Here is a 72,089-nt window from a genome sequence, read left to right as displayed (position 1 = left end):
GATGAAGAGAAATGAAATCTAGGGCATAAAATCTCCCAAGAACAATGCTGTAAAATATCTCTAAGAAAGTACAAAAGTGGAAAAATTAGGTAAAACTAAGGTCTGACTCTAAAAAGTGGCACTTGCTACTTATAGAGCTGTACTGGGCTGTCATGCTCGCTAGGCGAGCAGAATGGCTCGCCTAGCGAGGGTCTAATTGAGGCACCTAAGGCACCTGCGCTCAGAGACACAGTCTATCTCAGACTGTCATGTTCGCCTAGCGAACAAACCTTCGCCTAGCGAAGGACACGCTTCAACCTTCGCCCCAGCGAGGTTGAAAGGTTTGGCTACTGGAATCCTCGCTGGGAACTCGCTAGAGCCTCGCCTAGCGAGTGAGTGCTGGTTGCGCTTTTCACCAAAACTGAACGAACTCGCTACCACCTTCGCCAGCAGCTCGCCTAGCGAATTTATTGATATTTTACTGGAGCTTTTCGCTGGGCGCTCGCCTAGCGAGTGCTTCGCCACAGCCCTCGCCTAGCGAGCAGGCTGATGAATGCTTGTTTTCTTTGGTTCCTTTGCCAACTTTCTTGTGTCTTCATTTTCAATTATTTCATGCCTTCTTCCTGCATAATAACACACAAATCAAAGGTACCAAGATCGTTTATCAATGTAATGCATTTCATCTAAAACAAAAGTGGTTTTGACAAGTTAGCAAGGAAATAGAGTGAAAGATACCCTTAATTGATAGCTCAGATAAGCACTTTTGGGTATCTAACAGAGATCTTATAGCCACAAAATATTTGAGGGTACCCAATTATTTGATGCTAAACTTTTTGTTCAATACATATTTGACATTTGTAATTTTGCACAAGTTATTTCCTACAAGAAGTAAATCATAAACATAGACTAGAATAATACAAAAGGAAGAGCTTTATTCATTGGTGAAAAAAGAATAGTCAAATTTAGAATAATTAAAACCTAGGGCAATAAGGGACAATATTAGTTTGTGGTTACATTACCTAATAATATGCTTTAGGCCATATATAGATTTGTTTAGCTCACAAACAAGGGTTTTATTAGAAATAGTAAAACTAGAAGGACATTTCATATATAAATTTTCATCTACATCTCCATTTAAAAGGTTGTTCTACTATCAAGATGGTATAAGAAGCAATTTTGAGATGATGAAATAGAAAGAAGAAGTCTAATGGTTGTCATCTTTATGATTTGACTAAATATTTCACGATAATCTAACCATTTTATTGATTGAAAATTTTGGCAACAAAGTGTGCCTTGTACCTTTTTATAGTGCCATTTTCTAAAAAAATTAATTTAAAAATCCATTTTCAATCTATAGCCTTCTTATTTGTCATAAGTGTAGTTAAATATCAAGTGTGCATGTCAATGAGAGACTTACGCTCATTATTGATGGCTTGTCTCCAATTGGGGTCAATTATGGTAGTAGAATAAGTGATTGGTTCAACGATGGAAGATAAATTTAAGGTAAAGAAATTATGGTGGTGAGGTAAGTTATTATAAGATATATATTTGGATATGTGATCAGGAATATTACATGTGTTATTAGAGGAGTGGATAATACCTTGTATCATAATACAATGATAATACTTGAGATATGTTGGAGGTTTGAATATCCTATTAGATTTTTCTTAGGGGTGGGGGTCTTGGTTATTAGTGAAAATGTGTGTTAGAGGCATGGATATTATTGGTAATGTCTGTCATATCCCAAAATCTATCTTTCATTTATCTTATTTTAACATACCTCATTTGCATACATCAAATCATATCATGCACGACCATTGCATTAGGTCATGGAATCACAAGCATGACCATATTTTGTATGATATCTTAACCTTAGGGTTCACTTTGTTTTACTTGTCAACTAACCCTAACTTCATTAAGAGATGATACTTGTTTATTCTTGTTATTCAAGTAGGTAATCATGCTTCAAGGCAAAGCAAGGTCAAGGTCTTTAATAAAGGGAAATACAAGTTTGTTCATGTTGATTCAAAGGTGGGCCATGTGTTGGTTTCCACGCCAAATCCATCAATATTCAAGCTATGTCCCATATCACTCAATCCCTAATCAAGATTTCATCAAGGGATGCTCATTCCATCATCATCATGGTTTAAAATGCAAGAAAATATCAAGTTTGCACAAAGGGGCACAAGGTTTGACTTAATTTGCAAGCATGCAATGCCTTTGGTCCAAACCCCACAATTCTTTCAATATTCATCCAAATGCCAAGATTATTTGATACAAATGTTCCTTTTGGGATCCTCTACAACTTTGATTCAAGGGTCAAACGTCAATTCATCCATTAAAGACCTCATTTGTGCAAATGACCAAGTTGCCAAAATGGGGCAAAACCTTTCCACGACCCTTACTTTCCACCCTTGCCATTTTCAGATCAATCATTCTTTTTATCCCATTCTTTTTAAATTATGTCAGGCTTATATCAAAGATCATTTGACCCAAGTTTGACTCAAAATGCACGAGGGAATCAAAAGTTATGGCATTATGAAAATGGGACCTCAAAATGACCAAGCATGATGCAAAGTGCTTGACCAATTGCCCATCCTAATTTTACAGGTCACGACCTCAACTTCACCAACCCACAACTTTCACCTAAAACATCCTTTTGGATTTATACTTTTTGAATCTTGTTCTACTCCATGAAATGATCATTTGGCTCAAAGAAAATTGGAAAACGCACGAGTGGATTGGATTTGCCTAAGTTTGAACATGGTGACCTAAACTCAGTTTTGCAGCGTGACCTATAATATTGAGTCATGCACAAACCAACTTGGAACCACTTCTCATGCATGTAAATTAATTACTCATGACCAAACGCATTTGATGACAACTTGAAACGACTTGAGAAGCTCCAAAATCACGAGTTTGGCACCAAAATTTCACACGATCGGGATCTAAAATTTTCCAAGTCAATTCACACGAATTCAGACCTATTTCACACGTATTTGAATCCCAACACATTCCTTATAAGTAAGGGAAGATTTTACCTTCATTTTCAAGCTTTGAAAGCCAAAGAAACCTTGCCACCATTTAAGCCCAATACCTCGAACAACCAATCAAGCTCTTTTTCGATTCAAGCTTTTTGACTTCCATTTCTTTGCCCATAATCCTTCATTGGCATCCTCTGAAACTGTCTGAAGCATTTCCTTGGCCTGAATCCTTTTGCAACCTAACTTCTGAATCCACCATTGTTGACTTCTGAAGCTTCAATCGAAAAGGTAGTTACGAGTTACAACTTTGAGCAAACAAGTTACCACACTCTTCGTCTTATTCCACTGATCAAAAGCCCTTACTTACTTGGAATTTGTTTTCAGTATTCACCATTTAATTTTACTTTGAAGAACTAGGGTTCTTCAAATTCTTGAGCAAATTCTCCCTACTCAGGGCAAACTAATTACTCTGATGCAGATAGACATGAATGGTGAGGTGTTTAGCAAGTGAGTCCATGCTGGATTCATGTTAAATCACGAGTTTATGAAGTTGAAAAATCAAAAATCTGGAGGTTGAAGATGAAGTTCTTTGCGTGCGTTGGAGCCAAATTCAAATCACTCAGCCAATCAGCGCGTGCCACCTTTACTAGCCGTTGGATTCAAATGTTTTAATTTCTTTTTTTTTTATTTCACTTTATTTCTTTTTCTTCCAAAATTAATTTTAAATAACTCTTTTATTATTTTCTAGTCCAATTTTTTTCATAATTCCATAAAAATATTTTCTATTTCATACTAGTTTTTGCATTTTTAAAAAATCAATTTTGCATTTATTTCACATATTTTTTCTTATTTTTCATTTTATTTTCTTTTTGCATTTTTATTTTATTCATTTTTAAACATTTTTTATCCCAACTTTTGAGGTCAATTATTTCTTATTGTTGTTGACCTTCCACATTTTTCTTGGACTTTTATTTGATATTTTGATACCTCTTTGACATTTTCCCTTTTATTTTCTTTATTTAATCAATATTAAATCATTATTAATTAATTTTTATTTTCTTTTGATGATCATTTGATGTTTTGAATTGAGTTTGATTGCTTGGTTGATGAATTCTTCCTCATCTCAAATCATTGATAGATGGACTAGAGGTTGATCAACCTTCTTTGATCCAAAACTGTTGATAGATGATTGTTGAATCATCTTCAATACTTTGCATCAATGATAGATTAACCCTCGGTGCACCATATTTTGAGTCCTTTGATTTGTGGATAGAATGATCTCTTGTGAGTACCTTAATTCTCCTTTTCTCTCTTTCTATCTTCATCTATTTCTTTTTATTCAACCATTGTGTGACATGTTGTAGGAGATAAACTTTGTGTTAATTCTCTAACATGTCTGACACATACATTGTTATTGACCGACCTCAGATAGGTATGACTTCTACATAAGCTTACTTACGATTACTTAACATAGCGCTAAAATGTCCCAACATAATTAATTAACCATTAACGCCTAACATTACTTTATGTTATTTATATTATTTCCATTTAATTCAAGTCATTTAGTTTATGTCATTTACTTAATGCACTTTAATGTCCTATTAATCATCATATAATTCAATACTCTATTCATCTTACCTTATTCACCTGTTTCTCTTATCTTGTTTGATTTGCTTGCTTGTTAATATTAATGAATCAAAACATGATAATGTAACTTGGACCTAATCTTAACCCTATGCTTGATCTGGAGAGTTGAAGAACTTTCGGACTTCGGACTCTGACTTAGGATTTAGGCCCTTTGCTTGACTTGGAGTTATATTAGACCCTTGGACCATGTGGACACTCTTATTAACCTTTGCTTCTGTGAATCTTTTGCACTTGTGTTTTGGTTCATTTGTTATGCCTCTTGCTTATTGCATTCATCTATTTAGGTTTAACACACATGTACACACATGACTTTCTTTTGGGCTACCTAACAATGAGACATATGACAATACACTTTGCACCCACATGACTTTCTCTTGCCACCTAACAACGAGACCCTAGGCTAATGTTATATGATCATGCATCCTTGTTTATTCATCAATTCTACTCCTTTGATTTGGCTTGATCAAGTTTCACATTTGATCAACTAGATCTTTTCATCTGATACACTCTTCCTTTTATCTTTGTCAAGTGACCATAAGTCCCTTAGTCACTTGATGGGACTTGTCTTTGTTACTTTGGAGCTTTATCCTCCCTAACAAGTTCAAGACCCTCAATGGACTACAAATCTCTTCAATAGATCAATATCTGATTCACCATCCCCACAAGCATCTTTGGGAACCTGCTTCAGCAACTTGTCATTCATTAACTAGGCTTGCATGGCACGAGCCTTAAGCAATAGAAAATGGTGAGAGGGGAACTTCCCTATCATTGTCTAGAGTACCTCTATGCATAGGATATAGACCCTAGTTGCTTAGAGTATTCGTTTCTATTCATAGACTTTAGTGCAATTCCAGTCAATTCACTATCAAGTCTGCAACTAGCCTCGTGGCTCTTCTTATCTCTCCTTTTGGCTTTAACACCATTGTAATTTACTTTCTTTTGAGATACACGTTATGGTTTTTCTCATTTTCTTGGTTTTTACACCACTCTCTTTTTGGGATACACCTTATGATCATTCTCATTTTCTTGGTTATGACACCACAATTCAAGGATACACCTTCATGGTCATCCCCCTTTCTTGATTTTGACACCACTCTCTTTTTGGGATACACCTCATGATCATTCTCATTTTCTTGGTTATGACACCACAATTCAGGGATACACCTTTATGGTCGTTCTCCCTTTCTTGGTTTTGGCACCACTCTCTTTATGGGGTACATCTTATGGTCATTCTTATTTTCTTGGTTATGACACTACAATTCAGGAATACACCTTCATGGTCATTCCCATTTCTTCGTTTTGACGCCACTCTCTTTTTGAGATACAACTCATGGTCATTCTCTTTTTCTTGGTTATGACACCACTACTTAGGGACATACCTTACATGGTTCACCCTATTTTTTGGTTTTGACACCACCTTTATCTTTCAGTTCTTGGTTATGACACCACTTTTACCCTTTTCTTTTGGTTTAAACACCACCCCAATCTTATCTTTTTCTCAGTCTTTGTCCTCCGAACTACAAAGCTCTGACTTCTTTATTTCACTAAAAAGATATGTAGGCACGAGGATGCGAATCCTTTGCGAGCATTTTTCTTTCTTTTGTTTGTCCTCCCCAGTTCCACGAACTACGAGGCTCTGACTTCTCATTGCACGATGAGAATATGTAGGCATGAGGGTCACAATTCTGTTTGAACACCCCCTCTTCTTAACCCCCTTTCTTTTTGCAGACATAAAGATTGTAACATCCATCCAAGCAAGAGCATTCAAAATGGTTCCCATGGAATACCATGGATGTGATGGGTGCTAATACATTTCCCTTGCATAACCGACTCCTGTACCCGTTTCTCTATTTCCTTTTGGGTTTTATCGATATATTCCCTTACCTCTTTTGGGATAAATAAAGTTCGGTGACGACTCTGTTGTATCTTCGAGCATGCGATGCGTTTGATGCATACACCAATCTCAGTCAGCCCGCTTCAATATCAAGTAAGGGGTGTAAAGGTAAGATGTTAGGATTGTTGTGATTGTCATGCATGTGATTCGGTGGTATGGAGTTAGTATTGTTGTTGTATAGATAATGTAATGTTTGGTGATTAGTTGGATGATATAATAGTGCGGATGTGGTGTTAATAGTGGATTTATTAATGAGGAAATGGAAAATGGTTTCAAAGAAGTGTGTGTCCCTGTATAAGAAAATTTGTTCATTATGAATGTCATTTAGAATTTGTCCTTATACCCAAGTGTATTTTCTAAGTAAATGGATTTCCTAGAACTAGGGTCAGTTTTGGTTTTATTCTTTTTAGCAATTTTTTAAAACTGGACCGAATTGATTGGTTCAATCTGTTGGACCAGAAATCGATGGTGAATCCAATCTTGTCAGTATTTTAAAACGTAAGTGAATCAAAAATGGAGTAAAATCAAAAAAATCATATTAAAACATACAAAATCATTTTAACCAAAGATCTGGAGCCATTTTTGTAAAATCGTCTGCTTCAAAGAATTTATTTTCATTGGTTAATTTTAGTTAGTTTTTTATAAAAATGATTGAAAAATTAATATTTCAACATCAATACTTTAAACATTTCCCTTTCACAAAAAAGAAACCATTTTTTTTTCTTGATCTACACTAATTTTTAAATTATATCATTATGTTATGGTTTTGTTTTTTTCCTGCATACTCAATAATTACCGTGTCATCCCTTTCAAAAATGTATTGGTCGTCCTCGTTCAACTCATAGTTTATGTTCTTATTTTATGATAGGTACTCTTTTTTCTTTAATAAAGTATACATTTTTTATATCATTTCGTTATAGTTTTGATTAATTTTTGAATTAAGTATACAATTTTGTTTATTTTGATATTATATCTTATTAAGTTTAGGTATTCTAAATTATTTGAAGTTTATTTAAAGTATTATATTCTTTTTTTTTGTTTATTTTTGGTGTTAATTATTTTATCTTATTTTTTGTAATTATTTAAATAATTCAAATTATTTTGGAATAAAGTTGGAATTTACAGTATCATTATCTTGTATTATTATGTCTACCACTATTCCCATTTCATTAAGTTTGTGATAAATTTTTAGAATATTTATATTATTAAATTATGAAGGCATGATATATACGACTTATCATTGAAATTTTATTTTATTATCAATTTATTCAATAAATAATGCGATAGAAGAAAAAATAACACAAATTGGATAATGGTTTGAATAAATAAAATTTAAACGGTGTGATATTTTTTAAATAGAACGAATGGTTAAAATTTAAAAAAATCTGTATGTACTATGGTTGTATGTCAAATTTAAATCTTGATATTTTTGAACATACGTGCTACACCATTCATGCAAAGTCTATTTCAGTTCAGTATTCTTATCTTTAATTAGTACTATCACTCATTGTGAACCAAAAAATTATATAAATATATAAATTAGATAAAGAAGCACCTACCAAAGAATTGTCGCATTATTCGTGGGTCATGCAACATATGCTCCAAAATTGCTTGGCAACTTCGTTCACTCTTTTATTTATAATGACTACTCAAAGTTTGGACTAATTAATAATGACTACTGAATTCTTTTTCAAAAGTATAAAGATTTTATGACTAATAAAACAAGTTTGTTTTTTTCTTTCATAATTTTCGTCAAAAATACTAGTACTACTTTTCAACATAAAATACTCATTCTCTATATGATGTTGCCATGTTCTTTCCTATAGGACTTTTTCTTCTTCTTCTTCTTCTTGGAGCATCTTTTCTAGTAGTTTACTCCTTCAAATATATATTTTATAGAAGTTTAAAGGAATGAGTTTTGATCTTTACTTTTTAAATTTTATTTTATTAAAAATTATTTTAACAAACTGTTTTTTGAAATAAAATAAAATAAAATGTTTGGTAGTCACAATTTCAACAACTATTTTAAAGAATAGAAAATAGTAAAACATGTTTGTTAGATTTTTTTAAAATATTTTTTAAAAAGTAAAAAAATATAGTGTTTTTTTTACCAAAAAGAATTTATTGAGAAGATCGGTGAGCTTTGCTAACCCTGTTTATTAAAATTGTATTATTTTCTTGAAGGCTTGAACATTGTAGATCTCATTTATGTGATCTATGACCCAACCCCTAAATCCTTTTAGGATTTGTTGAGATCATTTTACCAATATTAGTTATGTCCTCTTTCTGCGTCATTCCATCTTCGATTTGTTTTCCTTTCTATTTATCTTTGTTTTCATTGTTGAACCTACGACTTTTATCATTCCTAATCTTTTTCTCCAACTCTTTGTTATCAAAATAAAGGTGGATGTCTTGCGCCTCCATTGTCTTAGCAAGCTCAACCGCGTTATGAATCGTTTTTGCCTCTGCCACTAAAGGATTTTCGTAGTCCCATTTGATTTCAAGTGGTTGTAGCTATAATAATACCTCCCTCATCGGTGAACCAAACCCCGTATTCCATTCACCATTAATAGCCATGTTTGCGTCTGTGTGGATGTGGATCTTCCTAATATGCCAGGTGCATGTGTCCCTTTTTTCCTTGTTCTAAATTTTTATTTGATTGACCTTCGGTAATTGGTTGTTTTTATAACCTATGTAGGTCTCAACAGTTTCGTTCAACTCCTTGTTGATTTTTTCCTGATGATGCTTCCAGCTATTATCCTTCTTGTTGGTGATATCTTCATTATTTATATTGATGGTATTAAGCCCAGGATCTCCTTGCATGGGTTTATTTTGTAACACCATAACCCCAAAACTTATATAACAAACATTATACATTGATTAAAGTGTTACCCACTTTTAAACATCTAAACTATATTCAAATAGCAGCGAAAAATCAAATTAAAATACTCAACAAAATTCATGTTTGTTCTTAACTTCAAAATAACGTCGTAAAAACTCCTCGAAACATTAATTCAAACTCAACAATTAAATAAACGTCCCAACCCCAATGTTAAATGGGGTGAGAATTCAATAGTCAACAACAATCACATACATCTATCTCACACTTAATCTATCAACATACATAACAATCACATATTCATCATTTAATTATGCAATGAGACTCTCAACTTCAACTAGACTCATATGCATGTGGTACCATATCATCATCAACTCACAGAAAGTAACACAACATCATCACCGATTGTCCACATATCCAACATTCATCACGTACTTCATAAATTTGATTAAAAATCACGCTTAATCGTTAGATCAGACCAACATCATTCAAACAATAATTAACAGTACTCAAGACATCCACTAAACTCGAAAAATTGAAATCTACCATTTATCATCATAAAAACAGGTATTTACGCCTACTTAAGGCTCATGACGAGTTACTCGTCACAGGTATGGCTCCCGCCATGGAAATCACACCACAAACATGTCCCATGTGTGACGTCCGACTCCAAAATTAAGCCTGAGCTTCATGACAGGTTACACGTCATGGCCATGGCGCTAGTCACGGCGGTGACGCCCGCCACCATCCTGTAGAATGTAGAATTTTGTTTCTGCTATGGAGTTCACATCAGAACTCCGATTTGCCATTCTGGGTACTCAAATCAATCAGAAAACAACAGAGAATCAACATATTAATATCACACAATCTATATCTATCAATTAGCAAACATAATTATCAATTATTCACCACCTTTATCTAGATCCTAAAACTCAAAAAACTAACCAATGGTGAAAACATATTGACACATCAAAATAGAAATTTCTGCACACACATGTACACGAATTTCATCATGAAAAAAATATTACAACACCAATTGATTACCAAATTTCATATTCACAATCACAACAAAACATACATAATCATACAAAGCCTATTGGAGGTTAAGGACTCTTCAACTCTATTCTTAAGCATATACCCGTTATTAAATCAATTCACTTCTTACCTCAATTCATAGCAAGAAATCTAAATTTGAACGGTTTGAATGTTCTCATTTCACCCAAGGTTCCAAGTTCTCCCTTTTCCTCTAGCCTCTTTCACAAAGTTTCTACGTACTGATAAAAACTCCTAAACTTAGGTTATGTTCCTAATTCATATCATTAGGGTTAATCCAGTTGAAATTACAACCTCACCTTTCACTTACTAACATCATATCTCATTCCTTCCCTCTATTTCTCATAATTCACACGTTGACCCTAAACCTTCTATTTTCTCATCTTAATTAAATAATTCAATTAAAGTACTATTATTTAATTATTAAAATAGACTCTAATAATTTTAACCCACCTTTACCAATCTCTAATCACTCTCTACACTGCCACTTCAAGGTTACACACCCCTAACACCCATATTAATTCAATTATCGCACATAATAATTAAATTAAAATAAAATTCATTCACGAATAAATACATCAAATAACAATCCAAAAACTAGGGTGTTACAATTCTCCCCTACTTAAAAAAATTTCACCCTCGAAAATTACCTTAAGTAACTAAATTCAAATACGACTCCCTCATATGGGTCTCAAGCTCCCAAGTCACGTTTCCACCACCTGGTCCTCCCTAAGCTACCTTCACCAATGTAATCTCTTTACCACATAACTGCTTCACTTCTCGACCCTCTATCCACATGGGTGATGCCTCAATACCCAGGTTATCTCTCACTTGTACATCATCCACTTAGATCACATGAGACGGATCCAAAATGTATCTCCTCAACTGAGACACACAAAACACATCATGAAGATTAGCAGGCGACGATGGTAAAACAATCCGATAGGCCACTTCTCCTATCCACTTAAAAATCTGGTACAAACCAATGAAACACGAAGTAAGATTTTGAGCCTTCAACACTCTACCAATACTAGTTACTAGAGTAACTCTCAGAAACATATGGTCTCCCTCTTGGAACGTAAGTGCTTTCCTTCGCTTATTATGATAGCTCTTCTGGAGACTATGGTAAGCTTTCATATTCTTATGGATCACTTTGGTCTTATATGTGGTATGTTGAACAATCTCAGGTCCAATCACAACACCCTTTCCCGACTCAAACCAACATAAAGGTATCCGACACTTTCTACCATACAATGCCTCGAATGGTGTCATTCCAATGTTCAAATGGAAACTATTGTTGTAGGTAAACTCGATCATCAGTAAAAAGTTATCCCAAGCACCTCTTTGTTCTAGCACACAAGCCCTTAAAAAGTCTTCTATTGATTGGATAATCCTCTTTGTTTGACCATTGGATTGTGAGTGATAAGCAGAACTCAAACATAGTTTTGTACCCAAAAATTTATGTAAACTCTCCCAGAACCTTTTCGTAAATCTCAGATTTCTTTCAGATACAATACTGGATGGAATTCCATGCAAACTGACAATCTTCTCAATATACAACTATGCTAGCCTCTATAATGGGTAGTTGAGTCGAATTAGAATGAAGTGAGCCGACTTAGTCAATCTATCCACAACAACCCAAATGGTATCAAAATTCTCCACGTCCGGGGCAAACCAGACACAAAGTCCATCAAAATATTTTCCCACTTGCACTTGGGAATACTCAACGGTTGCATCAGACCCAACGACTTCTGATGTTTAATCTTTGACTTCTGGCAATTCAAACAAGTCTTGATACATTTTAGTAGCACCATGATCAATACTCAAGCCGCTCCTATGACCTTCCTGAAGAATATTCTTCTTAAGTTCGGCCACATATGGTACACAAACTCTATCTCTAAATCTTATCACACTATTCTCGTTGATTATGAACTCACCACCTTGACATTGATTAATCGACACCAACCGGTCAAATAATCCTAAGTCGATCTTCTGACCCTTTATAATCTCTTCAAGAACACCACCGGTCTGATTCAACATGCCCAACCTCACATTGTTACGACCCTCTATAAGCTTCATGGATTACGTTTCAGAGCAACATCGTGTTCAGGAGACGAGTTCACGTTTTATCAATTCCAACATCAGATTTTGGAAGTCGGTATCACATCATCGTGTTTCCGTACGTACGTCTTTGACTTGATTGCGCGTATACGAAAAATGGAAGAAAGAAATTTGAGGGCGAAACGAAATTGAAGAGTATGGACTGTTTATTTTTAATGTCAATTGCATAAATTAGAATATAATTTAAATTAGAATATAATTTAGACATTAATGATAATGTTAGTGGTTTTTAAAAAGGAAATGAATTAAAAGTTATGCGGAAAATTGTTTCCTAATATTATATTGAAATAGTTTTGGAAAGTTAAAAGTTTGAAAGATGAATTTAACTTGAAATGATTTTGGAAATGGGGTGCATTGCTTGGAATAGAGCTTGATGCTTAGAAGAAAATGAAGATGAGATGATGAAGCAGAGTGAGAATTGGAAAATATCATGGATTTTCTTGTATAGAAATGTATTGTAATCATTATATATTTATTATAATTAATAAAGACTATTTAGTTTAAAGAAAAGTACTTGAAAATCATTATATATTATTGTCATACGGTGAACTGACTTAGTATGTTTTTAATCGCAATGTCGCGGTTAGCAAGAGTCGCCACCGACTTTTCTTTTATCCCATAAGGAAAGGTGGAAAAGAACAGGAAAGACCTTAATTTTAAATTCTTAGGTTCGGGAGGTACTTTATACGAAGGGAAGGTGTTAGGCACCCTTCGTATCCATGGTTATCCATGGGCTCTTAATTGCTCAATCATTTATGTTTTCTTTGTTTGAAAAAAGGTGGTTGAGAAATGTATGAAAAATGTTTTGAAAATGAGAATTTAACTTTGTAATGATTCTTGCATGAATGTATACAAAGTGGTTATCTCGTTTAATTTAGAAAATGGTTTAGAAAAATATAACTTGGCAATGATCCTAGTACGGATGTATGCTAAGTGGTGATTTTCTAAAAAAGGATGTTTGAAAGGTGTAAGGTGGGAAAAGTATTTTTTATTATGAATGAGCAATTAAGGTTGTACCTGTCCGAGGTCTTTCCGGGCATTTCCCATCCTTATGAGGGTAAAACTGTCCTTACTATTGAGAAGTAAGTAGTTTATCCTTGGGATGTAGAAGGGTCATCGTAGGGTCATCGATTGGTCATTGAAGGCAACAGTTGTGAGGATACCTTAACATTCGAAGGGACTATCATCATTTAACCGTAGGCTACGCCGAAGGGTCATCGAGGGACAAAATCGTATTTTTGAAGGCAACATCCGAGGGACCATGATTTATTTTATGATGATTTAATCGCAGGGCCATTGCTAAGGGTATCCCCACCTTCGCGGGACATGACCGTTATACCGTAGTACCGTAAGGCAGCAAAAAGAGGTCCAAGATCACTTATTTAAAGGTCATGTTTTAAAGTTAAGTAGGTAATTAGGGTGAGCCTCCACATTAAAATCAATACATTAAAATTACATTAAAATTAATTATTAAAATTAACACATTAAAATTAATTATTAAAATTAACACATTAAAATTAATTAGGCAATTTAGGGTGAGCCTTCACAATGGTATCCCACAAATAAAGTGGAAGACCTAACGGCAATCTTTTCCTGGGACATATGAACCTTTGCAAAATTCAGCAAACGGGTTAGAATACCAAATCGGGGTGTAATCGAAGATTACACCAAAGCAGTAATAGTATCAGGTAAGCAAAGCATAGTTATAGTAAACAGGTCAGGTGGGCAAGGATCAAAACAGAGCGAAGAAACAGCGACATCCATTATAACAATTCAAAGTATCCAGGCATACTTAAGTCCACATGCAAACCTCAAATATATTTATGAGTTAAATTATGATATCACACGCAAGTTAAGAACATAAAGCGATATCGCATGCAAATTGAGAAAATGAAGCTGTAATAATAATGCAAACCTGTTTGCAATCGAATTGCACCCTTGAGTTGGCGAGCCGGATTGAATTGGACGGAGGTAGCTTTGCGGCCGCCGGCTTTTCCTTCAGGGTTTCCTTTAGAGTTACCCGGGGTAAGTTGAACAGTAGTCTTGTAAAACACAATGCCTAAGCTGTTGGAAAAGTAAATGTGCAAAAGCGAAAACGGCCACGGAAAAAGGAATGTGAAAAAAGCCCCTCTTTTAGGTTTTCAAGGTGGCTATTTATATTAGTGTCATTAGGTCATGCATGCTGCCCAAAAAGTCTTCAACGTGCGCATGGATATAGTGGATGCAGGGCCCAACATTCCTCAACGGATCTTCAAGTCTCCGAAGCGTTACCTGCGCCTACAAAGTAGGGGAATGGTGTGACGTTCGTCACACCATGTGTGACGCTCGTCACAGGGGTGTGTTGCGTGACGCTCGTCACGCCTTCTGTGACGCCCGTCACAAGGCTGTGTGACGCTCGTCACGCCCTCTGTGACGTCCGTCACAGGCACAATATTTGTGTCTTGCGCTTTGGGCTGGGCTTTGCTGTTTGGTTCGTTTTCTTTTCTTTTTGCACCCCTTTTCCTCCGCTTCCAAATAAACCACTTTCATATTATCACTGGGTGAGCGTGTAGGCCAGTTTGGGTCATTCGCGAGCTGGGCCTTTGTTCCTTTAAGTGTCATAAAATGAGTCGGAGTGCCCTGAAATGTCTTGAAATACTAATGGGCAAATTTTGGGGTATGACAGCTGCCCCTGTTCAATATTCTTGAACCGAGAGAGTAGAATGGTATGTGCACCATTCGTGGTCTGGAGGTGGAAGATTATTGAACACTAGAATGCCCCGAAAATTTGCGCTTGTCAATTGGTCTTGATGGAGATGGGCTTACAGATGCCATCCAGGAAATTTGATGATGGGAGCTTCAGACTGTGTCGTACGTTAGACGATATCTGAAGACATGGGTGTCATACCGGGTCATACGCTAGATCGTATAGTGCATCATCCATCATGCTGTTGACTTTGCTGGGGAGTCAGAGTATGCTATATACTGCTGGGGATAAGGGATCAGAATGGGTCATACACTGAACCGTATCTGAATACCAGAGTGAGCTGTTCGTTAGGCAGGTGACTTTGATGGGGATGAAAGATCAGAACGGATCGTACGCCAGATCGGTTCTGAGTTGCAGAATGAGCCGTCCGTTAGGCTGAATCTACTTGAAGAGGGAGTAGTCGTATACCAGACTACCATTCAGGAACGTACCTGTCCGAAGGTAGCACCTGAGCAAAGGAGTAGCCATATACCAGACTACCATTCAGGAATGTACCTGTCCGAAGGTAGCACCTGAGTAAGGGAGTAGCCATATACCAGACTACCATTCAGGAATGTACCTGTCCGAAGGTAGCACCTGAGCAAGGGAGTAGCCATATACCAGACTACCATTCAGGAATGTACCTGTCCGAAGGTAGCACCTGAGCAAGGGAGTAGCCATATACCAGACTACCATTCAGGAATGTACCTGTCCGAAGGTAGCACCTGAGTAAGGGAGTAGCCATATACCAGACTACCATTCAGGAATGTACCTGTCCGAAGGTAGCACCTGAGTAAGGGAGTAGCCATATACCAGACTACCATTCAGGAATGTACCTGTCCGAAGGTAGCACCTGAGTAAGGGAGTAGCCATATACCAGACTACCATTCAGGAATGTACCTGTCCGAAGGTAGCACCTGAGCAAGGGAGTAGCCATATACCAGACTACCATTCAGGAATGTACCTGTCCGAAGGTAGCACCTGAGTAAGGGAGTAGCCATATACCAGACTACCATTCAGGAATGTACCTGTCCGAAGGTAGCACCTGAGTAAGGGAGTAGCCATATACCAGACTACCATTCAGGAATGTACCTGTCCGAAGGTAGCACCTGAGCAAGGGAGTAGCCGTATACCAGACTACCATTCAGGAATGTACCTGTCCGAAGGTAGCACCTGAGAAGATGAAGGTCTAACTTGGTCGTGCATTAGACTGTAATTGAGTTGAAGACGGTCAGAATGGATCGTACGCTAGATCGTATCTGAGTCGAAGGAGTCCTATGTTGAGCTGAATCAGAATGAACCGTATGTTAGGCTGTATCTGTATACGTTGTACTTGCAATAAATGTCTGGGATGGGCTTAAAGATGCCATCGCTAGGAGGATATCGAAGTGTTGTCAGAATGAATGTTCCCATGAATTGCATATGGAATATGTATCTGAATCTTGTCTGTGATTGATAAAGGCGTCTGCCTGAATGAGCCTTTTACTTTGACTATATCAGGAGGATAATTAATCTGCAAAGAAAGGTTAGCGCTATGCTATGTCATGATGCATGAGATGTTTTATGCTTTCGAAAATAAATGCGAATGTTGTATGCATGCGTATGTGGTGAAACGATGTAATGAATGAGTTATGCGTATGAGAAGTTCTGCTTGGGGACTCTACTGGGGACAATAAATCCCCATCTACTGACTGGAGATATTCGTGTTGAGGACCCTCTCTCGGCTGGGGGTTCTGATTTCTGTCTGATGGTAGAGATATTCAACAGAGCCTGGCTGGGGATGGATGAGATGATCAATCTGTCTGATGATGCCGACCTCTGTTGGGGAATAACTGGCGTTGCCGGGGAATCGAATTAGTAACAGCCTCCTTGGAAAGCATGGTTAGACCTTCTCCTCGATCCTGAAATCGTGTAGTAATCGCTATTGCTATTTTAGGCATGCATTTTTATAAACATTGGTCATATCCGAGTGCATAAGTCAATTCAAGTTAAATCAATGGACATTCACGCAACCAAAACAGAAAAGTAAAAAACAACAGCATCTTTTTGGAAATGAAATCGTATTGATGTTGAAAGAGGGCCTATAAACAGGCAATTTATGTACAAGGAGACAGAAATCCTAGTAAGAGGAAATTGTCAAGAAAAAGAGAAAGCTATGCAGAAAAAGTCCTATCGATCCTAATTCCACCACTGTCATTATGTCTTCAAGCATCTCATCTCCTGCCGTCGGATAGAAGTGATTGGCTCGTTCAGTCCCTGGAACTTGGTTGAAGGTGGCAGAGAATGGGACATAGTCATACGCTTGATCCTTAATTTTTGCCTGGACCGCCTTTTCAGGTTTTCAGTCCACCAGGATACCCTTTTTTGCCCAAGCCACCTTTTCAGGTTTTCGACTTGCCGGGTGTACATTTTTTTTTATATATCCCTAATTTTGCCCGAACCCTTTTGGTTCGCCGGGATGCCCTTACTTTTGCCTAGATACGTCGATCTAGCGGGTCTTTTTCATGCGTAGTATTTTTTAACTATGTCCGCGTTCACGGGATGTGGGAAGTCTTCACCATCCATCGTAGCGAGTATCATGGCTCCACCCGAGAATACCTTCTTAACTACAAAAGGCCCTTCGTATGTGGGGGTCCATTTGCCTCTGGGGTCAGTTTGTGGTAGGATGATGCGTTTGATTACCAAGTCGCCAATTTGATACACTTGTCTCTTGACCTTTTTGTTGAATGCCCTGGTCATGCGCTTCTGATATATCTGCCCGTGACATACAGCCGCAAGTCTCTTCTCATCAATCAAGTTTATTTGATCGAGTCGAGTCTGAATCCATTCATCTTCGTCTAAGCCCGCCTCTTTCATGATTCTCAGAGAGGGAATCTGGACTTCCACCGGTAAAACAGCTTCCGCTCCGTAGACTAAAGAGAAGGGAGTTGCCCCTGTCGAAGTGCGTACTGAAGTGCGATAACCATGGAGAGCAAATGGTAACATCTCATGCCAGTCTTTGTACGTTACTGTCATCTTTTGTATGATCCTCTTGATGTTCTTATTAGCAGCCTCCACGGCGCCATTCATCTTTGGCCGGTACGGAGAGGAGTTATGGTGTTTAATTTTGAACTGCGTGCAGAGTTCAGTAATCATCTTGTTGTTCAGATTAGTACCATTGTCAGTGATAATCCTTTCAGGGATGCCATACCGACAAATAGGGCTATTCTTGACGAACCGTGCCACCACATTCTTGGTGACAGAAGCGAATGAGGCTGCCTCTACCCACTTCGTAAAGTAATCAATAGCGACAAGAATAAAGCGATGTCCATTAGAAGCCGTGGGTTTAATCTCTCCAATCATATCGATGCCCCACATTGCAAAGGGCCAAGGAGCTGTTAACACGTTCAATGGAGCAGGGGGCACATGTACTTTGTCCGCATAGACCTGGCACTTGTGACAGGTTCTGGAGTGATGGTGGCAATCAGCTTCCATGGTAGACCAATAATACCCTGATCTCAGGATCTTCTTGGCCATTGTATGTCCACTAGAATGAGTCCCAAAAATACCATCATGCATGTCTTCCATAATCCTTTCTGCTTCCTTTCTATCCACACAGCGAAGCAGAGTCGAGTCATGATTACGTTTGTATAACACTCCATTACTCAGAAAGAATTTAGCGGAGAACTTCCTCAGGAATCTTCTGTCATTGATGGATGCCCCTTCAGGGTATTCCTGAGCTTCTAAATATCTTTTTACGTCGTGGAACCAAGGTTTCTCCTGTACCTTCTCAGTGTTAAGTTCATAACAGTGTGCTGGTTCATCCAATCGTTCAATAGTGATCCTAGGAGCTTCACCGTCCCATCTGACTCTGAACATAGATGACATGGTAGCCAGTGCGTCTGCCAACTGATTCTCTTCTCGTGGAATGTGTTCGAATGTAATCTCCTCGAAGTATGGGATTAATGTCATCACCTGCTCTCGATAAGGGATGAGATTTGGATGTTTAGTATCCCATTCCCCTTTGATCTGACTGATTACCAAGGCCGAATCTCCGTACACACTCAAAAACTTGATTCGCCAATCTATAGCAGCTTTGAGTCCAAAAATACACGCTTCATACTCAGCCATATTGTTGGTACAATGAAAACATAGTCTAGCAGTGAGAGGCGTATGGTAACCTTCAGGAGAAATGAGTACAACCCCAACACCATGGCCCAATGCATTAGAAGATCCATCAAAAACCATAGTCCATCGGGATCCCCATTCGGGTCCTTCATCTGGTTTAGGTTTTTCATTATCAGCAACAACCATGACATCCTCATCCGGGAACTCAAAATTCATAGATTGGTAACCATCCACCGCTTGATGAGCCAAATGATCAGCCAGCACGCTTCCTTTGATCGCTTTCTGGGTAGTGTACTGGATATCATACTCTGTTAAGATCATCTGCCATCTCGCTATTCTTCCGGAGAGGGCAGGCTTCTCGAACATGTATTTGATGGGATCCATCCTAGAAATCAACAAAGTGGTATGATTCAACATATACTGTCTTAGTCGGCGAGCAGCCCAGGCCAAAGCACAGCAAGTTCTCTCGAGCAGTGAGTATCTTGTTTCACAGTCGGTAAACTTTTTGCTCAGGTAGTATATGGCATGCTCTTTTCGACCAGACTCGTCATGTTGCCCCAATACGCACCCCATTGAATTTTCTAACACGGTCAAATACATGATTAGAGGTCTTCCTTCAACTGGTGGTATCAGAATCGGAGGTTCCTGGAGGTAGTTCTTGATTTTGTCAAAAGCTTCTTGGCATTCGTCATTCCATATCATTTCTTGGTTTTTCCTCAGCAATTTGAAGATGGGTTTGCAGGTAGCGGTCAAGTGGGAGATAAATCGAGCAATGTAGTTCAAGCGTCCCAAGAAACCTCTGACTTCTTTCTCCGTACGGGGGACTGGCATTTCCTGAATAGCTCTCACTTTAGTTGGGTCCACCTCAATTCCTTTACCACTGACAATAAAGCCCAAGAGTTTACCGGATCTTACTCCAAAGGTGCATTTGTTCGGATTCAACCTCAACTTGTACTTCTTCAACCTCTCGAACAGTTTGTATAAATGATCGAGATGTTATTCTTCAGTATGAGATCTAGCTATCATGTCATCCACATATACTTCTATCTCATGATGAATCATGTCATGGAACAAAACCACCATAGCACGCTGGTATGTCGCCCCGGCGTTCTTTAGACCGAACGGCATTACTTTGTAACAGAAAGTACCCCATTGCGTCACAAACGTAGTTTTCTCCATGTCCTCAGGTGCCATCTTAATCTGATTATAACCCGAGAATCCATCCATGAATGAGAATACTTTGTGTTGCGCGGTGTTATCTACCAGAACATCAATGTGCGGGAGTGGAAAGTCATCTTTGGGACTTGCTTTATTCAAATCTCTGTAATCTACGCACATTCGCACCTTACCGTCTTTCTTTGGCACTGGCACCACATTAGCAACCCATTGAGGATAAGAAGTAACGGCTAGGAAACCGGCATTGAATTGTTTCATGACCTCGGCTTTGATTTTCTCAGACATTTCGGGACGCATGCGGCGAACCTTTTGCTTGACAGGACGGCAGTCTTCTTTCGTAGGCAGCCGATGTACCACTATATCAGTATCCAACCCGGGCATGTCTTCATAAGACCAAGCGAAAACCTCTACATAGTCATGTAACATCCGAATCAATCTTTCCTTGACACTGCTTTCCAATCCTGCTCCTATTTTGACTTCTTTTCTGTCTACCTCCGTACCCAGATTTACAATTTCGAGGGACTCTTCATGCGGCTGTATAGTCCTTTCCTCTTGCAATAACAATCTGGCAAGCTCTCCAGGGACTTCACAATCTTCCTCACTTCCATTTTCGGCTTGGTAGATTGGATTTTCAAAGTCATAATGAACAGTAGCGGAATGATTATCAATAGGATCCAGAGTGAGTACGGATCTGCAATTCGTTACGTGAGTGTGTGTAAGAAAGCATAGCTTGTTTGAAAGACGACAGGAAAAATAAAGAGCGCAACATTTGAATGCGAAAATGTCCATTGATTTATTGAATATGAAAATATGCTTATGAAATGACAAAACCCTTAACAAATTAGCTATTGTGCCCCGGGTATAGACACAATGCTTTAAGAAGTTCAATTAGAATTTGCAATGCTAAATAGACAATAACAATTACTCCTGACTAAAGGAGATCGGGATAGTGTCTTCAGCCTTCCAATTATTGAGTCCGTCGCCAATCGTTGGGTAGATCCAGCTATCCAGGTCGCCATCACTGTCAGCATTTTCTACAGCATTGATTTGATCTTTGACCATCTTTCCAGAGTTGAATCCCAGACCAGCTTTGTCAGACTTGTACGGTACGTTGATCAGTTGACCCCAGCCAGTACAGCCACCATCTTCGACCACAGCTTGAGCATCTTTCAGAGAAATCATAGCAGGAGGAGCTCGAATAACCTCGGGCACACGGGGAGTTGGCTTAAGGACAGGACTAGGCGGAGGAACCACTTCAAATGACTGAGTTGGAGTCTCGAAGAATTCACCATCCATCTCAACGTATCTGAAGGTATGCACACTACTGACAATGTATTCTTCTTCCCCACACACAGTGACAATCTTTCCCTCTACTGGATATCTCAGCTTTTGATGGAGAGACGAAGCTACAGCACCTGCCCCATGAATCCAGGGGCGTCCCAGCAAGCAGGAATAGGCGGGGCGAATGTTCATTACATGAAAGGTAGTGTTGAAGACTTGAGGTCCTATCTTGATAGGGAGAACAACTTCGCCGTGGACGACACTCTTTGCACCATCGTAAGCCCGCACCACAATGTCACTAGGCTTCAGTTCAACGCTCTTGCAGTCAAGTTTCTCGAGCACGGCTTTCGGTAACACATTCAAAGAAGAGCCGTTATCGATCAGCACATGAGCCAAAGTGATTCCCTTACACTCAATAGAAATATGCAGGGCTTTATTGTGGTTCCTTCCTGCTGGTGTCAGGTCAGCATTGGAAAAACCTAGGCCATTGTCAACAGTCAAATTAGCAACATAATGTTCGAATTGATCGACGGAGGTCTCCTGAGGTACATGGGCAGTCTTCAGGAATTTTATCAAGGCATTGGCATGAGATTCAGAAGACAACAACAAGGACAACATCGAGATTTTGGAAGGGGTATGCCCCAACTGTTCTACCACATCAAAATCACTCTTGCGGATGATTTTCAGCACTTCTTCCATTTCTCGTTTGGCAACGTCTTCAGTAGCAACTTCGATCGGTGTCTCTGATTGAGAAGGGTTGACTGGTTCCTTTCCTCGGTTTTCGGGAACTGGAGGTGAGATCTCTGGAGAGAAGATCCTTCCGCTTCGAGTAACTTTACTAGTCCCAACAATGTCATTAGGATTAGCAGAATTGCCAACTTGCTTTACACCATGGATGTAAACATCACCCCCATAATTCCACGGAATGGCTTTGCTCGAGGAATATGGTACTGGGCCAGGGGTAGTAATGATCAGGGGAGCTACTCTGGGCTCAGCAATAATCTTCACAGGTATTCTGGGAGCAGTAATCTTCACTGGAATTTTGGACCTCGCAATCACAGATACTTCTTCAATAGGGTTTTCTGCCTTAGAAACCCTTTCAAAGAGGATTGTACGATCGTCCATCAGCTGTTGAATACCATTCTTCAATTTCAAACAGTCTTCGGGCCGGAGTATGCAGAGATTGCAATCTTCAGTACAACCTGGAAATAAACCAGCTTGCAATAAATTCCTCTTTATGATCGGGAGAGGAGATGTTAAGTCCGCTACAGTAGTGATGAGAGAACCGTCATCGAGAGCATTAACAGCTTTGTCATGATTAGGCATAGGAGCGGTGATGACATTAGGGGTCTCCGGAGGCTCGAACTCAATTTCCCCAGCGTCGATCATGTCCTGAATCTTATTCTTCAACAGCCAACAATCGTTTGTATCATGCCCAGGGCTATCGGAGTGATATGCACACCTGGCATTGGGATTATAACGAGGCGAAGCAGTGTTGACATTTGCAGGAGGACCTCTGAGAGCGATTAAATTTACCTTCAGCATGCTTTGCAGTGCTTGTGCTAAAGTCATATTGAGCTTGGTAAACTGCCTTCTTGGTCTGTCTTGTCTTTGCTGGAAGTTTTGAGCTGGCGGGGCTGCGATTGTCACTGCTCCAACGGCATGATCACCATTTTTCCTATTATGATTCTTCTGACCATACACAGCATTCGATTCATTCTTCCCATGATAGGACTTTTTGCTGCTTGTAGAAGTAGCTGCATGTATCTTTCCACTTCGAAGGCCGCTCTCCACCCGTTCACCTGTCAGTATAAGTTCAGTGAAACCTGATGAAGAACTCCCCAGTAGATGGCTGTAGAATGGGCCGGTCAGGGTACCCATGAACAGGTCTACTAATTCTCAGTCAGTCATAGGGGGTTTGACTCTGCCAGCCAAATCTCTCCATTTCTGAGCATACTCTTTGAAGCTTTCTTTAGATCCCATGGCCATGTTTTGCAACTGTAGCCGAGTAGGTGCTAATTCAGAATTATACTGGTACTGCTTATAGAAAGCCGTTGCTAAATCAGTCCAGGTGCGGATGTCAGAACTCTCGAGCTGATAATACCATTCCAACTGAGTGCCAGACAGACTTTCTTGGAAGAAGTGGATCCACAGTTTTTTATCAGTGGTATGCGGCTGAATCTTTCTCACATAAGCCCTTAAATGCATCTGAGGACAGGATGCACCATCGTACTTAGTGAAAGTGGGGATTTTGAATTTGCGAGGAATGGTCACATCGGAGACCAGACCCAAACTTTCGAAATCCAGACCAGGTGTCTTCTGACTCTCCATGGCTAGCATGCGCTCTTCCAGCAGTCTGTACTTATCATCTCTTGGAGAGTACTGTTCATTTTCATACTCTTCATCTTCATCCTCAGGGTTAGAGAAATCAGGATTCTCCTCCTCTGAATCAATTTCCGCCCCCTCCTCTGGACCATTCGGGATTCCAAATTTGATTCCCGGAGCCTGTCCTTTACGCCTTCTGCCCGGGTTAATGAAGCTCACAGCTTTCTTGTCCTTCTTCTTTTCGGCCAAAAGAGCCTTCAGTTCCTCCTGCCCCTTGGATAAGCTTAGCATCATCTCCTTGAACTGAGCATTCTGAGTCTGGAGATCTTTGACAGTTTGCTCGAGATCCATTTTTCTGTTTGAAGGAAAACCGTGAGAATACTGATCCTTTTAGAGTACCTGTTATGCAATGTCATGTTATGCTATGCAATGAAATGTTTTCAAGGACTTTTGGAATTTAGCTTTGCATAAATCACCAACAAGAGAGAAATGTTTATTGCTACTTTTTTTTTTAATCAATGTTCGTTACAAAAGGAATAATAGTAAAATACAATGAAAGCTCAAGTCTCCCAGGGGCGACTTCTTTTTGGGCGAAGATATGTATTGAGTCTTCGTTCCTCGTTAAGCTGACTGGTGAGCTCTAGTACTTTCTTCCTTTCTGTATTGAACTGAGCTTCAAAAGTATCTCTCTCTTCTCTCAACTGGGTCCAGGATCTTTTCAATTCCTCAACATCAGTAGGCACATCTGGGTAAGGAATGATCTGGGAAGTACCTCCTTCGACCTCTGATTCAACAATCAATGGTCCGACTGCAAGATACGGCATGACAAGTTCGCGAGCTCTAGCGCGTACCCATCTAAGATAAGGTTCCATAGGAATAGAATTTTTCTTGCCTAAATTGCTTCTTTTCACCATGCCCCAAGCTCGTACAAACTTTTGACGGAGATTTTGAGGGTCATTGTCATAGTCAAACACTATACCTTGAACAATTATTTCATGCGGACCATCCCTTCGAGCATACCCAAACTGACGTAGGGCTAAGGCAGGATTATAAGTAATACCTCCTCTTATCCCCATGAGGGGTACATTAGGGAATTCTCCACAACGGTCGATGATGATAACATGTTCTCTGAGGTTAGAACACCAACGGATGTCCGAATGGGAGAGTGCCATTATCCTTTGAGACCACTTCAGATTTTGATCATTCTTCAAGATTGATTGAGGAAGGTGCGAAATAAACCACCTAGACAACAAAGGTATGCAACACATGAGAGTCCCTTGCTTCTTCATAGTGCGCGTGTGAAGGGAATGCAAGACATCTCCAAGCAAGGTAGGCACAGGGTTATGAGTGAGGAATATCTTAATAGCATTCATGTCTATGAATTGATCTGGATTAGGGAATAACACCAAACCATAGATTAGCACTGCTAGAACATCTTCAAAAGCATGGACATTCATCACTTTTAGGAATTCTCGGGCCTTACTTATCAGAAATTTGGCAAGTAAACCTTTAATTCCACTTCTTGTTACCCAATTAGTTTCAATGTCGGACTTTGTCATGTGTAAAGCTGCGGCAACTTCTTCGGCTTTTGGCATCTTTTCTAAACCACTGAAAGGCATTTGGTCCAGGATAGGTATCCCAAGCAGCTGGGAGAATTCTTCTAATGTGGGTACCAACTGATAATCTGGGAAAGTGAAGCAATGATGCTTAGGATCGAAGAACTGGAATAGGACTCTTATCATATCTTCTTTGAAACCAGTGGTAACCAGATTGAGGAGATGACCATGTTTCGTGTTGAACTGAGCATGATCTGGGAGTTCTGACACCAAATCCTTGAGTTGAGGAGAGATTGTTACAAGATTGATCCGGATAGTCTTCCTGGAAGCCATAACCTGTTCAAAGAGCAAAGCTAAATTCCTAAGTCCTTGAAATGGTTAGTATGATGATGTTATGATGTTATGATGTTATGATGTTATGATGTTATGCAAGCACAAGCATGTCACACAACAATTATTCCTAGGTTTTAAGGCTTGCATGAGTTCCATAGGTAAGTACCCTCCCCACTGAAGTTTGGTTGGTTCAACCTGTCCTAGAATAGTAACTGGGTTCTAGAAGGATCTCAGATCATCGACCTTTCTTTGGGTCCACTTCAGTGCAACACCAAGTGGTTGACCGAAGCTTTCCTAAAGTCCAATCTCAAAGAGTGTAGCATCGAGTATCAACCAACCTCAGTCGGAACCGAAGTCAGTTATCTCACTACTTTCTAATGGCTAGGATGAGTCAATTAGGGTTCTAAAGGTCTGGTTAATGCTTTGATGACACCACGCGGAAGCCAAATTTTTCCTCAAATAACATGAGGACCATCAGGACAACCAAAGTGTCACATTAACCGTAGCTATCATTTTAACCATTCCAGTATACGCCGGATAGTCGCGATGATCTATTGCTACTTACCTAAGGTACACTAGATCCGGGTGTAGGATCTTTCACTCAAAGCCCCCCTTAAAAGAAGGAAAACATAAATGATATATATATATATATATTTTTTTTTTTAAGATGGACCTCTCTTTTTATTCCCCAGCAGAGTCGCCAGTTCTGTCATACGGTGAACTGACTTAGTATGTTTTTAATCGCAATGTCGCGGTTAGCAAGAGTCGCCACCGACTTTTCTTTTATCCCATAAGGAAAGGTGGAAAAGAACAGGAAAGACCTTAATTTTAAATTCTTAGGTTCGGGAGGTACTTTATACGAAGGGAAGGTGTTAGGCACCCTTCGTATCCATGGTTATCCATGGGCTCTTAATTGCTCAATCATTTATGTTTTCTTTGTTTGAAAAAAGGTGGTTGAGAAATGTATGAAAAATGTTTTGAAAATGAGAATTTAACTTTGTAATGATTCTTGCATGAATGTATACAAAGTGGTTATCTCGTTTAATTTAGAAAATGGTTTAGAAAAATAAACTTGGCAATGATCCTAGTACGGATGTATGCTAAGTGGTGATTTTCTAAAAAAGGATGTTTGAAAGGTGTAAGGTGGGAAAAGTATTTTTTATTATGAATGAGCAATTAAGGTTGTACCTGTCCGAGGTCTTTCCGGGCATTTCCCATCCTTATGAGGGTAAAACTGTCCTTACTATTGAGAAGTAAGTAGTTTATCCTTGGGATGTAGAAGGGTCATCGTAGGGTCATCGATTGGTCATTGAAGGCAACAGTTGTGAGGATACCTTAACATTCGAAGGGACTATCATCATTTAACCGTAGGCTACGCCGAAGGGTCATCGAGGGACAAAATCGTATTTTTGAAGGCAACATCCGAGGGACCATGATTTATTTTATGATGATTTAATCGCAGGGCCATTGCTAAGGGTATCCCCACCTTCGCGGGACATGACCGTTATACCGTAGTACCGTAAGGCAGCAAAAAGAGGTCCAAGATCACTTATTTAAAGGTCATGTTTTAAAGTTAAGTAGGTAATTAGGGTGAGCCTCCACATTAAAATCAATACATTAAAATTACATTAAAATTAATTATTAAAATTAACACATTAAAATTAATTATTAAAATTAACACATTAAAATTAATTAGGCAATTTAGGGTGAGCCTTCACAATGGTATCCCACAAATAAAGTGGAAGACCTAACGGCAATCTTTTCCTGGGACATATGAACCTTTGCAAAATTCAGCAAACGGGTTAGAATACCAAATCGGGGTGTAATCGAAGATTACACCAAAGCAGTAATAGTATCAGGTAAGCAAAGCATAGTTATAGTAAACAGGTCAGGTGGGCAAGGATCAAAACAGAGCGAAGAAACAGCGACATCCATTATAACAATTCAAAGTATCCAGGCATACTTAAGTCCACATGCAAACCTCAAATATATTTATGAGTTAAATTATGATATCACACGCAAGTTAAGAACATAAAGCGATATCGCATGCAAATTGAGAAAATGAAGCTGTAATAATAATGCAAACCTGTTTGCAATCGAATTGCACCCTTGAGTTGGCGAGCCGGATTGAATTGGACGGAGGTAGCTTTGCGGCCGCCGGCTTTTCCTTCAGGGTTTCCTTTAGAGTTACCCGGGGTAAGTTGAACAGTAGTCTTGTAAAACACAATGCCTAAGCTGTTGGAAAAGTAAATGTGCAAAAGCGAAAACGGCCACGGAAAAAGGAATGTGAAAAAAGCCCCCCTTTTAGGTTTTCAAGGTGGCTATTTATATTAGTGTCATTAGGTCATGCATGCTGCCCAAAAAGTCTTCAACGTGCGCATGGATATAGTGGATGCAGGGCCCAACATTCCTCAACGGATCTTCAAGTCTCCGAAGCGTTACCTGCGCCTACAAAGTAGGGGAATGGTGTGACGTTCGTCACACCATGTGTGACGCTCGTCACAGGGGTGTGTTGCGTGACGCTCGTCACGCCTTCTGTGACGCCCGTCACAAGGCTGTGTGACGCTCGTCACGCCCTCTGTGACGTCCGTCACAGGCACAATATTTGTGTCTTGCGCTTTGGGCTGGGCTTTGCTGTTTGGTTCGTTTTCTTTTCTTTTTGCACCCCTTTTCCTCCGCTTCCAAATAAACCACTTTCATATTATCACTGGGTGAGCGTGTAGGCCAGTTTGGGTCATTCGCGAGCTGGGCCTTTGTTCCTTTAAGTGTCATAAAATGAGTCGGAGTGCCCTGAAATGTCTTGAAATACTAATGGGCAAATTTTGGGGTATGACAATTATATTATAGTTAATAAAGACTATTTATTTTAAAGAGTATACTATCAAATAATCAAAAGAATATTTTCTATGAATTTATTATTAGTATCTGTGTATAAAATTATATGATATATGAATTAATTGTTTAGGATTTTGTTCGAGATGATTGTGAATTATTTATTTTAGAAGTTAGTTTTGAATCTAAAATGTGTTCGATTAAAATATAGTCAAATTAATTTTATATTTAATTTTAAAATAATTTTTCCCTAAATTTTTTTTAAAAATGTTTTGTTTTATATTTGTATTTTACTTTAACACTAAAATGTGATTACCATATCATTGATAATTACTTATATATGAAAATAGATTGATAAATATTTTTGTTAATAGTAAATTTGAGAAAATTACACGAATAATTATTTTTTTTAAAAAATATTAAATATTTTAAAGATAAATTTCATAAAAAGTATATATATATATATATATATATATATAATATATATATATTATATATATATATATATATATATATATATATATATATATATATATATATATATATATATATATATATTATATATTATATATATATATATAATATATTATATATATATATATATATATATATATATATATATATATATATATATCTATATATTATATATATTATATATATATATATATATATATATATATATATATATATATATATATATATATATATATATATATATATATCTATATATATATATATATATATATATATATATATATATATATATATATATATATATATAATATATATATATATATATATATATACTTTTAAAAAATAATAAATATATTATACTACATTTTCATAAATTAATATACTTCCCCTATAACTTAAAATAAAATTATTGGTTCCATCCCTGATTGTAATGTTTGTTTTTTTAATTGATTTTTTGAATAAATTATATTGGCTTGTTCATGAATTTAATGTTGAACTTTGGAAGTTGAAATTGTTATTTGTAAATGGAGGCAATTTAAAGAAGTAAGTAAAGATATAGCAATTTTTAAAGAAGTAATAATCTTAAAATTTGAATTGAATTGGAGACTCCTCTTAAAACTTGAATAGAGCTAATAATCTTTAAAGAAGTAAGTAAAGATATAGCAATTTAAACAACTTACTTTTGTGCATACGGAAATGTGAAAGGGTTGTTATTGACGGGTGCTAGAGACGGTAGTCTTGACCAATACCATGCTTGTAGCAAAACAGCACCTCCAAAAAATGTAGATGTGTCTTTGTGTGAGTTTTTGCACAAGGAGCTATAGAGATAGGCTAGACAAGCAGATCCCCAACTGTAACTTCCTATTTTATCTACATGTCTAAGTAGAGGTAAATATATAATATGCATGATAGAACCACTATCTTCGGGAAATAAAAACGAGCCAATTAACAGCATAATGTAACACCTAGTTTTTATTATCTGAGCATCTTCGGTAGAATCCTCATCTAAGTATAAACTATTATAGTACGACTTAAGGCGTGAGAGTAGTATACCTTGACCTCTTGCATTATCGTCTAACAAATCAGTCTCTAAGAGCTCCATGCAAATTGAATTTGTATAATTGGTTTTACCATTAACAGCCTTACCTTCAATGGGTAGTCCCAAAAGCATGTAGGCGTCTTCTAACGTCACTGTACACTCACCGATTGGGAACCAAAATGTGTGTGTCTCTGGTCTCCATCTTTCGCATAAATCTAGAATGAATTTGTTATCTATGGGCCAAGATAAAATCTTGCTTATATGACCAAAGCCGACGAGTTCAATATAAGGTTGAATCATCGGGTCCATATGGACATATTCGTGGACTCGAGTTTGGAACCTTGATACATCCTATAAAAGAAAGAATAAAAAACTTGACTAAGTTGGTATGTTAAAATAAAAGGGGGGTGGTGAAGATGAAAGATAAAAAGTTAACAAAAGAAAAAACTTACATATGTTGCGATGTTTACAACCGTTCCTCTATGTAATTCGCCCATTGTGAGGATAGACATTTTATCGGGGGGTTTGTGTAGATGAAACTACAAGAAGTTATTGGAGATGAAATTGTAGAAGAAGTATTGTAGAAGAAGTAGTGAGAGTGATGGTGTGGAAGAAGTGTTGATGGAGTGGATGTATTTATAGGCAAATGGATGGGAGCATGAAAAGTTGTGCTTGCATGGTGTCTCCACTTGAATTGGCGATCATGTACAACCTTTAAGAGGGGTCGCCATTCAAATTGGAGCCTCCATAGGGACATGCATGCAAGACCTAAGTCTGATTTCTTGGTTTCGAGGTCTGAATGGATGGTGTCTCCACTTGAATTGGCGCCCATGTGCAAGGAATGAGTGGGGGCGCCAATTCATTTGGAGTGTGTGTCTGCATGTCTGAAACATGGCTGTCTTGTCTCTTGCATGCTGAACATGTCATTTCTTAGTAGCTTGCTGTTGGTGTAAGCCCTAGAGGCCAATACTTTTGGTACTTGTATCGAATTATTTATTAATAATAAAAAGGCATTTTTCTTTATTATGTTTGTTTAATAAAGTCCCTGGAATAGATAGTCCATTTAATGTATCAAGTATGACTTAATCATGAGATCACATTAAACATAAGGACACTATTCTTAAAATGTCCGTAGTCAAGCTTTATTATGAAATGGGATAACATTAAAGCATGGAGACTATTATGTTTGTAGACTGATGATCACGTCTCATGGATCATGGATAAAGAGTTATCAAGTCTTAAACATAGGTATGAATATTAAGAGTAATATTCATACTGGATTGACCCGCTATGAGAATACTATATAGAAAGTTATGCAAAGTGTCATAAGTTATTCTCATGGTGATAATAGTGTATACCACTCTTCGACCTGAAACCACTATGGATCCTAGATGTAGAGTCGAGTGCTTTATTGCTGATCCAACGTTGTCCGTAACTGGATAACCATAAAGGCAGTTGATAGGTACTCCACGAAGCATGCTGAGGGACATGAGTGTCCTAGATGGAATTTGCCAATCCTGCTTAACAGGATAAATGTCTATGGGCCCAATATTGAACTGGACAAGGGTGACATGGTCTATACCTTGTGTTCAATATAGACATAAGGGCAAAGGGGTAATTATACACATAATTATTATCACAGGAGGTTTTGTCAGATCACATGACATTTTCGTGACTTGGGTAGCAGTGATGTGTTGCTAGATACCGCTCACTGTTTATTATGTTAAATGCATGATTTAATATAATTGCCAACGCCGCGAAAACCTATAGGGTCACACACAAAGGACGGATTGATGAGAGATAGAATAATTAAGGAACATCGTAAGGTACGGTGTACTTAAGAAGAATACGAAATATGGTAAAGTACCAAATACTTAAGTGATTTTGGCATATTCTGAGATATGGGCCAAAATGCACTTAAGTGGGCTTTTTGGCTTGAAGCCCACACAAGTGGTTCTATAAATAGAACCCCTTGGGTAGAAGCATTCACACTTCAGACAACACAACTGAAGAGTTGGAATTTCGTATCTCTCTCTCTCACTCAAAGCCTTCACTCACAAACAGCTAGCACTGCGATTGAAGGAATCCGTTCGTGTGGACTGAGTAGAGACGTTGTCATCGTTCAACGTTCGTGATCGCCCCGTGGATCTGTATCAAAGGTTGATCATTGTCAGAGATCTGCACCAAAGGTTTGAATCTCCACAAGAGGTAACGATTCTATCACTGATCATGCTCATTCGTAAGGATCATTAAAGGAGAAATTTTTATATTCCGCTGCGCCTTGGATGGCAATTCTCCTTCAGTGGTATCAGAGCCACTTACGAAACCATGAATCTGATAACTGTTTTTGTTCTGTAATAATATGATTAAAACAGAATGAATCAAAGGTTAAATTGAGATCGATCAAGTTACATATATGTGATATATGTGATCCTGATGCAAAATACATTATATATGATATAGTGTTCTCGTTTCGTTCATTCAAAAACCTCGATGATTGTTTTCCTTTGAGCGATCAATGGTCGTTTGCTTCTTGATCCGACATTAGTATGGTGAAGCAATGACGTGTTGATCAATCATACTGAATTAACAATCGAGACGTGTTTGACGGTCTGAAATTGGTGCATCAGGGTTAGTGACGACACAAGGGTTGTGTTGTTAGAGAGTTATGCGATTGGGGTTTGATTGCACAAGAGTTGTGCGTCCTAAACACTTTTCCGAACAGTGTTAACCGGTTAACGCATATGGTTAACCGGTTAACGTAATACGAAATAATTTTTTTTTAAATTTTGGAACAGTGTTAACCGGTTAACGCATATGGTTAACCGGTTAACGGAATGCGAAATAAAATTTTTGAGATTTTCAAACAGTGTTAACCGGTTAACGCATTTGGTTAACCGGTTAACGCAAGGCAGAAAAGAGTTTTCTAAATGTTTTCAAACAGTGTTAACCGGTTAACGCATATGGTTAACCGGTTAACGCAAGGAAAAATTCACCGGTTCGGCTAGAAAAAGTGCTTTGAAGTATCAAGTGTTGATACGAAAACGACGTCAATTTTTAAATGAATTGTTCATTAAAATTTTCGAGCGGGGCGCTGCCCCTTAGACCCCGCAAGGGGCGCTGCCCCCTTGACCACCGTCCGCTGACCGGGCAGCGGAACACCCGTTCCCGCTGTCCGGGCAGCGGACCCCCGGCTAACTCTGCGTAGTGTGATCGGTTGTCGAAATTTAATTTGATTAATTAAAGGAATTAATAATAATAATAAAGTTTTTTTATTATTGTGGTGATCGGTTATGGCCTTAGTTTTCCTTTGTTTTGTTTTGGATTTTAAAATACGACCTGCGTGTCGTGCCTCTCTCTTAATCTCCCAAATGTAACTTCTTTTCTCATCTCACTCCCTCGTATGTAAAACGAGTTTCTTTCATGTAATGTAATGATATGAAGAAAGCAAAGGAGTCAGTGCCAAAGGAAGACAACCTTGAAGATCTTGCTTGGAGAAGCTTAGATCGTTATAGGTTAGCTTAGGTTCTCTCATTGGCTTGGGAGAACAATTGCGCTAGGGGCCATAACTGTTTCATTCTGTTTATATGTATGTTGATGCATGTGTATGTATGTTGATGCATGTGAGAGACGGTTTATATGATAAACAAGCCGGTGAGATCAGTAAAATTGCAATTCCCTCAAAACTAAATATTAAGTTTTAAGCTTTCCAAGTTTTAACACTCATCAAGACTAGTAATTGAAATTGTAGGTTTCGCCTACGCGAGGTGCATGATCTATATATTAGTAAGGTGCGATGGGATAATTGTAATATCCAACTGTTAAAACAATGGGTCAAACTTAACTAAACAAATTATAATAAGATTATATATGTTTAGAAGCAAGAGTTGGGAATAATCCATATGATGGATTAGAATAAGGAGTTATTCACCCAATTGAAATTTTCGAGAGTTGTATGAGATACAATTGGAAGGAGTTCCTACCTAAATAACCTAGTTTTGTGTAATCCGCCTACGCGGACTTAGAACGAAGTGAAATATGGATCTCGACCCACTAGAAAATCTTCCAACGGGATTTTCCGAATCAGATGATGAGGGTCATTTGTTTTGAGTAAAATAGTGGGAGCATGTTTAATTAAAGGCCTAATTAAATATGTCAATGATACTTATATTTTCATTATTTCTTATGTAGATTACCATGACAACAAACACCTCTAACAACATTTTGCGATCGATCCTTGACAAAGAAAAATTGTCTGGGACAAATTTTCTGGATTGGCACCGAAACCTGAGGATTGTCCTCAAACATGATAAAAAGCTGTATGTCTTGGAGACACCTGTTCCTGAAGAGGAACCTCCTAGTTCTGCACCTAAGGCAGAAAGAGATGCTTATAAGAAGCATGTCGATGATGCCAATGAAACTGCCTGTCTCATGCTAGCTACCATGAACTCAGAATTGCAAAAGCAACATGAGAACATGTCGGCATTCGATATGATCGAACACCTGAAGCTGCTCTATCAAGAGCAAGCAAGGCATGAGAGGTTTGAAATTTCAAAAGCCCTTTTTCAAGGCAAGTTAGCTGAGGGAGCCTCTGTAGGTCCCCATGTACTCAAGATGATTGGGTATGTGGAAAACCTTGACAGACTGGGTTTTCCCCTCGGAAAGGAACTTGCGACTGATTTGATCTTGCAATCGTTGCCAGATAGATTCAGTCAGTTTGTCCTAAATTTCAATATGAATGATATGGACAAATCGCTTCCTGAGCTGCTAGCCATGTTAAGAACGGCTGAGCAGAATCTGAAGTCAAAAGGGAAGTCCATTCTGATGATCGGAAATGGAAAGAGACAGAACAAAAGGCCCATCAAGCAGGGTGATAAAGGGAAAGGCAAGGAAGTTGTCAAACCCAAACCCACCGTTGCTGCTTTGAAGCCTAGTGGAGGCATAGCAAAAGCAGGCACCTGCTTCCATTGCGGTAAAACCGGACACTGGAAGAGAAACTGCCCAAAGTACCTGGAAGATAAGAAGAATGGAGTAGAGACTTCAACTTCAGGTATTTTTGTTATTGAAATTAATTTATCTACTTCTGTGACATGGGTATTAGATACTGGATGTGGTTCTCACATTTGTACAAATGTGCAGGGACTAAAAAGGAGTAGAAAATTGGCAAAAGGTGAAGTCGACCTACGAGTTGGAAATGGAGCAAAGGTTGCTGCTTTAGCCGTAGGAACTTATGGATTGACTTTACCTAGTGGTTTAATAATTCAGTTAGAGAACTGTTATTATGTACCTGCAATTAGCAGGAATATTATTTCCGTTTCTTGTTTGGACAAGTTTGGTTTTTCATTTATAATAAAGAACAATTGTTGCTCAATTTATTTGAATGATATATTCTATGCTACTGCACAGATGAACAATGGACTATATGTCCTTGATCTTGAAATGCCTATTTATAACATTAATACTAAAAGGATGAAACCAAATGAGTTAAATCCAACTTACCTTTGGCATTGTCGGTTAGGCCACATAAATGAGAAACGCATTTCCAAACTCCATAAAGATGGGCTCTTGGACTCTTTTGATTATGAATCATATGAGACATGCAGATCTTGTTTAATTGGAAAGATGACAAAGTCCCCATTCACAGGAAAAGGTGAAAGGGCTAATGATCTTTTGGCCCTCATACATACTGATGTATGCGGACCACTGAACATACCAGCCAGAGGAGGTTTTCAATACTTCATCACATTTACTGATGATTTCAGTAGATATGGTTATGTGTATTTAATGAAACACAAATCAGAGTCCTTTGAAAAGTTCAAGGAATTCAAGAATGAAGTACAAAACCAACTAGGTAAGAATATTAAAACTCTTCGATCAGATCGAGGTGGTGAGTATTTAAGCCTAGAGTTTGATGACCATCTAAAAGAGTGTGGGATACTATCCCAACTTACTCCTCCTGGAACACCCCAATGGAATGGTGTATCTGAGAGAAGAAATCGAACCCTGTTGGACATGGTCCGATCCATGATGAGTCACGCCGATCTTCCAAACTCCTTTTGGGGACATGCGCTATTGACAGCAGCTTACACACTTAACCGTGTTCCATCCAAAAAGGTTGATAAAACACCATATGAGATATGGAGTGGTAAGAGACCACATATGTCTTACATGAAGATTTGGGGTTGCGAAGTTTATGTGAAACGACAAATTTCAACTAAGCTTGAGCCCAAATCTGACCAATGCTTATTTGTGGGGTATCCTAAAGAAACAAGAGGATATTACTTCTACAATCCTTCTGAGGGCAAAGTGTTTGTCGCTCGAACTGGAGTTTTCCTAGAAAAGGATTTTATTTCCAAAGGAACCAGTGGGAGGAAAGTAGAGCTTGAAGAAATTCAAGAATCGCAAAGCATTGATACACCTATGGAGGAATTAGAGCAGGAAACACAAGTAGTTGTGGAAGAACAACCTGCTCAAGTAGAACAAGACCAGCGTAGGTCAAGCAGGATACGTCACCTACCTGAAAGATATGGATATCTCATAACAGATCAAGGTGATGTATTACTCATGGATCAAGATGAGCCTGTGACCTACCAAGAGGCCATAACTGGTCCCGAGTCTGAGAAGTGGCTAGAGGCCATGAAATCCGAAATAGATTCCATGTACACGAACCAAGTTTGGAACTTGGTAGAATCTCCTGTAGGAGTTAATCCTATAGGATGCAAGTGGGTCTTCAAAAAGAAGACTGACATGGATGGCAAGGTACATACCTATAAGGCAAGACTGGTTGCAAAAGGATATAAACAAATTCATGGCGTTGACTATGATGAAACCTTTTCACCAGTTGCAATGCTTAAATCTATTCGAATTTTACTTGCTATCGCTGCATATCATGATTATGAAATATGGCAAATGGATGTCAAAACTGCTTTCCTTAATGGGAATCTTCTTGAGGATGTGTACATGACACAACCTGAAGGATTTGACATACCAGAAGAAGCCCATAAGATATGTAAGCTACAAAGATCAATCTATGGATTGAAGCAAGCTTCCAGAAGCTGGAATCTTCGTTTTGATGAAACGGTAAAACAATATGGATTCATTAAGAACGAAGATGAGCCTTGTGTCTACAAGAAGGTTAGTGGGAGCATGATCGTGTTCCTGGTATTATATGTAGATGACATATTACTCATTGGAAACGATGTCCCTACCCTGCAACAAGTAAAGACTTGGTTGGGGAAATGCTTTTCTATGAAGGACCTAGGTGAAGCAGCCTATATATTAGGAATCAGAATCTATAGAGATAGATCACAAAAACTGCTTGGCCTAAGTCAGAGTACATACATAGACAAAGTGCTGAGACGCTTTAATATGCATGATTCCAAGAAAGGATTCATACCTATGCAACATGGCCTGTGTCTATCAAAAACACAATCCCCTTCAACTAAGGAAGAAAGGGAACACATGAATAAGATTCCATATGCATCTGCAATAGGATCTATCATGTATGCCATGTTATGTACTCGACCAGATGTCTCGTATGCTTTAAGTACAACGAGTAGGTACCAATCTGATCCTGGTGATGCCCATTGGGTAGCTGTTAAGAATATCCTTAAGTACTTGAGAAGGACTAAGGAATCATTCTTGATATATGGAGGTCAGGAAGAGTTGGCTGTAATTGGTTACACTGATGCTAGCTTCCAGACAGATAAGGATGACTTTAGATCGCAATCTGGTTATGTGTTTTGCTTAAACGGTGGCGCTGTGAGCTGGAAAAGTTCAAAGCAAGATACAGTTGCTGATTCTACAACCGAGGCCGAGTATATTGCTGCCTCAAGTGCAGCAAAGGAAGCTGTTTGGATCAAAAAGTTCGTTAGTGAACTTGACATAGTTCCTAGCATTGTGGATCCCATTGGTCTCTATTGTGATAACAATGGTGCTATCGCACAAGCTAAGGAGCCTAGATCTCACCAACGATCCAAACACATACTTAGGCGTTATCACCTCATTCGAGAGATAATAGATAGAGGAGATGTGAAAATATGTAGAGTACCTACACTCGACAATATTGCTGATCCACTGACAAAGCCTCTTGCGCAGCAGAAGCATGATGGCCATACTAGATCTATGGGCATTAGGGATATGTCTAATTGGCTCTAGTGCTAGTGGGAGATTGTTGGTGTAAGCCCTAGAGGCCAATACTTTTGGTACTTGTATCGAATTATTTATTAATAATAAAAAGGCATTTTTCTTTATTATGTTTGTTTAATAAAGTCCCTGGAATAGATAGTCCATTTAATGTATCAAGTATGACTTAATCATGAGATCACATTAAACATAAGGACACTATTCTTAAAATGTCCGTAGTCAAGCTTTATTATGAAATGGGATAACATTAAAGCATGGAGACTATTATGTTTGTAGACTGATGATCACGTCTCATGGATCATGGATAAAGAGTTATCAAGTCTTAAACATAGGTATGAATATTAAGAGTAATATTCATACTGGATTGACCCGCTATGAGAATACTATATAGAAAGTTATGCAAAGTGTCATAAGTTATTCTCATGGTGATAATAGTGTATACCACTCTTCGACCTGAAACCACTATGGATCCTAGATGTAGAGTCGAGTGCTTTATTGCTGATCCAACGTTGTCCGTAACTGGATAACCATAAAGGCAGTTGATAGGTACTCCACGAAGCATGCTGAGGGACATGAGTGTCCTAGATGGAATTTGCCAATCCTGCTTAACAGGATAAATGTCTATGGGCCCAATATTGAACTGGACAAGGGTGACATGGTCTATACCTTGTGTTCAATATAGACATAAGGGCAAAGGGGTAATTATACACATAATTATTATCACAGGAGGTTTTGTCAGATCACATGACATTTTCGTGACTTGGGTAGCAGTGATGTGTTGCTAGATACCGCTCACTGTTTATTATGTTAAATGCATGATTTAATATAATTGCCAACGCCGCGAAAACCTATAGGGTCACACACAAAGGACGGATTGATGAGAGATAGAATAATTAAGGAACATCGTAAGGTACGGTGTACTTAAGAAGAATACGAAATATGGTAAAGTACCAAATACTTAAGTGATTTTGGCATATTCTGAGATATGGGCCAAAATGCACTTAAGTGGGCTTTTTGGCTTGAAGCCCACACAAGTGGTTCTATAAATAGAACCCCTTGGGTAGAAGCATTCACACTTCAGACAACACAACTGAAGAGTTGGAATTTCGTATCTCTCTCTCTCACTCAAAGCCTTCACTCACAAACAGCTAGCACTGCGATTGAAGGAATCCGTTCGTGTGGACTGAGTAGAGACGTTGTCATCGTTCAACGTTCGTGATCGCCCCGTGGATCTGTATCAAAGGTTGATCATTGTCAGAGATCTGCACCAAAGGTTTGAATCTCCACAAGAGGTAACGATTCTATCACTGATCATGCTCATTCGTAAGGATCATTAAAGGAGAAATTTTTATATTCCGCTGCGCCTTGGATGGCAATTCTCCTTCACTTGCATGGTTGACACATCATTTTGGAGTAGCTTGCATGTGCGACACGTCATTTCGGAGTAGCTTGCATGTGCGACACGTCACTCCGAACTAGCTAGCATGTGAGACACTTCACTCCTCTATTTAAGTGTCTTACTATCAACATCCAAGACACTTCACTCACATTCATCTGCAGTAATAAAATAGTTTTCATCTGCACAATGTCATCTTCATCATTATACAGTGTCAACATTCACTGCAACGGTGAAACATACGAGTCTGAGCTATATGGCTTTTGTTTTCGAAACACCGATACCATTAGACTCACGATCAAGAGAAATGCAACCTTCTTGCATTTGAAAAAAAAATACAATCCTGTATAGGATCGGGTATTGTGTAAAAGATCACATATCAAAATCCAATATTTTTTGAGAATAGTCAATGCAAGTATTTCCCCCTTAAGGTACAAGACAATGAAGATGTTGAATACATGTTTGTTAGTCATGAACATTCAGGCTGCAATTGTATTGAGTTGTACATTACTCTTCAACCATGTATACCATCTTAACAGTCTCAACTAACCGGTCAGGATGAATCTGGTGAAGATGATCGACAATGGTCAGATGACGTCAACCCAGAAGTAGAAGCAGAAGTGGACGTCGTTGATGAAGAAGAAGAGGAAACCGAGATACAGGTTGATCACATGTTGAACAACGACGATGAAGATGATGATCAACCACCACCAATACCTCCTACTCATGTATATAATCCGCCTCAACATATGAAAAATATGGATCTTCACGACGATGAAACATCCAACAGTGTTTTCTATAATCCGTATCTGAGATCAGAAGGCGAATTAAAGGTGGGAGACATGTTTCGTACCAAAGAAGAATGTGTTCTGGCAATCAAAAAATTCCACATGAACAACTCTACTGACTTTACAGTGAAACACACTGATTCTAGAAGGTATGTTATCGAATGTCGTAACATGCTTTGTAAGTTTCGTTTGGCTGCGTCTTACAAGAAGAAAAACGACTATTGGGAGATCACTTCAATAGACCCACCGCACAGTTGCATTGCAACTAACGTTGAACAAGATCATCGCAAACTAAGCGCAGATTTGATATGTCAAGACATTCTTCCATTGGTTAATAAAGATCCATCAGTGAAGGTAAGTATAATTATATCCCATATCAGAACAACATATAATTATACTCCATCTTACAAGAAAGCCTGGATTGCGAGGACAAAGGTTGTTGAACAAGTTTTCGGCAACTGGGAGGATTCATACAAGGAATTGCCACGGTTTTTATGGGCACTAAAAACATATGTTCCAGAAACTGTGGCAATTATGGAGACATTGCCAGCGACGATGCCAGACGGAACCTGTGCTACAGGTAATAGAATCTTTCACTGTCTCTTTTGGGCATTTGACTTGTGCATCAAAGGTTTCGCATTCTGCAAACCTATTATTCAAATTGATGGCACTTGGTTATACGGAAAATACAAGGGTACTTTGCTCATGGCGGTTGCACAAGACAGCAACAACAATGTCTTTCCCATTGCCTTTGCTCTTGTTGAAGGTGAAACGGCTGGTGGATGGGGTTTCTTTCTTCGACATCTCAAAACGCATGTGGCTCCATAAGCCAATCTCTGTTTGATTTCTGATAGACATGCTGCCATTGAGAGTGCCTACAACAACCATGACAATGGATGACATGATCCTCCTTCTACCCATGTCTACTGTATCAGACACATTGCACAAAACTTCATGCGTGCTATAAAAGATAAGAATCTTCGCAAGAAGGTGGTGAATGCTGGGTATGCTCTAACTCAACCGTCATTTCAATATTATCGTGATGAAATTAGACTGTCTAATGAAGACGCAGGGAGATGGATAAATAACATACCAGTAAAGCAGTGGACAAGAACATTTGACAGAGGTTGTCGATGGGGCCACATGACAACAAACATTGTGGAATGCATGAACGGGGTATTCAAAGGAATTCGAAATCTGCTGATAACCGCCTTGGTAAGATCAACCTATTATAGGTTGGCTTCTATGTTCACAACCAGAGGTGAAAGATGGAGTGCGGTGTTAATGTCCGGGCAAGTATTCAGCGAGTGTTGCATGAAGGTCATGAAAGAGGAGAGCATCAAAGCTAGCACACACGCTGTAACAGTCTTTGACCGTCATAGGCAAAATTTCAGCGTCCAGGAAACAATGGACCACAACGAGGGGAGACCAAATTTAGCCTACGATGTTAGACTAAACAGAAGTTGGTGCGATTGTGGAAAATTCCAGGCCTTCTGCATACCTTGCTCCCATGTCATAACAGCATGCTCTTATACTCGTCAAGACGCTTACAGCCATTTATCTGATGTGTACAAGGCCAACACCGTCATGAATGTATATACTCAAAGCTTCTCAGTACTACCAATGGAGGATTACTGGCCTCCATATGAAGGTGATATTGTTTGACACAATGACGAGATGCGTAGAAAGAAGAAAGGAAGGCCAAACAGCACACGTATCAGAACAGAGATGGATTCCACAGATAAAATGACAAGATTATGTAGTATCTGTCGTCAACCAGGACACAACAAGAACAACTGTCCCAATCGAGGAGCATCATCTAGGTCTTAAGCATTTTGTAACATTGTATTTCTGTAACCTTCAATCATTATATATCATTAAGTTTTTGTTACAACGAGGTTCACAACAAACATCAGCACAAACCATCTGAAAACATATATATTTCTAACTGATTAGAACAATCAAATTGATGTCGTTTCGACCGAACATCATTTTCCTAACATCCTTATCAATCTTCATTCGCACTCAACCAAAGATACTGTCAAGTCTCTCAATACTTCTGATTTTTTCCCCTTCTGTTATTTTCCCATCTAACCAACGAACCAACTCCCTCTTCAGTTGATCCAACGTAGTGATGTTCCAAAACAACATCAGCATTTGAGGTTTGTCTCTCGCATAAATCACCTTTCCGTATCGGCGACGAACACCAAACATGATTGCCAAATGATTATATGAGATGTGGAATAATTACTCACACAACACATCTATTTATAACACAAAAAATGCATTTTAGGAGGAGTCTCCAATTGAATCGGCGACTCCTCTTAAAACCTACACAGGGGCGCCAATTGGATTGGCTAGGGCACCTGCCCTAGCCAATCGAATTGGCGTCTCCATTCAAGTTTTAAGAGGAGTCTCCAATTCAATTGACGACTCCTCCTAAAAGTGAGGTAGTTTGAGATTTTTTTTGAAACTAGGGATATTTTGGGAGTTTTCTTTAAAAAAAGTGGGTTATTTTTTTTTGTAAAAAAACCCAAAATTGAAATATAGGTTGAAACGTATTTTAAAAGTGCAAATTGAATTGAAAATTAATTTGGAAAGAAATGTTAAAAGAAATAGTTATAGTTTAAAGAAAATGAATCGAAGTTTGAATGTAAAATAGAATTGAAAGATGAATCAATTTTATTGAACGTGGGATGTAATGAATTGAATTGTTTGGATTAATGAAAAGTAATGAATGGTTAATGGGATATTAGATTGAATGTGGATAATGAATTTGAGGTTTAAATGCAAATACAATTTCTAAAATAAAAGATAGTTCAAAAATTAATTTAGAATTAATTTGTAAAGTCTAAAATTCATTTGAAGTTCAAAATCAAATAGTTTAAAATTAAAATCAATTTGATATAAAAATCAATTAAAAATTCAATTGAAATTAAAATCGATTAATTTAAAATTAAAATCAATTTTAAAATTAAAATCAATTTAAAAATCGATTAAAAATTAAATTGAAATTCCACAAGTAATTTGAAATTAATCAATTTAAAATTAAAAATCAATTAAAATTAAATTGAAAATAAAAAATCAATTAAAATCACATTAAAAATCCCAAAATTCACTTGAGGTTAGAATTAATCCAATGGGATTAAAAACAATCAAAATCAAACTTAAAATTCCAAAACCCCATCAAAATCTAAGATGGAAATTAATTTGAAATTGAAAGTCCAATTGGAATTAAATTGAGGTTAGAACCAAATTGATATTAAAGTTATTTTAAAAAAATTAAAATTAATTCAACAATCAATTAAAAATGAAATTCCATAATTAATTTGCAATTAAAAATTAATTAAAACCAACTTGAAAATAAAAGTCACTTAAAAATGAAATAAAAGAATTCAAAATCCAATTAAAATCAATTGAAATTAATTTAAAATTAGAATCAATTTTGGATATAACGAAGTGAATCGAACGTGCATAGAGATGATCGATGTTACCAAAGTCGAGATAATATGGACTTGGGGGTGAATAGTTAACTTTGGTCAACTGGTTGACCAAAAAGTCAACAATTGACCTCAGTCAACCAAGAGACGTGGATTAGGGATTTCTAAGCACAGAGTGACAAATCAAGCCGCACGGCATATCAAGATTAAAACTCCTCCTGAGTAGGGTTTGAATCAATCACCAACTTTAAATCTATAGATATTTATATTAACATGAATGCATGATGCATATTAATGATGCATGAATACAAATGAATTTTAAATCACGGGTCAGATGAAAAGTGAAAAGCCGAGGATAAATTTTGGGTACGACTGGTACAAAATTGAAAAGATGAGTTTGGGTGTAGTTAATGTGAATTGATTTGTTGGAAATATATCTTAAATTGAATATGGAGGGATTGATGACTATGAGTTTTGAATTAAATGTTATAAATGGAATTTGAACTGAAAGAAAGGTTTTAATGAGAAATTATGGACTTTGAGAGTGTAAATACTTGTATGAATGTTTGAATCATGTGCCTATCTCGTTTGGACCTGATCGTACTGAATTTTTAATTATACCATGAATGATGAACGAATGTGATTAATAAAAGTAAAACCACCAATGATCCAATTTTCTAAGATCCATTTGAATTTCAAAAATTATTTGGATTGCTAAAATCAATTTGAATTTCTAAAGCGAACTCGAATTTACAAAATCAATTGAATTTCTAAACTTATTTTGAATTTTTAAAAATTAATTTGAAATCCCAAAAATAAATTTGAATTAATTTAAAATTTGCAAATTTGATAAAAAACAATTAGATGATTATGGGCCATTTATGAAATGACCAAGTGTGACTCCACATGAAAATTTGAATGATTTGACTAGAAATATATAAAATTGAGCCTTGCAATACCATGGAAACAATGAAATGAGATTTGACCCGAGTAGTGGTCAAGAGACCACGAAGATGATGAAATGAGACCGAAGTATGAATAAAAGCACATCTTGGATCAAGCCTATACTGCCATAAGCTAGAGTTAGCTAGGTCAAAGTTCGAAACCAAATATGGACCCAGAATCTCTAACCAAGGAAATGATCAACACAAGTTGTGCACCAATGCTATGAACCACAATTAGGATTTCCAATGCCTTGATGCCAGTCACACGATCTATAAGTATAAAGATGTAGGATTTTAATGTCATGCTATGTCAAGATATCTTCTTGAACCAAAGATCAAGGATTAAAGAATTATGGTTTTGCCCTAAGGATGAGCAAATGACACAAACTTCATGCCAAGCCAAGTTTTCGTTATTCAAAATTTTTGAATCTATGATGTTTATGAGATGATGTTTAATATGAATGAATACCGATGAATCTTTAAATTAAAGGTTGAGTGAAGAATGAAAATCGTAGAGAAAATTTTGGGGTACGACACCAAACATCAAACCTCACAACCAATTCATGCCACACACCCAAAATCAAAATCAGGAATCAAATCCTAACCAATAACAACCATACACAGTCACCACAACAGTCTATAACCTAGATGATTCACACAATTCAACGTTAGGACAACCCCCAACTATTGGAGAGAAATGATGACAAATCTATTAAATACAATTGGACCTTCCACCAGACCTTCACACCAACCACCATTGTATCATGTCAGCACACAAATAGTCCATACACCTTAGGGAAATCATGGCAAATCTATTAAATATTATTGGACCTTCCACCAGACCTTTACACCAGCCACCATTGTATTATGTCAGCACACAAATATTCCATACACCTCAGGGAAATCGTGGGAGACCTCGAAGACAAGCTAACGCGCCTGGATGTGGAACAAAAAGCATTTCTATCGGGCGAGTTACTGATTTTCTTGTCAATTTATGTATTTTAATTTTATATTATAATATTATTTTTCATTTAAGTATTTAATTTAATTAATTATAAATATAAAACATAAAATTAAAAAAAAAACATTCATAGTGCATACGCCACATACATTGGCGCATACACTGATGCGCCACATGCATTAGTGCATAGTATGCATTGCGCCAATGCATCTGACTTCAAGACATGCATGCGTCCATCCCCATGGTGCCTATTCTCATTTGCAATACATGCATGTGCCAATGCATCTGACTTAAAGACATGCATGCGTTCATCCCTATGGTGCCTATTCTCATTTGCAATGCATGCATGTGTCAATGGGTATGACGTCTCCTTTTATTAACAATCAAATACACCAATTCAACTTGTGCATAAATAATTAAATATTGTTATTTTGATAATTGATATAAAAAATAGGTTATTTTAATGTTTAAATTAAAAAATATGGTTATTTTAAAAAAAAAACTTCAAATACATGTAAAAATTCCTAAGATCGAAGATTTCCGTAAAAAAAATCGAAAGAATTAAATATAGCAGTTATTAGAATTAGATGGAGTTGGATAAAGTATTAATTTGACCACTATTTTAGGTATATGTAGACAAAGCAATTAATCTACCACTAACGGATTATATGAGTACAGTGTGTGTTTGGTAATGCGACATAAATTCATTTTCTAACAATGATTTTTTCTATCTTATATTTTATAAGTACCAAATTTGTACTGTTTTTCTTTAAAAACTTTTTTTCAGCAGTGAAGAATTTTCAGGAAACCCTATTGGCTTAGAAAGTAATTTTTTTTCGATTAAATTTTTTACACACACACTAAAATGTATTTAGAAACAGTTATTGTATAAAAAAGAATATAATCTAAATATGTTAAAATTAGTTGGGTCCTTACTCACTTTTATTCTTTAAAAAAAATAAAAAAAATAAAAGCAAACACACACTTAACTACTTGTTTCCTTTCTCTATAAATGTGAAGATTTCAATCCAATTCCAACCAACAACCCTTTTGCTTTCATTACATTTCATTCACATTTCAACTGTTTCTCACTCATATCCATGGCTCAAACAACACCAAATCACACTCAAACTGTTTCTGGTTGGGCAGCTCATGATTCTTCTGGCAAGATTACTCCATACACCTTCAAAAGAAGGTAATAATCAATTTTTCATATGCTATATTCCACTAGTACCTTTTTTTTTTTAAATTGAAACTAACAACTTTTTAATTTGTTGCAGAGAGAATGGTGTTACTGATGTAACTATCAAGATTTTGTATTGCGGAATTTGTCACACTGATATTCATCATGCTAAAGATGATTGGGGCATTACTATGTACCCGGTTGTTCCCGGGTAATAACCACCGTAAACTCACACAGACAATATCGATATTCATCGGTTGAGTTAGATCTTAGGACCACTACTCAAATGATATTATTATTTATTGATTTATCATTTATAGGACGATTTTGATTGTATTTTATGTATAGGCATGAGATAACAGGGGTTATCACAAAGGTTGGGAGTGATGTATCAGGATTCAAAGAAGGAGAGAGAGTTGGTGTGGGGTGTTTGGCTGCTTCATGTTTGGATTGTGAGTTTTGCAAAACAGATCAAGAAAATTACTGTGAAAAATTGCAGTTTGTTTACAATGGAATTTTCTGGGATGGTAGCATTACATATGGTGGCTACTCACAAATGTTGGTGGTAGATTACAGGTATTTTTTTATTAACTAATTTTTTATATTTTATTTATTATTTTTTTTTATGATAAAAAGTTATTTTTAATACCTATAAGCGTCTATTAATCACTTTTGTTTATTAATTATTTTTTAACCAATTTTATTTTACATTATCCATGATCACTGTTAACAATCATTTATTGTTAATAGTCACACTATGTTACTATTTATATCATTGTACAAATTTGTGAACATAAACCTGGTTTTTAAGTCCACCGCAGTTGTTGTTGAAGATGTTATCATTTATTGTTATTAGTGTGGTTTATTGAGTAGTCACGTCTCTTTTTTAAATACTATTGTCCGGCCAAAAATAAATAAATAAATTGTCTTCTAATAGAGACAGATTCCGAATCTTTTCTTATTCTATTTATGCTCCATTTTTAAATTACAATTTTATAGTAAACATAAAAAATAGAGACGGTAAAAAATGTTGGCTATTAAAGGAAACATTTTAAAATAAATAGTAGTAATATTTAATATGAAATTTTACCTTGACTAAAGATTATGAAATTTTGATGTGAAGATATGTAGTACACATTCCGGATAGCTTACCAATGGATGCAGCAGCACCATTACTGTGTGCTGGAATAACAGTTTTCAGTCCTTTGAAAGACCATAATCTTGTATCAACAGCTGGGAAAAGAATCGGTGTGGTTGGTTTGGGAGGACTTGGTCACATGGCTGTTAAATTTGCGAAAGCTTTTGGTCACCATGTTACTGTCATAAGCACTTCTCCTTCCAAAGAAGCCGAAGCTAAGAAACGTCTGGGAGCTGATGATTTCATAATCAGCACTAACCCCCAACAATTGCAGGTTTGTAACTTTACATATCAGTGGAGAGTAATATATGGATCTGATTGTGACACTTTTTATGTGGTCTAAAATATAATTTATGAATTTGAACATATAAATATAAATTATGATTTTTTTGACAGGCTGGAAAGAGAAGTTTAGATTTTATTCTGGACACTGTATCAGCAGACCATGCTCTATTGCCTATCTTAGAATTGCTCAAAGTTACCGGAACCCTATTTCTCGTGGGCGCACCCGACAAGCCACTACAATTGCCTGCTTTTCCGTTGATATTTGGTAAAACTAACTTTGATGATCATGCATTTGAGTGATTAGTTTATTACTAGTTAATAAATGCAATTTATTGTTAATGATGGTTTATTATTGTTAAACAATTACAGGGAAGAGATCCATAAAAGGTGGGATCATTGGAGGAATAAAAGAGACACAAGAAATGTTGGACGTTTGTGGAAAACTGAATATAACATGTGACATTGAGTTAATCAAAGCTGATACAATCAATGAGGCTTTTGCTCGTCTTCTCAAGAATGATGTTCGCTACCGTTTTGTCATTGACATTGCTGATGCTTTTGCTACCACCAAACATGTCTAAACCCTTTATTTGGGAATCATATATGGATGCTAGTTATTTTCCGGATTTCATGGATTACTAGGATTATTTACCATCAAATTTATATTATGGATATTAGTTACTTAAAAAAGAAAATCAAATATGTAAACCTTTGGAGTTGCTTTTGAATCTGATGAATGTGGTTGAGCAATTAAAACTCGGTTACCTACCTACTTGTATGGGTTAATCTTTTGACATTGAAATGCAATAAATTTTATTTTAGTCTTCTTTTTTCATTCTCTCTATTAATAACACTCTTTTTTAATATTTATTTTAGTTTTCTTTTTTTAAAATTAGTCATGTATATTGTTATTAATCATGTATATTATGTTATGTCCCAATAATTACGGTGGTCTCCGATAATCAAGGTAGTTTCAACAAAATTATCACTTTAAAGTTGAAGTCAATATTTGAGAGAGGTGGAACTGTTGCAAGTGTAAAGTTCATGCAAGATTATCACTTCGAAGTTGGAGTTGGTATCTAAGAGAGGTGGAACTGTTGCAAGTGTGAGTCAATGAATACCTGGGCGTGATTTAGAGTCACACTTATCTAGAGAAGTCAATTAGAAGTGTTTTCGATTGATTCAAAGTGGAGTGTGGAGGGCCTTTGGATGTAGATGAACGACCAAGAAGAGGAAGGAGGATGTGCTCCTATGTGATGCTCTAGAATAGAGGTCTGCCTTTGGTCATCCCATGTCAGTTGCGCCTAAGTCCTTTCTATCAATTATGGAGTAAGGAATGTTGATGTAGAAGTATTTGAGATTTGTCTAAGTATAAGTTCCATTAAGAGGGTGAGTTTGTTGAAAATGTGCTACCGAGAAAAGATGGAGCCACGTTGAGACGCAGAGGGAGGCTAGTTTGTATTTGGAATATGTGTGTTTAATGCTCATCGTGTAGACAAAACGTTGCTTCAGCGGAGGCTTCGACATGCATCCACACGTGTAGGATAGAGAGGAGACGTGCATAAGTGTATTCTAGTGCACTTGAGTGTATTTATGGATTCGAGATTTCATCTTGACCATTGTCTATGATCTTTGATCTTTTGTTGAATCGTGGCAGTTGGTCCAGGTGCCTTATGTGCTAATAAATTAGGGACTTGAGCTCTAGTTATAATCTTTGTGCTTTTTCTTTGTTTTTTAGAGCTTGCACAAATAAATTTTGCTTGCAAGTTCTTTGATCGTTGATGATATTTTCTAACTTCTGGACCATTTTACTCGAATCAAGGTGCATTCCTCTTTACTCTTAAAAAACATGCATTTAATTTGCAAGGTACTTGATTTATTCTCCTTTGTTAATCTATGTGTTTTCCAGTTCTTCGAGAAGTGGCAGATTTAGGAAACCCATATTTTCATCTCAATTGTTACACTTAGTAGTAACATAGTGGTATATCAATTGTTACACTTAGTAACAACATAGAGGTTTGTGATGTTGATTCTTGAATTGAGGTGGAAGTGATTAATTTTGGAGATAGGTCGCCTCCCCTCATTGGGATAGAAATGCGACAAGTTGGTGTTGGATTTTCTTTGGATGAAATTCTGATGATTGACCCTATACCCATGGGGAATCTCATGGAAGAACGTGAGGGCCAAAGTGTTGTTAAGAGTTTAGACCATATGTTCAAGCGCTACTGAGGATGAGGTGAGGTGGTGGTTGGAGGAATGATCAAGATGTAATATTAATAGTAAACATTTTTTATCTGTGAACAGTGAGAAAGACGTGGGAAGGAAGGCGCCTCAAATACTTAATCTACTTGAGGATGCTGCTGAATACCCTTGGGTGGAAGACACCATTATATGGACTCTGTCTTGGTACACCGATGACAGCATAATGAAGTATGCTTCCTAGGATGTGAGCCCTCCCTCGAATTGGTAAATGACCTTTCTAGGAAATGGTAAAAGCTTTTGTAGTTGGTACAAGATGTGTAGATTGCCTTTACACGAGTGTCTTTTTTTCAAGATGGGTTCGCGTGGTTATATGTGTTGAACATGTATAGTAAGTTTTTGATGATGATAAAAAAGATTAAAGCAAACATCATTAACATCATTAAACAAAGAAGAAAGTTAAAAATAAATCATATTTATTATTACTCGTCAACTTATAAACTATCAACTATAAATTCATATGTTATAAATTAGTTTCTTAGTTATCCATTATTTTTTTGTCAACCGTAACTTTATTAACATAATAACTATGTCTAACAAATCTGTGCAATTACATAAGTAATTTTTCTAGTATAGGTTGCAAAAAAAAATTAACCTTTCTTAAGAGGTAGTGGTGGAAATGGAAGGATAAAACCCATTTGTTGTCATTTCTTTCTTCCTTATCTTTTTTCTATACAAGTCTTGTAGTGTTATATTTGTAAAGGGTTTGGAAAAAGGCGGGAGAATATGGACCTTAAGGAGGGACGAAACGTATATGTCACCTACCATTAGTGACATCCTTGCTCTAAAAGCCCCTTACTCGTCCTATCATGCGAAACATGGAAAAATATGTTTCTCAGGTGAAGGAAAGTTAGAGTCCACTGACTGGTCCATGTTTCCCTAGAAAATAGGGGTTCAACGGTTTCTCGTTGATTTAGTGGGCGGTTATCAGTTCCTAAAAAACCTTAGGCCCAAAAGCATCTATAAATACCTCTTATCTAACAGGAGATGATACATATCATCATACCCTCACCATAATGCTGAAACACACATAGATTATCACCTCACATGAGTTGAGACTCTTTTAACAAAGTAAACATCACCGTATAGAGTCTCTCACCACCGTGAGAAATACCGAACCATCATTAAATACAAAGGTATCTAAGTATCCTCTACCCACGTAGGGATACTGTTGCACCTCAAAAAATGAGAATACGACCTCACGAAGCGCAATCGCACGCTCGTGGGATGGACTTAACAGAGTCGCGACCAAACTTTATTTATTTCCAAAAAGGGAAAATATCGGTAAAACCCCTAAAACAAAGACAATGATATGGCCGTCGCAACCAAATCAGGGTTCGGGAGTCGATTACGCAAGGGAAATGTATTAGCACCCCTCACGTCTGTTGTACTTAACGGGAACCATTTTATTAGTTGCGCGCATTAGTCTTAGCTTAGAAATGTTAGGTTTCTCAAGTTATTAAAAAGGAAAAAAAGATAGGACAAAAGGGTTTTATTTATTAGGGTGCATGACGAGACCTTGAATTTCGCTCCTACATATGTTCGGGTGCAATAGAGAACTCAAGGCTTACGTAGTCATGGATAGAAAATGTTTGTTTGTCGATCGATTTTAGTGAAATCTATTTTATATTAATCGATGAAAAACATTGTTTTATCCAAAAACAGGTGAGGAGCGGGCGTTTGCATCACATTGAATGAATTTCTACATATCAACATTCATGGGAAAATGTTACTTATCTAAACTCAACGATTATGGATGAAACATTGTTTTGCATCATCTTAAGACGAAATATATTTCGTTTTTGAAAAGGTTTTGAAGGGTGCCAAGAGTCAAAAAGGTTTAAATGTGTTTATGTATTTTGGGTTTAAAAGACGAGTATTTATGACTTGGGTCTAATACTCGGGACTACTGTTGGACCTTTCACCCAGGTAATTTTTTTCTTTCAATTTTATTAAGAAAAAAGTTTGAATATTTACAAGTGTTTTGAAGTGAAGACGAGTGCTTATGGCTTGCAAGCTCTTACAACTTGGGCCTAGCATTCGAGATTATGACTGGACCTTTCACCTTGGTACTATTTTTCTTTTGATTTTATTAAGAAAATGGTTTGAAGAGACGTGGATAATGGAAAAAATGGTGAGATCTTTTGAAAACTAATTGACAAAGCTCAAAGTTTGAATCTTATTTGAAAGATTGATCTCATTATGCATCCCCTTTACCACCTTATTTAACGATTTAAGGTCCATGTACAAGATTAAGCAAATCATGGGTCAAATATACAAGCAAGTATTCAGACAAATAAAGATCAATCCAAATGAAATATCCAATGAATCAAGGTCATGTCTAAGACTAATTAAAACTCTTTTTTGGTGCTTTTTTGAAATGTCATAAGGTTAAACCTAAATCAAACATCTAAAAAAACTTAGAATAAAAATAAATTGTTCATGAAAAAAATTAAATTAGAAATAAAAAGAAAATAAATATTTACATTAAATCAAATGTGCAGATGGAGGTTGATGCAACTTAGTTTGTTTGCATTGTTGGCATGAAATATATCTTCAGCATCTATTCACCAACTGACCAACTAGTTTGCGGGTGTGGATTCAAATTTCTCTTTGGCTTTGTGTTGTCCATTTGGAGAACCAAAGCTCAATTATAAATCACCTGCATCAATTTATCAAAATGTCAACAACTAATTCAAATATAGATTGGTCTATTTGGATGGTTGTGTGTTGGTCCTTGTGATTAAGCCGTGACAAAATTCTGTTTGAGGCTGGTCTTATAAATCTGCAGGTAATAATTAGGATGTCAAAACATCTATCATGGTAGTAATCATTGGTAAATTCAAAGGACCAATCAATTATTAATTGGGAAGATGCGAATTTAATTTGAGTCCTAAGCTATATTCCTTGTAATGTTTTGTTTCGAAGTTTAGTTGTTTAATTTTTTCACACTATTATAAAAGACATCTTCCATAACAACCGTTGTGATATGTCAAGAGTGAGGTAATATATTTTCATTAGGCGGATTTTATTTTATTTTTGAACAATCTATAACCACAATCACATTTAACAACCGTTCTGATATGTCAAGAGCGACGCACTTTGAAACCTAACCCCTACAATTTTTATGTTTTTTCGTTAATAAAAAGGTGTGTTCCCTTTATTTCTAATTTTAAATATAAATTAAATAGTTGTCACCACTGTCCTTTTTAACAATCGTGGTGAAATATCAAGACATACCATCATGGTCTGTTTTATGAACCGTTGTGAAAGAGTTTACCTATTTAAACTAACCTACTTCACTTCAGAATAGACTACACTGTAAGTAAAAAACCCTAACTTCTCTAGCCTCTTTCGAATATTTCAAAACTCCATGAATCAATGGAAGATGTCACAAAACTCAAACATAACTTCCACATATCTTTATTTTCGTTTTCCGCAAATAGTTTCAAGTAGGTACATATGTTAAATCGTTTCTTTTCAAAACATTATTCTTTGTAAGATGAGGCGTGTTTGATAAATGTGTTGTGTTAAAGTTATGGTTAGATTATGACTTTGTAGATAAAAGATGTTATTTGTGTTGTTTGTTCATAAACTTATGATTTGGTTTATATATTTTTTGTTGACGTATATTGATTATTCTATTAGGTATGTTGTTAAATGTTGTTGTTGAGGTAGGTTTGATAAATGTGTTGTGTTAATGTTAAACGTAGTTTATGATTTTTTAGATAAATGATGATGTTTGTGTTGTTTGTTGATAAATTATTTTTTTGTTCATGAGCTTATGATTCTGTTTACATATTTTTAGTTGAAGTACGATGATTATTTTGTTAGGCATGTTTATAAATGATGTTGTTGAGGTATGCTTGATAAATGTGGTGTGTTAATGTTAAGGGTAGTTTATGATTTTGTAGATAAATTATGCAGTTTCTTGATAAATGATTTTTTTTTGTTCATAAGCTTATGATTTGGTTCACATATTTTTTATTGGAGTATGTTGATGATTTAGTTAGATATGTTGATAAATGTTGTTGTTGAGGTATGTTTTATAAATATGTTGTGTTAATGTTAAGGGTAGTTTATGATTTTGTAGATAAATGATGTTGTTTGTTGATAAGTAATTTTGTTTTGTTCATAAGCTTATGATTTGGTTAACATATTTTTTGTTTGAGTATGTAGATGCTTTAGTTAGATATGATGTGTTTGTATATGTATGTTAATGTTAATGTTATTGCTTATGATATTTATAATGTTATTATATAATTTTTTGAATTGAATTAGAAAATAATAATTTGAAAACTTAAGTTATGTTAGAAAATAACAACTTACATTGATCAATATTTTACGAGCTTTCTGCAACCCTTTATATACATCTCGCTCTTTGACGGTTAGAATTTGGTTAAATACTTATAACTCTTCAATCAACGCTTCCTGTTTCAATAGTTCATTTTGTAAAGTCACTAGTACTTTACAGAATGAACTAGTAGTGAAGGAAGTGTTGCCGAAAACTTAGAAGCATTGAATCAATTTATAACTGTTAAAGCAAAAGATGCGGATAATGGTTTGTAGAAAGCTCGGAAAACAATGATTAGTGTAACTTTTTCTTCTAATATAACTCAATTTCTCATATTATTTATTTTTAAATCAGATTGAAAGATTATATGTTTGTGGAGTAGTTGATGAAATAAGCATTCCAGATAAGTTATAATAAATTCAAGTATACATATCATAACCATTGCTAGTTATAACCTTGGTAAAATATTGTACGCTAAGTCTTTCACTATGGTTATAACTTTCAATTGTGGTGAAGTGTTAAAAAATTATCAAATCCTGGCAATATGTATCGAACCACTCACCTTCATATTTTACAAAGGTTGTTTTTAACAACGGTAGGGATATGTAACGCCCTACTGAGTTTTTACTATGCAATACAAAAAAATACTCATTAAAAGCCATGTGAAATCATGCCACAAATAGAGATATCACGTCACAAAACACAAATTAGCGATGTGAGCAAACATGTCGCAGGAGCGCATGTCTAAATTTTTTACGACGTGAAAAACACGGGACAACTTGGCCACGTGAAAATCATGTCACAACTTTTTTGTTTACTTTTAAAGAAAACGTAATCTACATAATGAATCCAAACCTAAAACCAGAAAAATCTGCATAATAAATCCAAACACCGTTAAAATTGCATAATGAACTTAAAGAAAACCTCAAAAACACTAAAGAAAGAAGAAAAAATGTGAAGAAAATAGAAGAAACCTCGTAATCAGGAGCAACCAAATTGGATATGGAAGAGAACTTACGTCTCTGAATTGAAGAAGACCAAGTTCACCTAATTAGTAGACGACGCGCTGAGCAAACTCGACAAGGATAATGAGTTGAATGAAATTCATCTTCTCGGATCGCATATGATCCCATCAACGGTAAGTTGTAAATGAAGTGTTCCATTTTTCAGTAAACAACGAGAAAATTGATATGTTGATAGATATGAAAGCGTGTTCATGGGATTAAGGAGGGAGAATGGTTCGATTTTGATGTTAGACGAGAGAAGGAAGATATTTTGTTTCAATGAAATTGAAGATTGAAGTGAGATTCAAAGAGAGTAAGTAACTTTTTCCCCAAATTTCAAAATAATTCCATGTGAACCTTAATTTTCATTTTTATTTTATTTTAAATATTTAGAAATGTGAATATCATATCACAAAATCTTTTTTTAGCGATGTGGTTTTCACATAGCAAAATCTATTTTTTTTAATTTTAAATATTTAACAAAGTGAAAATTACGTGACAACTTCCCTTTTTAGCAACATAATTTTCACGTGATTTTGTCACGTGGTTGAGACCTATTTTTCACATCAACCTTATCAGAATTTATTGATCATAATTTTTTTAGTATTGTCAATTGTAAAGGTTGAGTCCAATATAACATCTCTCGGTCATATTAAAAAAAAAACTTTTAACTTGATCAAATTAGTACGTAACATATGCAATCATTAAGGAAACCAACGTGGCATACAAATATCTATTGCATGAGAACGGTACATCGACACTTCTACGTTGACATTTCTTTACTGCCAACTGTGCTCATAAATCTTTTCCTTTTTTTGGTAAAAATATTTGTTCATATCTTACACACAACACAAGCACTTTCGTTATCAATTACTCCATAACAACGAGCTTGTGGGAAGAGCTTCCTTCCCTGGTGGTGTCTACGTGGAAAAACACAACGTCTCAGAGACAATAACGTGCGCGCAAAGCCATATATCCGTTTTTGTGGTCATAATAACTGCCAACTGGTTTTTCTCTCTTTCCCCCTAAGCTACAACCACACAACACGTATACACCGACTTCTCTCTCTCCCTCTCTCTCTATATATAGTTCAGACAATTCATTCTTCAAGTTTTAATATCAAACTACAAGTCTAAGCTCTTTACAACTAATTTTTGTCTTCCATCAATATTTTTCAACATGACATGTACTAGGTGGCTTTGTTCTCTTCGAAGACCAGGTTTGTTTATATATATTCATTCTCTACATCTCAATTCTCACTTTTCTTTCTAATATTTTGTTCACATTATTAAACAGACAGATCACGGAGAGAATTTGATGAGGAAGAAAGCTTGTGTGGGAAGCCAAACGTAAATGAAGAATATCTCCAAACATTTAGAACTAAGTCTTTCATTGAAATATGCAACAAAGCACAAGGGCAATTTGGGAAGACAAGAACACTCTCTTCATCTTGTTCAACATCTTCTCCTTCTCCTATATGCATGAATCTCACCGACTCTTTGCTCGAACCACGACAAGAAATCATAACAAACATCACACGTAATTTTAAGGTTCATCAACTTCTAGTTGACTATTTCGAAGCTAGCTTAGAAGCATGTCTTTGTTGTGACACAATCCTTGAAGGAATCCACTCAACAAGACTTTCTAATACAAGACTCACACGATTTGTTAATGATTTCAATGATAGCAACAATGAAAAAACAAACACTACAAGAAAATATCACAAAAAGCTTGCTACATTTTCATCGAAATTACAAAACAACCCCTTGTCTGTTATTACTACAATGCAGCTTCATGACCTTCATGATAAGTACGTTGAACTTCTTCGGAAACTAACATCAAAGAGAAAGAAAATCAAAAGAAGATTAACATTGATTAGTGCTTGCAAGAAAGTTGGAGGAATTGCTCTTGCTACTTCACATGGTGCTATTCTTATTGCTTTGTTAATTGTTTCTTTGCATAGCGTTGTTGGATTAGTGGCTGCACCAAGTATTGTAGGGGGCTTAGTTGGTTTGTTTATGAAGAGAATCAAAATTAGGATTAGAAGAAGCTCTAAATGTGAAAGACTTTGTCAACAACTAGATGCGGCTGCGAAAGGGGTATTTATAATGATAAATGATTTGGATACTATGAGTAGGATGGTGAATAGGCTGAATGATGAGGTGGAACATAGGAAAATGGTTGCTGATGTTTGTGTGAAGAATGTTAGAAGTAAATGTGAAATAGTGAAGCAGGTTATGAATGAGTTCAGTGATCAAGAGAGTAGGTTTTTGGAACAATTGGAAGAACTTGAAGAACATGTTTACTTGTGTTTTCTCACGGTAAACAAATCCAGAAGACTTGTTATGCAACAAATTATAGACAAATAAATATATCAAAGTTGTGATTTTGATCCATGCTTGTTGTTTCCAATAGTTTTTGTGTAAATTCATTCATTTCATCTATCCCCTACAGCATCAATTTAAGGTAGTAATTGTTGAGATTTATTCAAACTTCTTGTAGCTTAGAGTTTGGTAGTTTTTGGTTATGAATAACTAACTTATTCAGTTAGTTACAGTAGTTTCCAACTTTAGAAATTTTGTAAAAAGCAGTAATTTGGTGTGCAAATAAATGTCGATCAAGGATTCATATATAGCTCTTTTGTATAAATAACACTACTACTAAAATATTCTCAATTAATTAATCTAGCCATGTTATTCGTAAAACTTTCTGTTAAAATACTGTATCATTGGCTACTAATCAGACCGCAGAACTGATGATAACTCAGTTAATTCCAACAATTTTTTTTTATTTGAAACAAAATTCTTGAAATAAATTTTATAACAATAAAATCTATAGTAATATTTTTATAGAAATAATTTTGTGTAAAAATAATTTACAAAGAAATTATTTATAAAAACTTTAAATAAAAATTTGTTTTGAATAATTATTTTTAAAATATTATTTTAAATATTTAATCATTTTCTTGAAAAAAAAATTGATATCAAAATTTTAAAAAATCGCTTAATTGTGAAACTATTTCAATTTCATAAAAATAATTTTTTGAGATACGACTTAAATATTCGACTATGTTTTGATTCATCTAATTCACTTCAATCACACATTATTGTGTTTCTCTGTTTTGAATCCAGTAATTCTTGACTTGCTGACTCAACCTTAGAACTTAACTTGTTGACCATACTCACTCTGAATAATAAATAAACACAACAACAACAATAATAATAATAATAATAATAATAATAATAATAATAATACTTTTAATATTAATAATAAAAATTAATAAGTACTATACTAATAACGAAACTTAAAAAGAAAATGAAGTTAGTAACCCTAAAAGAAATAAAATAAATAAATAATAAGTACTAAATAAAATAATAATAATAATAATGAAAAATAATAAAACAATTCTAGAATAAATATCAATAATAACAACAAATAAAAATTCTAATATGCTAATAACTTAAAGTGCTAAGCTTAAAGCTTTTGCACATGTTGAAAGGAAGAAACAGATTGAATAGAGAAATCATGAATATTATAAAAGTATAAGATTGTTTATATAGTAAGTGAAGTCTAACTAACTTGAACTATCACCTAACTACTTGATAACAACTATAAGTTAGTTATGTTATATCTACTTTATCTTGTGGAATTGTAGATTTCTTCTTGAAGATCTGAGATTCTAAATACGTCACCTTGGTAAGATCAATCTTTCAACTCAGTCCATATCTCTGATGCAGTGTCCATCCAAAGCACACTTTGTGCAATTTCGGCTTCCACATAATTATGGATCCATGATATGATCATGGTGTTGCATTGATCTCAAGCAACTGAATTGAGATCTTCATCCAATGGTCGAATTAAGCTACCATTGATGAAATACAATTTGTTTTTGGATTGAAGAGCCATTATCATGGATCTTGACCAAGAATGGTAGTTATTGGTTAATAGTAATGGAGTAACAAGAACTAACACCAGATTTTCATTTGGTGCATGAAATAAGGATTGAGTGTATCATTTTGATAACCTTTGTTATTTGCTTTGAAATGAGATGCGCCATGGATGCTGTCTGCAGAACTTACATTTGACATAGTTGTAGAGAGAAGGAAAAAAATGCAACAAAGGTTAACGAATGAAAGAGAACGAATGAGAAAACTGAGAAGATTTCAAGGTGGATGAGATGAGATGAGATATGCAGCAGTGAAGGCTCAATCACAGGCCGTTGATACCATGTTAAACTTCAAGCTTTGCACATGTTGAAAGGAATAAGAAGATTGAATATAGAGAAATGAATATGCTGAATCTGTTATTACTCATCATCATGCATATTACAAGAGTACAAGTTTGATTATATAGTAAGTGAAGTCTAATTAACTTGAACTATCACCTAACTACTTGATAATTAACTATAAGTTAGTCATGTTATATCTACTATATCTTGTGAACAAGTGTATTTTCACTATTCTCTTCATCACATTCAACATAAAGGTAATAAAATATAAAAATGAATTTCAAAAGCAAACTAAAATAAAATAAAAAGGGATAAAAAGTCAAAATGTTTCTCCTCTGACTTTTGGGTAATTGGGGTTGACTATTTGACTTACACACTATGGATTCAGATGAGATATGATCTCAGATGAAATATGGCCTCAGATGACAATGGTGACTCAGATGAAATGAAACCGATCAAATGCTCACATGCAATAGACCTGCATTGATGTAGGGTGTATGGACTCAAAAGACTCAATCAAATATAATAATGTGGTCAAAATTTGAGGTATGACAACGTTTTATTCAAAGTGCCTTTATTTAAATGCAAGTGGGCCGAGAATAACATTATTGTAGAAACTAGTGACTTAAGATTCACATGGATTGACCTTGGCAAGACAACTTATATGTCACTGATCCTTCAAACAAAAAATGATCAATTATGCTCCAAGAAAAGTACATTTCTCATATTGATGAAAATCAAGATTTAAATTTTGATATTAGTGAGACTCCTTCTTACACAACATATGTGCATATTTCATATGAAGAAATTGATACAAATAATGTGCATATTCTTCGTTATGATCATTAATAAATCATATGGAAAAATTAACAAGTAAATATTTTTATTATTTATTCATAATTTATTATATGTTATAGTTTCTTATATACTAAAAAATATTATTATTATTTGAAATTATAAATGTTTTGATAAGACATCAAAAGGATGTCCACGGTCACTTTGTGGATCTTATTTGAAGAATGTAGTGCACAATAAATGTATTGTACACTATATCTAGATGTTGATTTATGTCATTTTAGTTTCTTATTTGATATAATTATGCGTAAATTGTATGTTGTTTTGTTATCTATTTTAATTCACAAAAATTCGGATTAGAAAACGAGAATTCTATAAAATAAAATAAAAAATATTTTAAAAAAATAAAATACTTCAGCACGATTGGTTCTAACAGTGGTAGTGAGAGAGCTATCCACATTAATAAAATTTGAAAAATGGAATTTCTAAGTATCAAATTAATCATCTTTAAACTTTTCATTGCAATTATTTATTTGAATCGTGATGATATATAACAGTTTCTGATTTATTACCATGCACAATGGTCTGTGGTGGTAAGTATCCCATTTACTATTAGACTCTACATCTTCATGGACCTCAACCCTCATTGAATGTTGGATTCATCAATTGTGAAATATATTATTTGTAATATTATATTTATCGAATGTGAATGGTACCTCGATCCTACTACGATTTAAGACATTTCTTTACTGCCATCTGTTGCTTGCTCATATATCTTACACACAACATAAGCGCCTTGGTTATCAAATTACAGTGCAGGAAACATGACATTTGGATATTTATTTACACATAATCCATACATTGCAAGGATAGTATTTCAAAAATTGTAAACGCAAAATAAAACTAGTGAATGTTATTATTGATAAGATGCAAATACTTAACTTTTATCTCTTGTATACTGAGCTTGTGGGAGGAAACACAACGTCTCAGAGACACTAACTTGCGTGCAAAGTTACATATCCATTTTTGTGGTCATAATAACTGCCAACTGGATTTCCTCTCTTTCCCCCTAAGCTACAATCAAACAGCACTTCTTTCTATCTCTATATATTGTTCACACAATTCCTTCTTCCACTTTTAATATCAAACTTCCAATCTTAGCATATAGAATTCTTTACAACTATTTTTTGTCTTCGCTCAATGTTTTTCAACATGACATGCACTAGGTGGCTTTGTTCTCATCAAAGATCAGAACCAGGTTAGTTTATATCTAATTTTTTCATCTCTAATTTAATTACTTACTTCATTAATATTTAGTTCACATTATTAAACAGACAGATCACGGAGAGAATTTGATGAGGAAGAAAGCTTGTGTAGGAAGCCAAACGTAAATGAAGAATATCTCCAAACATTTAGAACTAAGTCTTTCATTGAAATATTTAACAAAGCACAAAGACAATTTGGGAAGACAAGAACACTCTCTTTATCTTGTTCATCATCTTCTCCTTCTCCTATATGCATGAATCTCACCGACTCTTTGCTCGAACCACGACAACAAATCATAACAAACATCACACGTAATTTTAAGGTTCATCAGCTTCTAGTTGATTATTTCGAAGCTAGCTTAGAAGCGTGTCTTTGTTGTGACACAATCCTTGAAGGAATCCACTCAACAAGACTTTCTTATACAAGACTCACACGATTTGTTAATGATTTCAATGATAGCAACAATGAAAAAACAAACACTACAAGAAAATATCACAAAAAGCTTGTTTCATTTTCATCGAAATTACAAAACAACCCTTTGTCTGTTATTACTGCAATGCAGCTTCATGACCTTCATGATAAGTACGTTGAACTTCTTCGGAAACTAACATCAAAGAGAAAGAAAATCAAAAGACGATTAACATTGATTAGTGCTTGCAAGAAAGTTGGAGGAATTGCTCTTGCTACTTCACGTGGTGCTATTCTTATCGCTTTGCTAATTGTTTCTTTGCATAGCGTTGTTGGATTAGTGGCTGCACCAAGTATTGTAGGGGGCTTAGTTGGTTTGTTCATAAAGAGAATCAAAATTAGGGTTAGAAGAAGTTCTAATTGTGAAAGACTTTGTCAACAACTAGATGCTGCTGCGAAAGGGGTATTTGTAATGATAAATGATTTGGATACTATGAGTAGGATGGTGAATAGGCTGAATGATGAGGTGGAACATAAGAAAATGGTTGCTGATGTTTGTGTGAAGAATGTTAGAAGTAAATGTGAAATAGTGAAGCAGGTTATGAATGAGTTCAGTGATCAAGAGGGTAGGTTTTTGGAGCAATTGGAAGAACTTGAAGAACATGTTTACTTGTGCTTTCTCATGGTAAGCAAATCCAGAAGACTTGTTATGCAACAAATTATATAGACTAATAAATATATCAAAGTCCTGATTTTGATACCTCCTTGTTGTTTCAAATCGTATTTGTTTAATTCCTTTATTTCTTCTTCTATGTCCTACAACATCAATTTGAATTCGTTGTCATAAAAGATTTTATGCATTCACGCAGTGATTGTTGAGATTAATCCATGCTTCTAGCTTAGAATAACTTAGTTAGTAGTTATGCTTAGTTTTCAACTTTTGAAACTTTGTAAAAAACAGTTATTTGGTGAGATCATGGCTATATATAGTTCTTTTGTATCAATTACACTACTACTCAATTTTCAATCACTTAATTTGTAGAGTGTTTTAAAATTCGGACATGTTATTGACTCGGTAAAAGCATTGGATTATTTGGACATTGATTAGGCAGGTGGATGAGTGGTCTGACCGATGAATCCACTAGGTCACACCGGTTTTTCTCGAAGCAATTTTAACTATGATTATCAAATCATGTTGTGATATAATTCAAGTTGTGTAGCTCAAACCCAAAGTTAATTAGGGTTTGTTATTTAGTATACAAATTAGTTGTATATAAATAGACATATTTTGTAATTCAGTTTGTACAATCATAATTCAATAATATCAATCCTTTTTTTTCATTCTCTCTCATTCTTTCTGTCCTCACTAAAACTGTCTCACGCACTAACATATTGATATCTAGATCTCCGATTAGATTCTTGATCGTGTTTTCAAGAATCACACGTCGGTGATCGTGTTTCATGGATCATGGATTGTTAATCAATCACTGCAATGATGAATGGTACTAATGGAATTCTGAATTCTCTTCCAATTCTCGACAGTATAAATTGGAATCAATGGAGCAAGCAGATGAAGGCTTTATTCAACTTTCATGAAATCCTAGAAGTGGTTGCTAATGAAGTCCCTTGGCTTGTTGAGAATGCAACTGGTGCTCAGAGAGTCGCGAACAAGAAGTCGAAGAAGAAAGACTGCATGGTCGCGTATTACATTCAACCCGCGATAGATTCGACGAATTTCGATAAGGTCTCTCATGCTGAATCGACGAAGGAGACATGGGATATTCTTGTCAAGTACTATGAAGGGGGTGAGAAAGTCGAAGTCGTCAAATTGCAAACTTTACGATGACAATATGAATTCCTGTAGAGGGGAGAAGATGAAAAGATTGCAGGCTATGTGTCAAAGATGCATAATCTCTTCCATCTCATGAAAGGTTGTGGTGAAACCCTAACTAATAAGATGATAGTTGAAAAGGTAATGTGTACGTTGACCTCTCACGTTGATCATATTATCGTAGCTATTCAAGAATCCAACAATCTTGAAACCCTGAAACTGTAAGATTTGGTTGGTTCGTTTGAGGCACATGAGATTAGGATTGTCGAAAAAGGAAAGGGATTAAAGATTCGATACAAGCACTGCAGGCTTAGGCTTGAAAGAAGCACAATGGTTCTGACAAGTTCAAAGGCAAAGGAGACAAAACTCAGAGCAAGAAGTCTTAGTCGAACCCTTAAAAGCATAAGGTCAGTGATAGGGATTCTGAATCCTCGAAAAGAGGAGAAGGAACTCCTATCAGAAAGACAAAGAGAAAAAAGATGTGCAGTGCTAAGAATTGTTGGTACAATAAAGACAAGGGAGTGACAAAAGACAAGGAGTAAGGAGTGAACCTTACACGCCAAAATTCAGATGATTATGAAGATATGGTGGTTATGGCTACAATTGCAGATGACCATGTCGACTCCAAGATCTGGTTCCTCGACTCGGGTTGATCGAATCACATGACTGGTAAAAAAAGTGTGGCTTGCAGATTTTTCCTCGTCCAAGAAGACATAGGTCAAAATTGCTGATAATAGCTAGTTGCAAGCAGAAGGTACTGGCGATATAGTTACTCAAAGGAGCAATGGAGGAAAATCTATGATCAAAGATGTACTCTATGTATCTGAAATACAGTGCAATTTGCTAAGTGTTGGACAATTAGTCGAAAAAGGTCTTGAAATCTCCTTTGTCAAAGAATAAGACATTCAAGACCATGACCAGTTCGATTGAAGTGCAATGTTTAAAAATTATTGTCGAGCACAAGCATAGTTGACTGTGGCATTTAAGGTTTGGACATTTGAACTTTTTACCATTCAATCAACTGATTACTCAAGATATGGTAATTCGTATACCAAGTCTTGAGATGCCCGACAAACTCTATAAAGGTTGCTTAGTCGGAAAGCAATTCAGAAAGTTTTTTGTTTCAACTATGCCAATGAGATCCTCTTGCATGCTAGAAGTAGTACATCATATGTATGTGGCTTTTTTTAGGATTAAACCATTGGTAGAAACATGTATTTTGTATTATTTGTCAATGAGTATAGTCAAAAGCTTTGGATCTATGTGATCAAGCAAAAGGACAAAGTATTTGCAATCTTTAAGAGGAAAGAAGATCAAGGTTCTGTGAAGAGATGGAGGTGGCAAATATACATTAAAGATGTTTGAAGAATTCTGTGCAGAACATGGTATTGATCATGAGGTAACTGTTCCTTACACGCCTCAACATAATAGAATAACATAAAGAAGAAATATAACCATATTGGACATGGCGAGATGTATGCTGAAGCATAAGAATTTGACAAAATCCTTATGGGCTGAAGGTTTTTCCATAGTTGTTTATATTATGAACATGTGACCTACCAAGAAACTGAAGAATAATGTTCCTGAAGAAGTTCGGAGTGACAAACAACCATCAGTGAGTCATTTGAAGGTGTTTGGCTCTATTTGTTACAAGCATGTTCCTGATGCTAGAAGAAGGAAGCTTGATGACAAGAGTGAACCTATGATTCTGGTAGGATATCATAAAACTGGAGCGTACGGGCTATTCAATCCAATTAATGAGAAGTTCATGATTAGTCAAGATATTGTTATTGATGAAAATTCTTCCCGGGATTGGGATTATGGTGATCCAATTAACAAGTCATTGATGAGTTTTGGCATCAATGAAGAAACTGATGAAGTCGAAGTCAAAGAAATTTCTGATATTCTAGTCGAAGCAGTTGTTGACATTCCTGACACAGTCGAAGAGGGTATGTCTAGCACAAGCCAGAGACCTTAAATAACTAGAGTTCGTCCAACAAGACCTCAAGGCTACAAAGTGACTGGTGATGATGAAGTCACACCAAATGCAGAATTAGTTCATTTTTCTTTACTTGCAGGTGCTGAACCAGTCAACTATAGCGAGGCTTTAAGAATATGAAGTGGAAGTCTGTTATGGTCGAAGAGTTACAAGATATCGAAAGAAACAACACATGGCATTTAGTCAAATTTCCGGCACATACAAAAGCTATCTAAGTGAAGTGTGTAACACCCCGATAAAAATAAGATAATTATTTAAATTAAGTTAATAATATATTTATTAATTTAATTAAATAATTGGAATATTATTGGAATTATTATTATTGGGATAATATAAATTGGAATTGGAGTTGGAATATATATAAAGAGTTCCATTTGGTAAAGAGGGTTTTTTCACGTGAAAGCAGAGAAGCGACCAAAAGTGGAGAAAGGGCAAAGAGGAAGAGCAGGAGAAGAAGGTTGAAGAAGGAAGAGCTTGAAGCTAAAAGATTCATCGGATTAACTCAGGTAAGGGGGGTTTATCGTCGTTTAATGGGTATTATGGGTTAACATGTAATGGATAGTGATAAGCCATTGAATTGACCCTAATTGGGATGTTGAATGCTGAAAAATTGAGATGAATAAGTTATGCTAAATCTGTAATTGAATCTATAATTGGATGAGTCTTGATTTTCCGAAGGTGTAGCTTTTTACGGAATTGGAATCGGAGGTCCGGAAGTCCTCCAACGGCGGAAAATGCAGAGAATTCTGCATTCTGCTTCGTGTTAGCGCAGGAACAGCTTTCTGTCTTGCGTTAACCGGTTAACCCAGGGTGTTAACCGATTAACACTGTTATGAATTGTGAAAAATTGTTGTTTTTCTTGCGTTAACCGGTTAACCCAGGGCGTTAACCGGTTAACACTGTTATAAATTGCCAGAAAGCGTGTTTTGTGTTGCGTTAACCGGTTAACACTGTTGAAAAAATGAAAAATGGACATTTAAATGTTGTGTGTGTTTTGGAATGGAATTATGTGATGATTGGCCTATAGTGGTGAATGATATGTTGTATGTATGATATAGTAGGGATCATTTCCCGTTGTTTTGAGCAGTATAGGTATTAGTAGAGTGTGCTAATACTGTGATTGATTATGTGGCATGACATAATATGATTCTGTGATAATTGTATTGATGATGTATGATGGTGTGCATAATGTTGTGAATATATCTATTATGTATGCAATTGTGGATGGACTATTTATGGCTTAGAGTGTGAGCATATGTCCATTATGAGTTGTTGTTGATGTTGGCATTGCTAGGTGATTTAGCGTGCATATTGTGGCCTTTATGGTGGTAGCTAATTCCCATGGTGAGGAATTAGTGAGTGAATTATTGTGGATTGTTGTTGATGTTTGCATGCTAGGTGATTAGCGTGCATATCATAGCCCTTGGGGTGGTAGCTAATTCCCATGGTGAGGAATTAGTGAGTGAGTCACTAGGTCTCAAATGAGTGGGACTAGTGAGCTTGGTAGCCGTATCTGGATTTGATCGGTGAGGTTGAACTATATGTTCACGAATAGTCGGTACCGCATGCATGGAGTCTCATTGCATTATGTATGTATGGCGTATAATATGAATGGATGTATTCCAATATTATACGTGTGTTTTGGGTGTTTGTGTTGAGTATGATGATGATGATGATTATGAGTTGATATTGCCGTTGCTGAATATGTGATCTGATTAGGGTGATGAAATGTGTTAATTTACTTAGCATTACATGATATTTTATAATGCTTATTATATCGATTGAGGAACTCACCCTTACAACTATTTTTCAGGTAACGAGCAGTGATTGAGTAGAAGCTAGTACTTGGAGTCTAGTGTAGTTCCTTAGTGGGTCATGCTCTGGTAGATGTTGTAACACCCTTCTACCCCCAAACGACATAATTAAATAGATTATCAGAGTACAACATGTAGAAGAGTTTACATTTCTTACAACATAACACTTTTATCATATCACAACATAAAACATATTATTTATTAAAATAAAAACTTCGCAGCGGACAACAACACAATTATAATCTTTCAACATATAACAATTCATAATAATGTTTCATTATCGTCTCAACAAACATCTCAACATAATAGTCATCATAAACAACGTAATAATAATCAATTCTCTATCGAATCCCATAACCCCGGTGTCACATGACCAGAGCATTTGACTCGACTCTGTAGAATAACTCTACACTTATTTTTCAAACCTCAACAATAGCTACTCCTCTTTATCTGCACATTGCTCATCATAGATGAACATAAACACATGCAGAAGGGGTGAGAATTACATTATTAAATAATAATATAACGACAGAAATATAAACATAATATATTTCCCCTATGCCAACACAGCTCATCATAATCATCATAATCAACATACTCATGAACATCAGCAAAACAACATATCAAATGAAATGCACACACCCATGCATGACTCAACGCGACTCGGTATACCCATTTTGTGACCACTACAGGATCACCACTCCCAGATTCACCACCATAGAATCCGAGTTCCCCGCAAGGAACCAAGCCTCTCAACAAGCCCGGAGTCAACATCATCATTGGAACTCAGTCCGTTCATCACTAGGCATCGGCCTTTCATGAATGCATGCACACCAAACATGCATCATCATCAACATAGCAACAACAGCATCATATAGTCATGTTATCATCATCATTAATAGCATGACATACGACTCAACAAAACAACAACAACATTACAACAATATCATATCGTTACATAACACATTTATAACTAAACACGTAAATTCAACATCTCATCATCATAAACACCTCATACACCATCATATAATTACTATTAATTGTTATGATACAATTACAGCGACTTACTAAGAGTCTCGCAACTCAACGCACTCAAAAACTCACCAACATCAACTTCTGCACAGCACAGTTCGCGCCGCGCAGCAGGGTTCGCGCCGCGAACGGTGCGTTACAGAACTCCTCTGGATTCTGCCCAGTTCGCGCCGCGAACTGAGCTTCGCGCCGCGAATCGCGCGCGAACAGAAGCCCTCTGCTACAGAACCTAGCGCAGCTTTGCTTCTCTACTTGCCATAACTCATACTCCACAGCTAACAACCCAATATCAATATTTAACAGTCATACATACACAACATACTTCGATTATAAAGCATATAACTCAACGAAACTCACGAATCGGAGGATTTTCCATCAAAACCCCAACTTTCCCAATCTCCCTAAAATCCCCAAAATCCATCGATAATCCAACAGATATCATGAAATTGCTCGCATAGTATCATTTAATAAGGTTCAGACCCCTTACCTCTTTGGATTGAAGGAAGCTCTGAGCAATCTTTGGCCTTTTCCTCTTCCTTCTCTTTCTCTTCAGCGGTTCCTCTCTTTCTCTGACTCTGAGGCAAAATACGTGACAAAACTTCTGAGTTCTCACTTTGGCCTCTTATATCCAATTCCACTTTTACCCTTCCACTCTTCATATTCCATTTATTTTATTTATTTAATTATTGTTAAAATAAATAACATCTATAATAATAATAATAATAATCCAATAATTCAACTTTATTTAATTAAATTAATACAATAATATTAACTCAATTAAATAATTCTCTTATTTTAATCGGGGTGTTACAGATGTAACATCGGGACGGGATGTTTTACCTTATTTTCATTGTTGGTTGTTGAATGATCTTACATGTAATGTGTTACATGGTTTGCATGATTGATAGATCTCTATCCGCTGCGTATTGTGCAATGTTTTATTTTGATAAATAAATGAGTATGACCAGATATTTTGGAACATGGTGTGAAGTGTCAAGTGTGACACCCTTAAATTGCATATCTACTCTGATTTATATTCGTTGTTTTAATTATTATTGGGGTTTTTTTAGAAGGGTGTTACAAAGTGGTCGAAGAGGCTTTAAAGAATATGAAGTGGAAGTCTGATGATGGTTGATAGCAAGACATAAGGCGAGATCGGTAGCTCGAGGATTTCTTCAGAGATCATGACTCGATTACTCTGAAGTATATGCACCTGTCGTAAGATTGGAGACTGTCAGATTGGTTGTAGCATTGGCATGCAAGGAAGGTTGGTCGATATTTCACTTAGATGTGAAATCAACATTTTTGAATGTTCCCTTAGATGAAGAAGTATATGACACACAACCTCCCAGGCTTTTGATACAGGAGGAAGCAAGGAAAGTGTATAAGTTGTACAAAACGCTCTATAGCCTCAAGCAGACACCTATGACATGAAACAAGAAGATTTACTCATACTTAGTCAAATTGAGATTCGTCAAATACATGTCTGAGTATGGTGTCTATGCACAGGTTATGGCACAAGATATGACAATCATCTACTTATATGTCAACGACTTTCTGGTAACTGGAAATAGCTTGAAGAACTTATCGAAGTACAAAGAGCTGATGATGAGGGAATTTAAAATGTCGGATCTGGGAAACTTGTATGATTTTCTAATCATGGAATTTCAAATGTCGAAGGAATGTATGATGCTACATCAAAGAAAATATGTCAAAGAGATACTTAAGAGAATCAGGATGGTTGATTCAACTCCTGAATCTTCACCTGTCGAACCAAATTTGAATTTGGATAAGCATGGAGAGGAAGACAAAGTCGATGCAACTTTGTTCAAACAAATTGTCGGGTCTCTGAGATATGTGTGCAACACTCAACCTGATATTGGTTTCTCAGTCGGATTAGTGAGCAGATACATGAGTGAGCAGATACTTAAAAGGATCGATAAACTATGGAATTCTATTTCAACGAGACTCTAAAAGAAAAGAAGCTATGGTTACTTGCTATTCAGATGTTGATTGGTGTGGAGATAAGGAAGATCGAAGATGTACAACTGATTATATCTTTCAAGTATCCGGTGTCCCAATCTCATGGTGCTCGAGAAAGAAACCTGTGTAGTAGGATAGTCTGATGCGTGTCAAGCAATTTGGATCAGATCTCTGCTGGTAGAGATTGAGGTCAAAGTGAAGAAACCTCTGGTGCTGCAAATGGATAACAAGTTAGCCATAAATCTTACGAAGAATCCAGTTTTGTATGGAAGGAGTAGCACATCGTAACTAGATTTCACTTCTTAAGGGAGAAGGTAAATCGAGGTGAACTTAAAGTAAGACATTGCTCAACTGAAGCACAGTTGACCGACATTTTCACCAAAGGATTGAAGATCGACAAATTCTCGAATTTGTGAAAGAATTAGGAATAGTTCAGATCGACTATGATTAGCGTATGTTCGACAACTTTTATTATATGGGGTATGTTGTGATATAATCCAAGTTGTGTAGCCCAAACCCAGAGTTAATTAG

General features: G+C 36.3%; 2 protein-coding genes across 4 annotated transcripts; both read left to right on the top strand.

Moving 5' to 3' along the window:
• Positions 1-47,011: 47,011 nt before the first annotated feature.
• LOC127093440 (probable cinnamyl alcohol dehydrogenase 6) lies at positions 47,012-49,480 on the top strand. Its single transcript, XM_051032364.1, has 6 exons — positions 47,012-47,234; positions 47,320-47,433; positions 47,571-47,798; positions 48,346-48,634; positions 48,757-48,910; positions 49,015-49,480. The coding sequence occupies exons 1-6, from the start codon at positions 47,140-47,142 to the stop codon at positions 49,224-49,226; spliced, it is 1,092 nt and encodes a 363-aa protein (XP_050888321.1). The 5' UTR covers positions 47,012-47,139; the 3' UTR covers positions 49,227-49,480.
• Positions 49,481-57,322: 7,842 nt separating this feature from the next.
• Positions 57,323-63,773, top strand: LOC127093436 (UPF0496 protein At1g20180). Of its 3 annotated transcripts, XM_051032360.1 has the most exons (3): positions 57,323-57,421; positions 57,499-58,468; positions 63,530-63,729. In XM_051032360.1, the coding sequence occupies exons 1-3, from the start codon at positions 57,382-57,384 to the stop codon at positions 63,624-63,626; spliced, it is 1,107 nt and encodes a 368-aa protein (XP_050888317.1). In that variant the 5' UTR covers positions 57,323-57,381; the 3' UTR covers positions 63,627-63,729. The 3 variants fall into 3 exon arrangements, with proteins under 3 accessions (XP_050888317.1, XP_050888316.1, XP_050888315.1); XM_051032359.1 differs by lacking the exon at positions 63,530-63,729 and having other exon boundaries at positions 57,499-58,836; XM_051032358.1 differs by lacking the exons at positions 57,323-57,421; positions 57,499-58,468 and adding an exon at positions 62,370-62,483 and having other exon boundaries at positions 62,560-63,773.
• Positions 63,774-72,089: the final 8,316 nt, after the last annotated feature.

The sequence above is a fragment of the Lathyrus oleraceus genome, chromosome 6, assembly GCF_024323335.1.
Source record: "Lathyrus oleraceus cultivar Zhongwan6 chromosome 6, CAAS_Psat_ZW6_1.0, whole genome shotgun sequence".
Lineage (NCBI taxonomy): Eukaryota > Viridiplantae > Streptophyta > Magnoliopsida > Fabales > Fabaceae > Lathyrus > Lathyrus oleraceus.
Note: the sequence above shows the minus strand (reverse complement) of the source record. Positions and strands in the feature narration are given on the sequence as shown.

Coding starts and splice junctions, on each gene's coding strand:
- LOC127093440 (XM_051032364.1), top strand. CDS start 47,140: ATGGCTCAAACAACACCAAATCACACTCAAACTGTTTCTGGTTGGGCA. Junction 47,235..47,319: donor CCATACACCTTCAAAAGAAG/GTAATAATCAAT, acceptor AATTTGTTGCAG/AGAGAATGGTGTTACTGATG. Junction 48,635..48,756: donor CTAACCCCCAACAATTGCAG/GTTTGTAACTTT, acceptor TTTTTTTGACAG/GCTGGAAAGAGAAGTTTAGA.
- LOC127093436 (XM_051032358.1), top strand. CDS start 62,426: ATGTTTTTCAACATGACATGCACTAGGTGGCTTTGTTCTCATCAAAGA. Junction 62,484..62,559: donor TCATCAAAGATCAGAACCAG/GTTAGTTTATAT, acceptor ATTATTAAACAG/ACAGATCACGGAGAGAATTT.